Raw genomic sequence first — 60,948 nt, 5'->3', positions numbered from 1 at the left:
TAATGTCTATAGTTATATTAATACATATTCTAACTATAACTATACTAACTAATCTAATATTAACATCTATACAAGGCTAACTATAACAACTAATTAGACTAAATTCAATGTATAACTAGACTCAATAATTGTACTAGCTAAACTATCTAACTTTACTACCTATACTAACTTACTATATTACCAATACTAACTAAACTAACTAACTTTACTAACTATACTTTAATAATTTTACTAACTTTATTAACTATACTAACTATATTAGGGGAGTACCTTGCTGCAGCGCGCTAGATCGGGCCGGGAGGCGTGGGCGCAGGCCTCGGCGGGTAGCCGCCGTGCGTGGCCGGAGGGGGTGGCGCGCCGGCGTGCGGGCGCGGCGGCCATGCCGTGCTCGGCAGCGGGCTAGCTGGCGCGGGTGGGCTGGCTAGCACAGGCGGACATGGCCGCGGCGGCCGGCGTGCTCGGTGGGCTGGCGTGGCCGGACGTGGGTGCGGCGGCCAGGAGGCCTTGCTGCGCTGCTCGGGCAACGACGCCTGCTCGGCCACTGGCGGACGCGGGACGCGGCGGTGGTTTTATTCGGCTCTGTCGCGCCAAGATCGGTGGCGCGACAAGCCCTACCCGTCAGCGGTCAGCGATTCCGATCGCCGCCACGTCAGCCCTCTGCCGCGCCACCATGCATGGCGTGGCACATGCATTTGGCCGCGTCAGGGAAATAGGCGCAACCAAAAGTGTTAGTTTTTTTTAAAAGACGACCGTGTTAGATTTAAAATTAGTTTCCAAAAAGTGTTAAAATTTTAAAAAATTCAGAGCGACCGTGTGGGTGCTAATCGCGGTGGCCTGCTCCGCGGTGATGCACTCGACCCTACGCCGGGAGAGCATGGACCGCGCCGAGGAGCCACCTCCACCGCGGCGGCGCCTCGGCGCGGGGGACTACACCCTGCCCGCCCTATCGCCGGGAGCCACGCAGCAGCCCACCCGTTGGCATCCCCTCCCTGCGCCAGTCTGCGGCAGGCCCATACCTACGATTGTAAGACCCTGAACGAAACACGAGGATGTGGTCCTAAAATTTATAAGAAAATAATATAACAAAAGCATACTTTACTTCATTACAAAGCTTCAAATATACGTTGTTCTTACGGTACTTAGAACATATTAAATCTTGATGCTAAAACAATAAAAAAAAGTACTTAAGCAACAAACTAACCTTATGTTCTACTGAAAAGCATCATTCTACTGTGTTGCTACCATCTTCAACATGACCCTCAGCCAACATTAGCATCAGGAGTTAGATTTTGAGAATTAAACTGAGATTCTTTGACAACATATCTATCAAGAGCATGCCTTTGACTTTGAGCTGCAGCCTGCAGCTTATAATCTCTGTTTCTTCTTACGTTTTTCATGACCAGAATAAAACCTCCTATTTCTAGAAGACATGATGCAAATCTCCTCTGATATTCCCTGATTATAATGCAAATTTTTACACCAATTTTCTTTTTTTTCTCTCGAATACGCAAAAGATTTGCGTATCATTGAATTAAGTAGAAGAGTTTAAACATACAGGCAATGTGCTTCTATCGAGCGCCGAAGGAGGTCGACCTAAAACAGCCGTAGCTAGACCATCCTAGCGAAATAGCTCTAGTTTTGATATTACATAAAATGGAAAACAATCAAGACCGATGCAGCGGTGCGACCTAGGAGGTGGCTTGCTCCTTCGTGGCTGCCTAGATGAGCCCTTTCCACCGTCCGAGAAGAGCGCGTCCAATGCTTTGACATTGGATGCAGCTAGGTTGTCGTCGGTCAAAGGCCTCCAGCTCCGATGCGGGTGGCGCTGATGGACCCTTGGTGTACTCCATACGTTGCATGATCAACACCTCACCTCGCTTGGAAGCAGGTACTCGAGAGAGGCTTTGAGCCACCAACCGCCTGCTATGCCATGGTAGAACCGACTTAGCACGAGGCTATTTGGAGGGCTCACGAATAAGTAGAGAGTCAACCTTTTTCAGCACACGTCCCTGGAGAAGCTCTTGAGTCGACCAATTTGCTTTTTAAGGTACAATCGTAAACAATTGGGGATGAAAGGCGTGTGCGTACCGAGCTGCCGACGTGTTGGCTCTCGGCGGATGACGGCTTGGCGTCTTGGCAATGGTTGCGCGGTCGCTGCGGTGCCGAACTGCCAACGTCTAGCAGCGGCGCCGGCCAATCTGTTCATGTGGGGAAACCAAGGAGTTACCCAAGCAGTCTGGTGGGCTAGGCATGGCGGATGGCCATGGGCCTTACGTTGGGCCAACTCCAATTAACAAATTATTGATTACAGGCCTGGCTGTTAATTAATTGCTATGTCTTACTACTTGGTGTCATGTGTAAATTTGGAGGCTCTATAATTTTGGAGGCTCCAAACAGTCGCACACTTTACACCTGCTAATGTACGGTCCTGCTCCGCGGCATCAAGCTTCACTTCGACGCCTACATTTGTCAAAACAATAAGCAGATGTTGCGCTTAAAAACACATGTTGCAAGCACTTATTTTAAGTGTTTCAAATATTTTAGAGATATGTTATAACTGTTTTAAATGGATGTTGCAAAAATAGATCGAGATGTTGCATATGTTACAATGTCTGTACACATATGTTGTAAGCTTCTGTCCCCAATGTTTCATCTGTGTTTCAGACGCATGTTGCAAGTGTGTTTATCTGTACGTTGCACGTGTTTTAAATAGATTATGCGTATGTTTGCCATGGTTTTCAAGTATTTCTTTATGTGTTTTTTTGCAAGTGTTTCAAAAAGCATGTTTAAGTGTTTCACCTGTCTTTAGACGTATGTTGCAGTTGTTACATCTGGATGTTTCAAAAGTAGATCGGGTGTCGCGCATAGGATGCGCGTGGGAAATGGTATGGGCGACGTCCGGGGGGCGCAGGCCCCGCATGAGCACGCGAAAACACAGGCGCGGGCAAAGCCGTGCTGGCGCAAGCACGGGGCATCGAGTGCAGGCGCACGCACATGAAACGGAGTGCAGCGCAGGCATCCAGACGCGCTAGCACTTCCGTTGTTATATTTCTTTATCTTAAAAAAAACGTACACTGAGCACGTAAAGTGCCTAGGCAAAATTTCATGTACGGATTTACTCCCTCCGTCCCAAAATAACTATTATTTTCGTTTTCCGAGAAATAACTTTCACTAAATATATTATTAAAAATATTAATATTTATGTTACATAATTAGTATTATCGAAAAGATATTTGAATCTAGTTTTTTAACAAATTTATTTGGAGATACAAATATTGCACATATTTTCTATAAATCGAGTTAAATTTACAGCACGGAAATTAAAAACGACAATTAATTTGGGACCGACGGAGTAAAGTTTTATGTTCTTTGCACTGGGCACATACGCACGTTGGGCACCTATGTGCAGCATGGGTGACTTACATAAAAAAAAAGATAGTTTATACTAATTAAATTATATTATATCCAAAGTTAAAATAAAAAGATTTACTACATCCACATGTATCAATCAGATCTAGAAAAAAAAAAGATTTTTATATCTAAAAAATCTCTTATATTTATCCTATTTTTTAAAATATTAAGCCCCCTTTGGATTGCGGGAGAATTCCTGTTTCCTGCATTTTTCCAGCGAAAATGAACGGGTTCCTGTAAAATTCCTGTAAAATTCATGCATTTCAAAGGGGCCTTATGTAATTAAATTACTACATCTAATAGATTACACATGCATCGATCAGATCTAGAAAAAAAATCTAAAAGCATCAATTAGATCTAGAAAAATATTTTTATATCTAAAACTTCCTTTATTAATTCTATTTTCCAAAATAAAGTAGTTAAATAAACATATATTTGGGAAGTAATAAGTGATCGTAGCCTTCCGACAATTCGACCTATTAAATGAACGACTCACACTTATTTAGAAGTACTACAACAAAGTCCAACAAGAAAACAAGTGTGTGCTAGTACCAGATCACCGGTCAAAGCTTGCCCGAATCGAAGGGAGATAGATTAGCTTCAGTCGTCTACTATACAGTCTCATGTGTCTTCTCAGATCAGCAGAGCTGTGAAAACCATCACAAGTAGCATGCCAGCACTCATAGTAGCCGTGTGAGCATCAGAAGGTGTGACAGGAGTTCTGGTGCCCCCTGAGGAACTACCATCAGATACACCTCTTGACGCAACAGTAGGAAGAGGTGGCTCCTCCACGCTTGAAGAATTCAGTGTTGGCATTGGTGGCAGAGATGGCGGCTGGGTTTTGAAGGTTTGGAGAAACTGTGCAAGGGAGCCTGCCTGAGGAGGCTGCATGTAGCTGGGCATATCCTTTCCCAGAACTGTACAAGTGTTTTCTGCCAATACAAGAGTATGCAGCTGTCAGAAAATTGAACATAAATGCTGCAACTACTAATTAAATACAGTTACATGAAACTGTGCAGTTGAGAAATGACACCATCATTGCGAAAACTTGAAAGATGACCTAAACACCACTAGCCATGTTCCCATGCTATTTTCCATCATACGCTGTTAATGCAGCAAAATGATGTCCCACTATATGTAGATGTTTTTTCTTTTCCTGAGAATACACAGGAGAGTTGTGCATTAAGATGAAATATACAATAATGAATTTTAGTATATTACAACACGAGGCCTGGAAGCACTCCCCAACTCATACCCATGAAACTTGTACCATCACTACTGAAGACAGCCGGGAAGAAAATAAAACACTGCAAGACAGTGAACTATATGCACATATGACATGGCAAATGAGACTTGACTTACTTTTGTATTTTCTTACTGTCTTCGGGAAATCAGTTATGATGCCTGATAGATTAAATGATTGAACATAGTAATTGATTTCCACAGTTTCATCTCCGAAGAAATCCAACCGGTTGTGCTACAAACTCATTCCGGAACACCTCTGCATACAAAGCTAGCCCCGCTGACTGCATATCTTGCACAAGACTGCTGTCTTATGATAAAGTCAGAACTTAGAGTAAAAACAGATTTGCTGTCCACAACTACAGCTTCAGCAAACTTCTTAATGTCTTTCAATGAGGAATTAGAAGCATCCCCGATGCCTGAGGGTAGAGTGTAAACAAGCTTGCATTTTGTTTTCTGCTGCTTCAATTTGTCAAGGACAGCACTATCTTTTGACTGGATGAGAACTTCCTTGGTAGGATGATTACTGAAGCCAGCAGCACTTAAGGCAGTGGTTAGATAATCAACAATGTCAATTCCCAATGAATTTACTAAAAACACGGCATTCTGTAGTACAAAAGATAGATTGATCAATGAAGGAAGAATTCCATTTATTAAGATAACATTTGACTTCTGGAAAGACGAGTAGAATATTTGGAAAGGCACAAGGGAAAAATACAATCTCTGCAGAGGTTTATACAAGCAATGTCTATACTAGTAACTGTAGCAGAACTCATCGAGATGACAACCGGTTAGCAAATTTTATCATTTGTCAATATAAAACAGATGATGGGCTCTTTCATAAAACAGATTATGTAGATTATGCATCAACATATTGAGAGGTTAACTATCTGGTGAACTTTTGCTCGTGACATAGTCATACTTTTTTTGAACGAAATGGGCAGGTATCACAAATTCATAATAGAGAGACAAAAATCAGGTGGAAAGTTCAATTCTTTGAGATCATAACAAATAAGCAAAACTTCGCGCGAAAGTATCACCTCAATGATGATCATGACACCAGACAAGTCCTTATCCATTGCGATTGCTAGAAAGTCAAATAACTTCAAAAACTTTCCTTGATTTGTGTACCTTGGGTTCCTTACAAGAGAATAACCACTTACTGGGGAAGATATTTTGGCTGTATATAAAGGGCCAGTCAAAAGGCTAATTATAAGTTTGTGCCTTTTGTGAGCTATTCATGTATTTGTAATGTTATAATGCTACAAAACAAACTCACGTTTTAAAGCATTACTGTTAATATCGGCCCAAGTGAGGTTGAATGTGAAGATTCCTGGTTGAGGCTGAATTTCCCGAACAACAGAAACAAGGGAGGTGTAAGTTGTTCTCTGAACATTCGTGGTGTCAAGCAGGTTAATGGAACTCATGCACATAAGAATTCCGTCACTTGTCACTTGAACAGGACAATCAATGAAATCTGCGCCATCATCAATTGCACTGTGGTAGGCCAGGTCTGTACAGTCCGGGTAGTCTCCACTAGCACCATTATGTGAGATAACTAAGGGTTCCCCTGCAAAAAAGAACTACAAATAATTAAACTGAATAGAAATAGAAGACATCCAACCATCACGGTACAATTACTAAGTAGGCCTTACTCCCATACGATACGTACCATGATCATTCTTATTTGAATTCAGTTTGGTAAAACAACCTGCAGATAAGGAGATTCAAATGCATTAAAAATATATGTCACTTATTTGTTCATAAAAACAACTAAACATCACACTATGTTTCTGCGATGGGCACAGACATATCTTAAAATACGGTAAAGTTATTTTAAACCCTACAATAATAAAATATTTCATCATTGGACAGTGAACACTATAAGACTAAATGGGGGATGAGGGAACAAAACAATCTAATATCAACATGAGGCGTTAGAAGACAAGTTCCAATGGAGGATTGTAATATTATGCCTTTTACTTAGTAAACGTGAAAATCCAAAATATTGTTCATAGGAGAACAGAGGACGTAGTTCATAGGCTGAAAAGGTGGGAATCGATAACAATAGAGTAGCTGGATCTTTAACATGTACTAATGCAAAACTTAGTAGCTTACCAATTGCCTCTGATGCAGTAATTGGGTGCTCTGACAATACACCATCAACAGAGAAGCCACCATCATTGATAAAGTTCAGGTATTCTGCCAACGGATCATAGCTGTAGTTATAGGGAATAATTCTATCATTGGCAAAATCAGAGGCATATATTTCTAGCCCTGCATTGTGGGCTTCTGAGACAATTGATGTGGATGGCAGTAGATAGTTATCCTTTGTCACCGGCCAAATGTAACTCTTAGGGACTATTATGCCAGATGCAATAGACTTAATAAACTTTAGGTTACTTGACAGTGAACCATATGTTTGGTTTATAGAATGATCTAAGAGGGCTTTATCAAGAAATCTAAACACAAGCTTTGTTTTGCGACCAACTCTTCCAGATATATTTTTGAGGAAGCCCAGTTCAGGTGATGAGATATAATCCATGGATACACGCTTTTTGATTGAAAGTATGTAGTTCCTCATGTCCAAACCACGTTGTTTGTAGAAGATGTCATGCTATACATATGGAAACAAAATTAGCTTTTGAAGGTAGTATAACACTAGCAACAGTAAATTCTTGTTAAGTTCCAAAAATAATAATTCAACCTGTACATTCAACCAAACAGGAGATGGCATGACAAGGGACCGAAAGTCAGTAACACTGACGATAGGATAGATGCCGTCGAATCTCTCAGTGCGAGACCAAATTGCTTGTGTCACTGCTCAATAAAGTAGATAATCAGTTAAGATAAGAAGTATAGCTTACTTCATTAAAATAAATTTGTAGGCCATAAAAAGCACATGATCGTAGAAATGCTTTGAGCAAACAAGGATAAAAATAATAGTAGTAATAATGTCAACGCAAACAATTCAAGATGTCCATAATGTAAAACTAGTTACATATAACAAAAATAAAACGAAACAGAACATGATATTCTGTTACGATTTTCAAGACTCATAAACTTGGCGGTGCATCTAGTGGCACGTGTGCATCTATTTGGTGTTTTCCAAGCTATTAATTAGTTTGTACTTACTACACATCTAAGATAGTGAGATGTACAGAGATTATGCACAAAAAAAATGCAATGATGGAATCGCTTTAAACGGAATAGTTGCAGTGGTATCGTTGTACTCACGAAAAACAGACTGAAGCTCAGCAATGGTGAAGTCTAAAACAAACCATCCAGTTTTGCGCACGCCATCGATGGCATAGGTCCGCTCCCTCGCGGGGTACGCTTGGTCGACAGTGGTGCAGTTTTTCTTATATCCCGAAGGCAGACTCCAACACCATCCTTTGTTAGTTGGACGTCACACCACATGGCTGTGTCCGGTGCACTGGCGATCATCGCGAAAGAATAGGCACCTTGGCTGGAATCTGGAAACACTCCCGAAAATCCACCTTTGGCGACCACAAGTGGAGCGGCGCCTGGAGAAAGAACAGATGCTCATAATTGTTGCCGTGGTTTCCCATCAGAGAATATATATCAGCTCAGATAACCACTCGATTAATTTTACCAGGTTGAATTTTTTTCTTTTTGATGAAATACCAGGTTCATTTCAACTCATGAATGACATAGACAAATCTGAACTTGAACCCACATGACAGGAGAGAACCGAAGCTGAATTCTGGAATTTGCAGAAGCAATAACCAAATTGCTACTAAGGTCTTAGAAAACAAAGCACCTAAATCGTCAGCGAAAGAGAGGTGGCCTGAATGAACATTCTAGAACAAGTATCACTGTAGCAGTACTGCTACAGTGCCGGGGCCAGCGCCGGGAGAAGCCTCTCCAAACGGGCTCTTATTATACTACCTTTGGTCATTTCGGGAATCGAGCTTTATTTAATTTGTCGTCTGTCGATTAGGGCCATGTTTAGTTGACTCGAATTTCAGAATTTGGCGCTATGCAAAAAGAAAATTCTCCGTCACATCAAACTTGCGCTACATGCATGGAGTACTATATGTTGACGAAATCAAAAACTAATTGCACAGTTTAGTTGTATTTTACGATACGAACGTTTTGAGTCTAATTAGTCAACAATGAGACAATTATTATCAAATAAAAACAAAACGCTTCAGTAGCTACAGTGCGCACCGAATCCGGCGGCGCCGATTCGGTGGCCGAACTAAACGTGGCCTAGCTATTGTACTGCTTTTGGTCTACACATGAACCGAGAGGATATGATTGAGCAGAAAGGGTTTGGGCGGTCTCGGATACCAAACTTCATAAGTTCTATATTATGGTGCCTAGTTCAGAAAAAGCATTGAGCTTTATTTTAGAGAAAATATGAAATTGGTTTTATATTTTTCCAAGTTCAAAAATTTCGTATCAATTTACTAATATTAAATCAGATTTTAGTATTTTTAAATGCATATTTATTTTAGAAAATATTTGGATATTTTTTTTTGAAAAGATACTATTATTTTTTATAAAGTCTAGATCTTCCTGAACTGACGTGGCGCCACATGTGTTTCAAAACTATTCAAACTGAAAGGGTTTCAAAAGTCTTAGGAGTCTAAAAAACTAGTTTTTTTATTAAAAATGACAAATCGAACTTGTGATGATAGTTAAATGTGTGTAGATGGTCTTTTTTTTTTTTTAAGAAATCCTTTATATCTCCATATAGATTTACTATGAAAAATACACTTCTTCTAAAAAATGAATCTTTAGTACTTCTTTCCAAGAAATAAATCTTTTTAAGCCTGACAAATGTAGATCGCGCCTTGTCTTTTTGGTCAAGCAAAATTCAACCGGGAGCGCCTCGTTTCTTTCTTGCCGAGAACGCAAAACCCGCTCGAACAAAATAGGAAAAACGGAAGCCGCGGTGAGATAGAAAATTCACACTTGGCCTTCCTCCCTAATCCCACTTATCAGCATCACGCCATCACGCCCCCGCCTGAGCGCCGTCTTCGGTCGCCATCCCTGCATCGCCCGCGCCGCATCGCATCGCATCGCCGCTGCCGCCATGCGCCGCTTCGCAGCCGACAGGGCGCGCCGCGCGGTGGCCGCGTCCCTGCGCGGCGCAGCGTCCAGATCAGCAGCGCCGTCGCCTCACCCTCCGGCGCCGCGTCATCCAGCCTACCCGGTGGGGGCGGCGGCGATGGCGGCCGCCATGTCCACGGCGGCCGCGGGCGCGCCGCCAGTGTCACTCGACACCATCAACCCCAAGGTGCCGCTTGTGTGCTCCCTTCTTTGATTCCTCTGTTTAGCTAGTTTGGGTTGCTCTGTTCTGTGATCGATTAGCGGGGCGATGGAAAGTTTCGATCTCTGTTAGAGTGTGTTGAAAGCGTGTTGCTACTTTTATTAGTTGGGTTGCTCTGTTCTGTTCGTACTGTAACTGTTGGGAGTTTTGATAAAAAAAAAACTGTTGGGTGTTCAGTGTCCGTCCATGTAAGAGATCGAAGTAAAAAGCTTACTTCTGAGCACTATTGGGAGGGGTCAGTAGTAATGCGAATTCTACAATGCATCGTTGCTTGAACCTGCAAATTGTATCACCCTGAATGGATGTGATTTGTTATGTTTCTTCAGGTCTTGAAGTGTGAATATGCAGTTCGGGGAGAGATTGTTACACATGCTCAGGTACGTCAAATATGAAACTGGAAAAAATGATAATCGATAGTAAATTTTGCTGTCTCGAGTAACTTGGAGATGTTTATTGCTACCCCACGGTCTTAATTCAAAAACAAATCGACTGCTACTCCATGCTACTTCATGTCGGGAGAAACAAGGAACTTATTCCAGGGTTGGGGTGGAAGTTGATGGTGTATATGCTGATGCCGACATGATATGACCTTATGTTTCTTATATGAAAGAGGACTGCACTATCTTGAATAGTTTTTAATATGACTCTGCTGGACTCGGTTTATGATCTTGATTTCCTTCTGCAGAATTTACAACAGGAATTGCAGAAAAATCCAGAATCACTTCCTTTCGACGAGGTTTGTATTTGGATCCCATGAACTGCATCTCTGCACTTATTGTTTCCGATGGTCAATGGAGTTTGTTACATCTATTTATTTTAATGGCAGATACTCTACTGTAATATTGGAAATCCCCAATCACTTGGACAACAACCAGTTACCTATTTCAGAGAAGTGAGTTTCTGTTCCTTGTATTTTGGTTATTCGATGCAACTACCAATGGAATGTTCATGGTTGCTTACTAGCTCATGTTGGCTTTTCAGGTTCTCTCTTTATGTGATCATCCGGCTCTCCTGGACAAAAGTGAAACTCATGCTTTGTACAGGTACATGCAAGAATTCAATATTAGATAAGCACAAGTAAGGCCTTGTTTAGTTGGCGATTTTTTTTGGGAAATGGTACTGTAGCACTTTCGTTGTTATTTGGCAATTAATGTCCAATTATAGTCTAATTAGGCTTAAAAGATTCGTCTCGTGAATTTCGTCTAAACTGTGTAATTAGTTTTATTTTTTATTTATATTTAATGCTTCATGCATGCGTCCAAAGATTCGATGTGACGGGAAATCTTGAAAATTTTTGCAAAATGAAGTGGAACTAAACGGTACCTAAATCAATGCTAAATTGGTTAGTTGACTTCAATACTATATGCTAGGCCACACGCCTAGTAATAATCTAAAATGACAAGAACCAACTTTCTGTCTCAGTCATTTGTAACTGTTTTTAGAGCTATGTCAGTATGTAAGAGACAAGTATAAGAAGTTTAGTAACTGCTCAGCATAACCATTTATCTGCCTGCTCATGTTTTGGGGACAAAATTAGTTGCTTAATCTTTTAGGAACCTTTTCTGTCGTGGTGCACTCATGATGTTGTGGCTCATGAGAAATGAGAACTCAATTTCTAGAGCAGGTATAAGTTAGTTCTGAAATTTCCAAACCCTTTGAATCTGTAGAAACTGTCATCTATAGTGTCTTGTCACATGCACTTGAGCTTTCTCTTAAACCCTTTGAATCTGTAGGAACATTTGCATATTGACACATTTAGTTTTAAACAGCTTTCCTAGTCACTAAACTGATCATTTAGGTACTACGTGGGTGGCTAACTACATACAATTTGTTTTGGGGCCTAGAATGTTGATTTATATTTATGTTTTCATACAGTTCAGATGCTATAGAGAGAGCATGGCAAATTATAGAGAAGATACCAGGTAGAGCGACAGGAGCATATAGCCATAGTCAGGTACATATATAATGCACTCTTGGATGAATGCTGTTATGATTGGATGAGCTTGATCACTCATGTTGCTCTCTATTTCAGGGTGTGAAAGGTTTACGTGATGAAATTGCTGCTGGAATTGCTGCCCGTGATGGGTTTCATGCAAGCGGAGATAACATCTTCCTAACAGATGGAGCAAGCCCAGCAGTATGTACTATATATCTTGTTTTGATCAGTGGTAGTCCATTTATGTGGAATAAGAGCTTATTCATCTGACTAGCTGTAATCGGCTGACTGTACATATGGACAAAAGCTTGCCCTTGTTACTGATATAGTGTGATTTTTTTTTCAACTAGGTGCACATGATGATGCAGTTGTTGATAAGTTCTGAGAAGGATGGCATTCTCTGCCCTATTCCACAGTACCCACTGTACTCTGCATCAATTGCTCTTCACGGTGGTTCCCTTGTATGTTCTGTGACAATGCTTCTATGCTGTTTGTTATTGCTTGTTGAATCAAATCAATGTCATCTCAACTTGCAGTTTTAGGCAATAATTTGAGTTAAATCTTTCATATAATTCACTGAGTTCAGTAAAAGTCATTTCATAATGATTAGTGAATCGATCATCACCAGTCAAAATTGGTTTGTATGTATGACTGCTGTTATATGCTACTAACATAGCAAACCTGCAGTAATATGATCTGTATGTCTGACAATTTGATTTGTGAACAAATTTTCTTTCAGGTTCCTTATTTTCTTGATGAAGAGGCAGGGTGGGGACTCGAGGTTGATGAGCTGAAGAAACAACTGGAAGAGGCTCGATCTAAGGGCATCACTGTCAGGGCGCTTGTTGTCATAAATCCAGGAAATCCAACAGGACAGGTAATTATTTGTCTATTTGTTACATGCAAAAATGACAGATCTTGCATGGTTCTCATTAGGAAAAATATACCTCATAAGGCATTGCGGATTAAAATTTTAACATCATGTAATATTATGCGAGGTGCCAAGATAAAAAAAATTACCTATAAGACAAATAATGGCATCCTATCCCATTTTTTACAAGAATTATGATCTTGGTAGGTTCTTGCTGAGGAAAACCAAAAGAAAATTGTCGAATTCTGCAAGAATGATGGACTTGTTCTTCTCGCAGATGAGGTGAGTCGGAACTTGTGTTTGAGGTTTTCACCATAACAATACCCATGAGCTGTTCACACACTTAAACATGGTATGTCTACTAACACCATTTATTTATCCATATCCCCTCTAGGTTTACCAAGAAAATATATATGTTGAAGATAAGCAATTCCACTCATTCAAAAAAATTGCACGATCACTGGGATACACTGATGATGATCTTCCTTTGGTATCATTCCAGTCGGTTTCTAAAGGTAGTCAAAATCAAACTCAGGTGGTTCTATGCTCTATAGTCCTATTCTGTTTGCCTCTCCTAGTTTTTTTTTTTTTTTGTAAAACTTACTCTTTGTGCTGCACCGCTGCTAGGCTACTACGGAGAATGTGGAAAACGAGGTGGTTATATGGAGATAACTGGATTCAGTCCTGAAGTACGGGAACAAATTTACAAGGTGGCATCAATAAATCTATGCTCCAATGTTTCAGGGCAAATTCTTGCTAGCCTTGTAATGAACCCACCAAAGGTCAGTGTAGGATGCTTATAGGACACTCTTAAGTACAACAATGATGGCAGTAACTAAGATATTTTGTACCTCCACAGGCTGGGGATGAATCCTTTGAATCCTTCATGTTAGAGAGGGATGATATCCTTTCATCATTGGCTCGGCGTGCAAAGGTTTGTGCTACTTCTGCCCCTTCTAAGATTGATTGATTGTACCAGGCTGAAAGTGCAAGTCTCAATGTATTACTTTTTCCCTTCCATGTTTAGAGACCTAATACAAAAATATCAATAATAATAAAAGCTACCCCTGGTCGAGTAGTCCGTTAACATATGCAACAACTTAAAGATTTTTCGCCCTGAATATTTTAAGCACCATCTTATTGTTACATATTCTTATTTGTCACAGGCTTTAGAAGAAGCATTCAATAGTTTAGAAGGTATTACATGCAATAAAGCCGAAGGTGCAATGTATCTGTTCCCACGCCTTCATTTACCCCAGAAGGCGATCGGAGCTGCCCAAGCAGCTGGCACTGCCCCAGATGCATACTATGCTAAACGCCTACTAGAAGCCACTGGGATTGTTGTCGTCCCTGGTTCTGGTTTTGGACAGGTTGGTAATCTCAAAAGTCTCGTGAAAGTCCTTGTCGTTTCAAAGCATCATTAAGCTTTGTACTGAGACATCGTTTTGTTGGATTTTAACTTTGTGATACTGTGAAGGTCCCTGGAACATGGCACTTCAGATGCACGATACTGCCGCAGGAGGACAAAATACCTGCAATAATATCTAGGTTCAAGGAGTTTCACGAGAAGTTTATGGATGAATTCCGTGATTGAGTATCCATCACTGGCGTCCATCTCAATCTTGGTATACCATTAGTTTTCTGCCAGAGGGCATCCTGTAATTTTTCTGTTGAAATAATAAGGTTGTCAATTGGTGACCGCCCCTCATCGTCCTATGGATGCTACAGGCAAACACCATCCTAACTTCTGTTACAGGCAGATCCTATGAAACCTTACAGAATCTCGGGCACTGCAATTCCATGCTTCTGTTTGCCTTGTGAGAAGTGTATTTAGGCTAGGTTCTGAGCCCTGATGTGTACAAACATACCCGAATTTTGAGGTCAAGTTGAAATGTCTCAGTGCATCCTGAAATTCTGCCTTGTGTCGCGGAGAATCTTTACTGTCCAGGTGATCTGTTTGGTGACTAGCTGACTGCTCTGCTTCTGCTCATTTGACATTGCTACAGGTAAAGACACCAGTAGGAGTGTCGAACTTGCATCTACTACCATAGACTGACTCGAACGGAGGGACCCAAATACGGTACCCATTTCGCTGTTATAGGTCGTCTACAGTAAAAAAACGTCACGACCTGCATATCTCCGCTCCAACAGACAGGCAGACCCAAATCCACGCGGCCGCGCCCAGGAGCGCCGCCCCGAGCACCCCGTCCAACCCCGCGGCCGCGTGGGCTGTCCCCGACGCCGGCAGATCTCGCGCCCAGGAGCGCGGCGCGGGGACGAGGCCTCCTCCCCCGGCCGAGCTCGCGCCCGGATCCGGCCCCCCTCCCTCTCCTTCTTCCCCAACGGAGCTCGCGTCCGGCGGAGCTCGCCCCCGCGGCCCGGCCGAGCTCGCGCCCGCGGCTCGGCGGAGCTCGCGTCCGCGCCCGGATCTGGCCCCCCTCCCTCTCCTTCTTCCCCGACGGAGCTCGCCCCCGGCGGAGCTCGCGTCCGGCGTTCCGGCGAGCGCTGGGCGAGCGCCAGCGAGCACCTCCGCCCCCACGCGACGCTGCTCATCACCGGCGGCAGGGGAGCGGGTCCAGATCCGACAAGGCAGCCAAGGCGGGCGGCTCCTCTCCGCACCGGCGACGCGCATCCTCCTGCGGCGGCGGACATGGCGACGGTGCTGCAGCGCGCCTCTCTCATCTCGCGCCTGCGAGCAGGCAAGGCACCCGGCCATGGTGGCCCTCCCCAGATCCGGGTCGGCGGTGGGGGCGCGGCGCGGATCTGGGACGGCGATGTGGAGCCCCCCTCGATGCTGGCCGCGGCGAGGCGGAGCTGCCGCGAGGCCGCCGTGTTGAGCTCCGGTCGTCCCCTTCCTCGTGGTGCTCGTGGTGGTGGGCCTGGCGAAGACGCAAAGACGCGGAGGAAGGACGCTTTTTTGCCTTCCGCGTCGCCTCCGACGCAAAATGCGTGCTGTGTTTGCCTACTCCGTTGGAGCTTGTTTTTCGCGGTCAAAACACTGTGCACGATGCAATTTTGGGGATGGGTCGCGTTATTGGAGACAGTCTAATGCATGGAGTGGAGATTCTGTACAAAATAACACTTTCATAGAGAGTTTGAGCAAATTGTTTTCAATTGCATTGCATGTTCGCTTCAGCCAGGATATGTCCAATACCAGGGTTAAGTAGAGCCTTGTGTAGGTGGTCCATCGGACACCTGCACTGATGGGCCCAAAGCGCCTCAGCCCAGCCTGGATTAGCTTTGCCTGCTTCAGTACTGCACTCGTGCTGCTTAGCAAAGCATCTAGCTTCTGAAAATCCTTCACGATTAGCCGCACATCATTACAATTCACTGTGTTTTTATTGACCACTTGTTTAACTGACGAACCGTAGGAAGTCACTGGAAAGAAAATTCTCAGCATACCCGTAGGAAACAATGGGTCACCACACCAGTAGCCATCCCCTCGACGCTAAACACGCAGAGCTTAGACTTGTAAAAAAAACTGGAACGATTAGGTGACATTTTATAGTAATATATCAATATCAATATCAATAAGAAGAGACTAGGCACCAAAATTTGACTCGACGATGAGTTAGAACCTGGATAGTCTGGGCATACATCTATAATACCCTCTACCAACTGATCTATATAAGCTAGCTCTAGACTTTGTAGCGACCCGCCAGAGGAGAGGATTGTGGCTTTTGCGTTGCTCGCTGTCCCTCCCGGGCATCGGTGGCTGCCAGATGTAAGCGCAATGATAGTAAATATAATCCCTCGCCGCATTGTCAACCATTCCATCATATTTCCATTGCATTGCATCCACGAGCTCATGATTCCCTGTCCCCTTCACGTTTTGCCCACAAACACAAAGCAGTCACAAGTTCAGGCACGACGCATGCATGGCGAATTCAGTGATCCGGCACAATTCAGAGCTCACCATGGCAGCAGGCAGCATCGCTTGTATGGATATACCAATGCTAGTGTAAAAGAAGCTGGTGGTAGGTCCGTCAGTGCAAGTGTCACAGGGACACCAGCATAGGATTACACCGGTCACAGCAGTAACTAACGCTTGGCTAAAAGAAGCCCGAACGGAAACGGGGCAGGGAAAAGAAAGGCCTCCGCGAGAGGCTGCAACTACTAAAGGCGTAAGCACGCTTTGGGCGAGCTTTGTTTGCACTTGCCAAAGCAGCCCCTAGCTCCATCCACACCCACACCCACACCCACACCAGTCACCACTACTACGCCTCAAAGCAAACAAAGCAACCAAAAAAATCCACAAGAAAAGCACGCAGCGCGCAGCCACGCACATGCACACTAGGCACTCGCATTGCACGGCCACAGATCAGTTCACAGTGATCCACGCAAAGCAAACGCGACGCAGCTCCGCAGCTGGGAGCTTGGCTCGTGGCCAAACAGAACACATGGAGCAGAGTAAAAGAGAGGGAGGCAGTGGCGAGCATGAACGAACAGCAAGATGAGACGGCGATATCCCCACAAGGATTGTGTTGTGCTCGTGCCCGTGACTGACTTTACAGGCCGTGTCTCTCGGCGAGACGGGGCCGGCCGGGCGGCGTCAGTGGGAGAGCAGAGCAGACCGCTTCCAAAGCAAAGCGAAGGGCGCTTTCGCTGTTGCATGGGCGAGCACCGCATCATGGTGGCCTTGCACTTGCGCGCAAAAAGGAAAAGGCACCGCCGCTGGTTTGTTGCTTGGTGCTCCGCTTCTCCAGAGTCCAGACCGTCGTCGGCTCTTCGACTCCCCTGGGGTCTTCTTTTCTTTCTTGCAGGGCCGAGGGTGGCCAAGCTTTTGAAGCTCTGCGTGCCTGATGACCTGATCTGAGATGTTGAGATGAAGGCCAGGCCGCCAGGCGGCCAGGCCTGGTGCGTTTGCCTCCGGTGTCTAGCACTTGTTCTTGCTCTCGTTGCTCTTCCTGATTCTGCAAACTTCGCAGGGTCACTATACGTTGTCATTGGTGATTGTAAGCCGCCGATTCATGATGGTTAGGAGTAGGATGGATCATCAACCGGATCCATTTCTCACACAACTGGCATCTGGCATTTGCTAATTTAGGAAGGAAAAGTGAGCTCTCAATTGACTGATTGAGAGAGCTCGGTGTGCCAGTGGCAGGAGGCTCAAGAAGCGACAGCAGCCTGAGGTCAGACAGAATCCGCAGCACAATGCCACAACACGCATGGAATGATGGAAGCGACGGACGGACAGGCCTGTTGATTTGATTCACAAGACAAAACCATCTCAAATCACACGCGAACAATCATGGAATCACACTACGCACACGCTCACTAGGCACAAGGGATGCCGCCAAACAATCTACTGCTAAGCTAAGCAGGAAAGAAACCGGCAATGCCGGAGGCTCCAGGAGATGAGACTCAGACGGCAGCCTCCATTCTCGGCTCGAACGAGAGCGCGGCCACGAAGCTCGTGACGGCGTCCTCGTCCGCGACGTCCACGCCGGCGCGCCGCGGGAGCTCCTCCCACCGGTTGGTCCTGACGTCGCACATGAAGCAGCCGCTGGCGCCGCCGGCGGAGCTGGAGCTGACGCAGACCATGACGCGGGCGCCGTGGCCGACGCAGTTCACGTCCGCCTTGGCGCCGCGGAAGGCGTGCGACATGGACGGCGGCATCGCGGCCACCTGCCGCCACGCGCCGCCCGCGAACTCCCACACGCGGAGGCTGGCCGCGTCGAGGAACTCCGAGAGCACCACCGCGTAGGCGCCGCCGCCGCACGCCACCACGTCGATGGAGTACTCGTGGTACGCGGGAAGGATCCGGGGCAGCTCCGCGAACGCGCGGCGCGCCACGTCGCAGGCCACCACCGTGCCCGAGCGGCTCAGGAAGTAGATCAGGGCGTCGCCGTCGCGGCAAGCCACGGCGGACGAGTACTGCCGCGACGCGCTCCGCTGCATGGTGGTGGCCACGACGTCGCCGGACTTGCTCAGGAAGTAGACCGTGTCGTCGCCGTCCTCCGCGACGCGCTCCTCCCGGGACGAGGCGTCCTCGGCCGGTTTCCGCGACAGCGCCGCCTCGTCGCCCCACGCGTTCGTAGACGAGTCGTACACCACCGTGGACAGGTCCGGGAGCTCGCCCAGGATGAGCACCACGCGGTACGGCGAGCCGTACATGGCGACAGCCTGCAGCACGCCCGCCGCGCGCGCCGGCGGCGGCGGGAGCGCGCGGGACGCGCCCGTGAGCGGGCTGACCACCGTGAGGCCACCCGTGCCCGGGTCGCGGTACAGCACGAGCCCGCCCGCGGCGGCCACCGGCTGCAGCGGCCCCGGCGCGCCACGCCACGGCGCCCAGGCGCGCTCGGCGGAGTCGAAGACGGCGGCGGGGCGCGGCCGCCGCTCGTCCTGGTCCTGGTCCTGGTGGTCGGGGTCCTCGAGCATGAGGAACCATGGGTCCCGTGCCGTGATGCGCGCGCAGGCGGCGCGGAAGGTGCGGGACTCCGCCGCGGCTCGCCACCGGCGGGAGACGCCACGGAGGCGGAAGTAGCTGGCCGGCGGGAGGCGCGCGAGCACGCGCTCGAGCATGTCGTCGTGGAGGTCGGCGAGGCCGGGCGCCGCGCGCTTGCGCTTCTTGCCTCCGGCAGCTCCGTCCAGCGTGGCCGCCATGCCCGACGCAAGGGCGGGCGGGCAGGAGGAGGCTCAAGAAGAGCTTGGCAGCAGAGCCGGAGCGGAGGCCGGAGGGAATCCAAGCAAGAGCCACTAGTGGAGGTTGGAGTAGGAGTAGCGGTGCGACCTGCGAGGGGCGCTGGCTTTATACGAGCGGGAGCGGAGGAGCGGCGGTGGTGGGAACGAACCTTCGTTGTGTGGCAGGGCAGCGATGGACCGGGGGGGGGGGGGGGGGGGGGGGGGGGGGGGGGGGGGGGGGGGGGGGCTCTTTTTGTTCGCGTCGCGTTGACATGCGGAGCACGGGAGGAGGGAAAGAGAAAGGCGCAGCGGCTTTGGGCCGGCGTGAGCAGGTGGTGGTGGTGGTGATGGGCGAGGCAGCCGTGGACTCGTCGCGTCACAAGCGAGCGTGTGTAGCGTAGGCACCACCTTTGCAGGTCGTTTGTTCCCCGTCTCGGTCCGCCGTTGAGCCTAAGGATGGCAATGGGTAAATCTCCATCGGGTATGGTCACTCCAGATTTATCATCGTTATAAAAATTTAGTACCGTCAGAATATCCATACTTGTTATGGGTGGGGAATTTTTCCTAGACCCATATCCAGCCAGGTAAATCATATCCGTCGAGTCATCCGTACCCGTCAATAATTTATTCACACACATAAAAATCAGAGCACATAAAATTAGACAAATAATAGCATATAATAATATCTTCTGCAAATTAAGAGTCTAGAACAAGTGATGCACTGCAACACTGAAGAAGAGTGTAGCCATCTTGTAAGTACCCTACCTCCTGTTGAAGCAGCAATGTCTCACTCACCTCCAGACAACAAACAAATGCAAACACACAGTTTCTGTTTTTCACGACAGACATGAGTAGCAATGGCAATATGCCATGTTCAGATATCAGAATTTTTAGAGCAAGACATGTTCTAAGGGGAAGCATCAATTACAAACTTGCTTTACTCAAAGTTCAAGTTCCTGTAGACCCAGCTTCTGACCAGAAGGTGGCAGCTTCTGACCAGAAGGTGGCAGCTTCTTTTTCCTTGTTGTCAACTAAAAAGAAAAACCAGCAATTAGATAAAATCAAAGTAAAGAGAATCAAACTACAAAAAAAGAGAATGGACATACTTTTGTACTTGTTCCGCAACCAATCTTGTAAGCACATAAGAGCCTCTATCATTTTTGAAGTCAGCCTACTGCGATGCTCACTAAGTACTCTTCCACTAGTGCTAAATGCAGATTCATATGCACTATAGTGATAGAAATTGCATAAATATCATTTGATATCCTTCTCAAGGTTGGATAACGTACTCCAGCCACCTTCCACCAATCCAGCACCTTGAAACCCTTAGTTTCCAGAGATACCAATTTATCTTCTAAGTAGCGATCTAGTTCTGATTTGAATCACACAGCAGATGGCCTTGTACTAGCAACTCTTGCACTAAATGAAGATAAGAACTCCATGTCTTCAGTTGGTGTAGTCGCTGATGATTCGCTATTGTCACAGTCTTCTTCCACATGGTATTCAATCATCAATTCAGTTAACATATCTATGATTTTAGCAGCCTTATCCTCACAAATGTAACCAGTTGTACCAGTTAGCCACTCAAAACACATCAGCAAGCTCAATTTTTTGAGACGAGGATCTAGAAGTGTTGCAATACCCATCAATCCTTGGATGTCCGACCAATATTTGTCAAATTTGGCTATCATGCTAACAGACATCTCTTCAATCTTTGTACTACCACAAGTTGACCACTGTCTGATTTTCTTCCTAATCTCACAAATTTTTATGAAGTATATGTTGGCAGTAACATATTCAGTTCCAGAAAACAACAAAGTTATGTCATTGAACACTCGAAGCCGTTCTACAACATCAGCAGCAAAGTTCCATTCCTCCTCACTAGGCAAACATGTATATTGCTTATCAACACGACTTGCTCTAATGAAAACAACTTTATAGGGGACTGCAACACTAAGCGTCTTAAATATTGAATTCCATCTAGTATTGCAGTCAAGGTTTATCTTATGATCCAAACTAACCTTAACAAACTTAGCTATCTCCTCAAACTTCTCTATCCTTTTTGGTGTTGCTGTCCAATAAGCCACACTTTCACGGATATTCTCAATAGTAGTTTTAATATGTTCTAGACCATCCTTAACAATCAAATTGAGAATATGAGCACAACAACGCATGTGTAGTAGTTTCCCTTCATTTATAAGCTTACTTTTTCTAATCTTCCTCACCAATAAGGGATGGCCGCATCATTAGTTGTTAAGTTGTCAAGGGTAATTGTGGATATCTTCTCATCAAGGTTCCAATCAACCAAGGACTCGTATAGTTCTTCACCAATCACTTTAGATGTGTGAGGGGCTGGTACATAGATGAACCTGTACATGTAACAACGTATGTAATCAGATTTCAGATTGTACCTCATGATAATGTGTGTCCAGGATATTATGTGTTCTGTTATGGTAATACTCAAATTTCTAAAATGTTTTCTTTAGTATCTTCATATTTCTATAGTACTTACACCTTAAAGATATGACAGAGATACAATATTTTTTTATCTATATTATATGCCTCAGTCTATACAACAACTGGGACAACATGTTATCAGTACAGCCACATGATCCAACAACTAGGAAGATAGAATACATATAACCATATCTTAACATTGTACATAGATCAGATAGTATAATGTTCAACATATCAATCTTAAGCTACATTTTAGTTGTCTTGCAAAATAAACTCAGAAGAGCGAAGCTGCAGTGCTACAAATGTAAGAAATACAAGTCATGTAACTATCCTAACAGGCCCTGTGATGGTAATGCAGCAGCTACTGCACATGTCCGGCCCCTCTCTACAATCAAAACAAGATATATAGAACCATTCATGAGATCTTCATATGTCATGGATGTAGCCATGAGATTATACTTTCACAGCAAGTGTAAGTAGAATCTTCTAATTGCAGTTCAGATACAAATAGAGCACTAAAACACTAAATCTTACGTGCACTTTGTGCAGTGTAGTTTGAAATGCTAAAACAGTCTTGTAGTGTTGTCTGAAACACTAGAACAGTCTAATAAAACATGTATCTAGCACCTCATGTTATAGGGGATGTACCTCATGATAATGTTTCTCAAAGTCCAAGATTCATCGATGAAATGGGATGTGACTACCATATAGCCCCTTTTCTGGTTGTCAGACATCCACAAGTCGGTAGTTCTGGCCACCCTTGAATCAATACTAGCCATATATTCAATAGCTTTTTTCCTCTCCAGCTCATATTGCATCACAATATCCTTTCTAAAAATTTTGAAGGAATATTAAAAAATGAATATGAAAATTACAATGGCAGTAAGACCAAACAGTAAGGATTAAGGAACAAACCTTATTGTATTCCTAGTACCCATCTTGAATAGTGGCTAAAGCGCACTTGCAAATCTCCGGAAACCAGCATGGTCTACCATGCTCAAAGGATACTCATGTAGAATAATCATTGCAGCAAGTTCCTTTCTAGCTACTTCTTGATCAAATGTGTAGTTTTCAACTTGAACGGTACCTGAATCTGTGGAACCAAACCTCAAACAGGATTGTGACAAAGTCTTGTTCCCTGTTGTCTTCATCTTTCTAAGTGTACACGACTTCAAATGATCATGTAAGTGCTTAGTTCCATGGTTTGTTTCACCTGATAGCTTCTTGAAACAATACATGCACTTTGCCTTTATTGTGCCCATGTACTTAACTCTCTTGAACTCTTTCCAAACCACTGAGGTGAGCTTCCTCTTTGTACCACTAGCAGGACCATCTTCATCTTCTTCAATAGGATCTTCATCGTCTTCTATTTCAATAGGCTCTAAGATCTAAACTGCAGTTTGTGAGCATTCACCTTCACTGCTAGAACTCATTTTTTCGATCTATACCACATAAAAAATATGACATGAAATATGACAAGATTTATTTGCCCTTGCCTATGGTACCATGGAGGAGTAAAAAAGTGCTAGCAACCTGGATATTCTCACAAGGTAAGTGTGCTTGCAGTTCTTTTCCTGCATGCTTTAGAACTAGATAAAAAAATGCCTCCATGTTTTCGCAGCTAAATCTAATTATTTCTCCCTTATTGTCAATAGTTAATTGTACTTGCTCACATATTTCAATTTCAGTAGATGGCTTGAGTCCTAAATCATGTCGACTACCAAAATGATGCAATCATGCAGTTATTAACAAGGTGAAAAATATCCTTATATTGGAACCCAATGAGCTGGCATAGATGTGCTACAGACCACATGAGCCATACTCATATACGAACCTTTTGTTACATGGAAGCTAAAAGGCAGGCAACTTACCTCATATGGAGGCATTTTTATGTGAGAGTTATATTCTAGAGTTTTGACGACAATCATGTAAAAAATTTATCAGGCATAACAAACATGGCATGCAGGACATGGGAAACAAGCAATATGTAACTAATAAATACAATCTGCCACTAGCACTATTACTCTTGGGTTTACTTACATCAGTGGCTGCAGCAACTTGCGGCTAGTACCAGTAGGCTGAGTATTAGTTATTGCTCCACCTCCACCCAAAGATGTGGCTATAGAAGAGGGGCGGTGGCCGGAACGAGCAGCAGCAACAGCACCTTCCCAAGATGAAGCCGGAGAAAGAGGGGGTCGAACGGTCCTTTTCTTCTCCTTGGTGGTGGTGTTCTTGGGCTTGGATGTAGGAGCGATGTTGTTCCCGTTCTTGGGCTTGGATGCAGGAGTACTGTCGGCGCCGGCGCCGTTCTTTAGATCCACTACAGGAGCGCCGTCGACGACTTCAGCTTGGACCTCCGGATCTAGCAGCTTCAGAGTGTTCATGGCATCGACGAGCTCGGGATCCGGCAGCTTCAGGCGGTCACCGTCCTCTAGGACCTCCACGAAGACCCTTGATGCCAGAGTGAAGGAGCTAATTAGTGCAATAGTGTGGGGTAGAAGGAGGCAAAGGCGAGGAGCACGGCGCGGAGCATCGAGCGGCGAGCGCCTCTGCTGCGCCTGCAGCCTGCACTTGCAAGTGCAAAGACTAAAGAATATGATGTGAAGGGATTAATGGAAGGGGAATCACCGTTCTTGCTCCATCGCCGTCATGGCGTGGCGAGTTCCTGACGCTAGGATGTGAATCTATGATGAGGTCATGAGGGGCGGGCGGCGTTGTTTTTTCGACGGTGGCTTTTTTTTGGTGAGGAGCGACTGAGCGAGATAGCGAAAGCGAGACTTGCACTTGCTAGAGGAGCGGCGGTGGGAGGCCAGGCGCCTAGGCGTCGATGGCTGGCAATTGGGATAGGGTTGGCAAACCTAGGGTTTTACATGGGCTGGTGCCTGGTGGGCTTCTTTGCTTTTGGGCCGGGTATTTTTCACCCATGGGTAAACGGGTATGGGGACTGCTGGAACATACCCATACCCGCGTACTCGATGGGTGAAGGGTTTGGTCCATTTACGTACCTGTAGGTAGTGTGTTTAGTCCATATTTAGACCCTAATGGAGTAAATACCCGTCGGGTATCGGGTCCCCATTGCCATCTTTAGTTGAGCCCAGCCCTACGGAGGCACAAACCTGTGTGTAAGAAAATGACAATCTCGATGCCTTAATTCTATCTTTTTTCAAAAAAGATTTTCCATATAGGAGTAATTACTTAAACGAGTTTCCATCAGTTGATCTCGCTTGCTTGCCCGGTTCATTAGAAATGGCGATCGACCCCAACGTCTTTTTTTTAACGAGACAAGATCAACCAATTTGGAGGCAGAGAAGTTAACTAGGTCACTCTATTACTGGTGCCAACTTTTTTTTACAAGAAGTGAAACCGGTTTTTTAGACCAAAGACCATTGGTCCCACTTTATATAAAGCAATAGAAGGTTTTGTTGGGGATACCAACTTTACAGACATCAGGTTCAGAGTGCCTAAGGCACAACCCTCTAAGCGACAATTCAAACAGACCCTCTAAAATGAAGTAAAGCGAACCCTCTAGACCGATAGTTCTTAGCAGACGAGATGACATAAAAGAATGAAGATTACATCCCAAAAGAACGCTACACAGAGCGCTAAAGACATGACAAGATAAAAGGGCAATTGTGCTACACAACTAGCCTTGGCTGCTTTGCTCCGAATGCCTTGATAGTCTTTTCGCTGTCTTCGAAGCCCATCTCTTTTCCTCCCCCTTCAGCAGAATACTCCATTTCTATGATTTCATTCCTTTTGGCCATGAGTTTAGAAGCTTGCTCCTGGATGTTGACATTGCTAATCCTCAAATGCTTTCTCTATGCCTCTGCAGGTTGTTTCTTCACCCTTCTAGCATTCATATCCTCTTGGATTACTTCATTTGTTTCATTTGTAGCTAAAGCCTTCCCTTCAACAATTTAGCAATCATTGCTTCAAAGTCTTCCCCACTATTATCATCTGTTGTCATATTAGTCGTGGTGCCATCTGTGAAGTTCATGTGAGGTTCCAGTGCTCTGATTTTGCCTTCCATCTCCTTTTCCAAAATTTCCATCTTGGCTTTCTCCTGTTCAGTAGGCTCATAGTCATAGTCATAGTCATAGTCCAGTAGTTCTTCCTCCAATTCATCAGAGTTCATGTTTGAAACATTGGTCACTTCGACAGATTTCCCATCAAAGTTTAACATATTTTTACCCAGACCCTCTGAAAGCTCTAGTTTGGTTTTGGTGAATTGATGAAACCCTAGGTGCTAATCCTTTGCTCTAAGTGATCATGAGATAGGATGGCACATTCCAGGTGATGGAGCAAATGGAGAAGATCATGATGGTGGTGATGGCCATGGTGATGATCAAGGTGCTTGGACTTGAAAAAGAAGAAAGGGAAAAACAAAAAGCTCAAGGCAAATGTGATATCCACATGAGCTTTTGTGTTTTAGTGATCGAGATACTTAGTGAGTGTGATCACATTTAGGATAGATAGTTGTACTATTAAGAGGGGTAAAACTCGTATCGAAATGCGGTGATCAAAGTGCCACTGGATGTTCTAACTCATTGCATATGCATTTAGATTCTAGTGAGTGCTAACACCCTTGGAAATGTTTGTGAAGATATGCTAACACATATGCACAAGATGATACACTTAGTGGTTAACACACTTGAGCAAGGGTGGAGAAGTTGCGCTTGAGGAGAAGTAAAATAGGGGCGTCGGACCCTGATTCTTGAAGCGTCGGACCATCCTCTGGCTGGGTCTGATGGCTAACCCTAGTGCAGGGGTTTGGACGTGGGTGCGTTGGACCCTGAGAAGAGGAGGCATCGGACTGGCTCCTGCCTAGGTCCGATGGCTAACCCTAACGCGCACGTAGAGAAGAAGCAGCGTCAAACCGAGGCTCGTGGGGCATCAGACCGTGGCTTGGGTCCAACGGTGGGTGTCGGACTAGGGTCCGAGGGTTTCTACCCTCTCTAGACCTTATTGGACCGCGTTGGACCCTCCCTGTGTGGAGTCCATCAGCGGGTCCAACAGTCTGGGTCCAACCATGGTTGATCAGCACATGACTTCTTGATCGTTGGTGGCAACGGTCGACTCATTTGACTGGGACACGTGGCAGCATGAGTGTGGTCGCAGCAGGGCGTCGGACCCTACGTCGGATGGTCCGATGGCCCCATGCACCCGAGTCTGATGGTCACTTATGTGACCCAACGACTCTATTTTGAGAGGGCTTCTATTTAAGCCCCATGGCCGGCTCTTACTCACTCTCCTGGCCATTTGCATTGACATAGCAACATTTTTGTGGTAGAACCGCCTGAAATAACTCACTTACGGAGGCGCTTGTCTTCCACTAGACACTAAGCACCCCGAAGGTGAGCTTCATTAGGCAGTTCTATTGAGCACACCCCATAGGAGAACCCGAACATCCACATTTTTCAACAGGATCATAAATGGAAGAATAAAGCTTACAACATTTTAGCCATTTCTTACATCAATTTCCATGCAACATCAGAGTATAATATTTATTATTTATAACAGCAGAATATAACCCTATTATCAGAGTTTCAGTGAAAATAAAATCTTTTAATGACAAGTTAAACATTAACATGATAATTCATTATATACATCATAATAGGTTAGAAGTTTTTCCATTGTAAAACATTTTGGGTGGAAGTTTCAAATAAACTCTATGACCGCAACGTTAAGGAAATCCTCGCTGAGCCCACCAGGAGGTTCCCGCACACAAGTGTCAGCTCTAGTATCCACATGTCACCTGCAATAGGGTAGAACAAACCCTGACTACTCAATTGTACTCCGCAAGACTTACCCGTCAGGAGGAAAGAAAAGACTCCAAGGATTTATTGTGTCTGCAGGAGCATTACTAATCGTGCATCCTTATATTTAATTTTATTAGCAGTCATTATTAGTTCATTAACTAACCATTCTATGTAAGCACCTATGCTACTTTCAAGCAGGTGGTAAGCAATTAGAACCATTTTACCATCTTTCATATTCTACTTCTTACTATGGTGTTAGATCGTAGACAAGTCGTACCGTATGACACGGTGATTCATGAATCAATATAGCTCAGCTGGGTACCCCAAAACACACGCCCCACTTGTACCATAGGCATAAGTAGGACCAACCCACCACTCTCCGATCAAGGGGTCCAGGTCCCCGTCTAAACTTGGACTTTAAGCCCCCACACCTGAGTCCTAGACTTAGTGTGGTGCTTAGGCCTCAACCATCCCTGCCTCCAATCAGTCAGTTCGAAAAGAGCCAGAACCCACGACAAGAGAGCAACGAGCCTTCCTGCCCCTATAAGCAAGTATGTGCTTAGGATAATAAGTCTGTGACCTGACTAGAATCCAATGCAATGGCCGGTCCTTAACCGACACAAGCGGGAATAAGTACAATCCGAGCCTCGCTCGAATGCCAAACCAAGTCCAGATCCAAAGTACCATTCTGCCCGGTCTCCAATTAGCATTCATATATATTCCATATGATAGTAATATAATAACAACAATAATATTTTTCCTATCTTTCACGAGTGATAGGTAATCACTCGACTTCTACCAGAGTCCTGCAGCATAGCAATCTACATGATCCTGTCATACTAGTAAGACTCATAGGATAAAGGATATATATATATATATATGCAAGTGGTTTTCATTCAACTCCTTAAAACTTAATGCACAATCATAAGATAAAGTGCAGAATAATAGGGGTTATGCACCGGGGCTTGCCTGGGTAAGATATAACCAAAAGTTAGTATTCCATCAAGGTGACATGATCATCAAGGCACCATCTTTTCTGCTACCTTGGTCGACTCCATGATGCATCATTGTTCCTATTATGGTATACGTGGATGCAATGCAGAGACGCAATTAATCAACGGTAACCGCAACTCTTAAATATACAATTACGCTTCATAAGCTAACGAGCCAGCTTTAATGACTAACGTGCTGGTCTACGTATCGACATCGTCAAGTAAGGCTTTGTCTCCAGGAAAATGTTTTAGTTCTAAAATCCCAAGGTGTTTTGGCATTTAATTGACTAAATATATATTTTTGAACTATAACTCATTTATCTACCTTAGCAAACTAATTATTATGGAGCTACAAAAATTACAGTGAGCACCTAATATTGTTAGGGATTTACTGTGAAAGTTTTAGAGCCAACAATATCACCAATTTATCATAACAATTCCTATAAGTTTATATTTTGACAATATTAAGTATCTCAAATTAATTATATAGCTCCTAAGAATATTATAAAACTATGTGAACAAAATATACTAGCAGATAGATCATGATTTTAGGAACCTAACAAAATTGGTTTCATAATTTTTGGTTAACTACATAATTTTATATTGAATTTATAAATTTACATTAGAAACTAAATTAGACAATGCTTTAGAAATCGAAAAGGGCCGGCAGCAACCACTTTGGCCCAGCAGTCCAACGCAGCCCGCGCGAGGCGTGGCCGTGCGCGAGTCGTGACGGCCCAGTGTGGCCCAAGCCTAGGGCGCCCGCGCGCGCTTGGTGTTTTGCAAAAGAGGACTCGCACTCTTAGAAAATCAAACGATACAGTGTGGCACTATTCCACTAGTCTTGAGTTTTGCACAAAGCACCCCAGAATACCTCATCTTTGCAATGGTCGGGTCCCAGATGTGCCCGTGCGCATCAACGCGGCCCCGGTCGGCACCGCCCAACCATGCTGGCCTATTGAGGTCCACAATGACGTGTCTACTAGACCGACGTGGACCTCTAGACCTATGCACAAAAGTAAAAGGTGGCGGCACGTTCAACGGTGTACTAATCCCACCTATCCACATCGATGGAGGATCCGCGTGGCGACATGAGTGCTTCGGCGAGTCTACACCCTATCGGACAGGTCATGATGGCGGAGAAGGGTTAGAGACTCACCACGGTGCGCACTAAGGAGATGGTTGAAGCAGGGGAGGGTCGAGGCGGCCCGGCCACGTGCGCTCGAGCATGCCGGCTATGTTCTATGGCGGCATCGGCACGTCACCATGTCCCCGACGGGTTTCCTAGCCAAATCAATGCGAGCATTGGATAGAGGAGGTCAAGGTGAGCCTAGAAATGCCACCAGTCAAACCCTTACCTCCAGGTTATGGACTTACCCACAAACCACGGGCCGCGTCGACGCTCATGACCGGCGGCGGTAAAACACCAAATTGGTGGCCCATAGTGCACCGATGGACCAGAGAGAAACTAGGTGCTTAGCCAACCATCTAAGCTATCCACAGGAATGAGGGATTTCGCTGCAAAGCTATAACTTGGCAATAGGAAGAGGGAGAAGTTATGGTGGCTCCGCGCATGGTGAGGCGGTGGGGTGGTGTATGAATGAATCGAGCAGTTAAGGTGAGCAGCTCCGGTTGGTGGCAAAGCCAGCACGTGGTACAGTTGATGAGATGGGAAGGGTTGTCATGAAGTGCATGACATGAAGTGGCAAGATCGAGTGGGGTCGCTGGTGGTGGCTAGCGGTAGAGCAGAGCAAGGAGGCGTCCATCACCACTGTGACCAGGGTCATTGTCATGGTAGGTGAAACAAACGGTGGGGCGGTCGCCACGTCGGCCGAGCCACGACAGCCACAGCAGCATGGCACGGTGGCAGGATGGCCAAGCACAAGTGAGCAGCGGGCGCGGCGGCTCGTGTTGTGCCCACCGTGGCTAGGTTGCGGCAGTAGCAACCAGCTAGCATGGACACGTGCACATGTGCACGCGCACCCAGCGCACCAACGCCGCAACATCAGGGCTAGACGACCTGGTGACCACACCCAACATGAGAAGACGGCCTGAGTTCATGTTATGCATGGATTTTAAAGTGTTCGAAACCTCTAAACCATTGATCCAATCCCCAAACCACTTTTGCTATACCTTAGAGGGTATATTAGGCTACTAAAACAAGCCATAATACCACCCTACTCCTTAACCCAATTTATCTACAAAAATTGCTAAACATCACAATGCCTAACCTTCCAAAAGTTCATGAAATTTTCTAAGTGTTAAATGGATTTCTATTTCTAGTTGCACTTTTAAGCTATTGAATATAGTACTTAACAACATTATCTCTCAACACCAAGTATTTCATAGCCATCTACAAATCTCACATTTCAAACTTTATTAAGGTGTCACATACATGTTCTATAGTATTTTTGTTAACATTTAAATGACAAAATATCATTGTCTATTATCATTTCAGACTTACAAAAATTCCATGTCCGATTAGTACTAACCTCCCCAAACACTTTTGATTGAATTTTTAAAAGATCTAAACCTTGCTGGATTCAACTAACAATTGTACCATGACCTAGCCCATACTACACACTAACTCTTAGAAACAAAATATCTAAGTACTTCTTAATTAGTTTGTCCAATATAGTTCGCCAAAGAATGATACTTTTAAACACAAGTTCAAGCGTTTGCCGGCAACGAAATGACCCTTCTTAAATCCCAAGTTTGATTTTTTAACTTCCCAAATTACTAAATAATAGTATTTATTCTCCAAAAATTAATGTTGCATTTCCATCTACTACACTTACACTCTAACTTTATTCAAGTGCTACATACAGATTATATTTAATTTTTGTTTATAAAAATTGCTTCCGTGCCAATGTTTAGAACTACTTATTCTACTCTTCGCGTTAGGATTTTTCATTAACACATATAGGCATTTAAGTAACTAACTCACTATATTTATAGATCTATCTCTTAGGCCATAGTCTCAATACTTAGCGAGCTTGTAACACCAGAGGTGTTACACTTGTGATCTTAGCCAAAGCCCTCTCACTAATCTCCATCATTGCTTCATCATCTTTTTGAGATTGGGAGTGAATCCAAGTGCATTGCTTGAGTGATTGAATCTAGAGACACTTGGTGATTGTGTTTTGCTGCAAGATTTGCTTGTTTCTCTTGGTGGTTGCTACCACCTAGATGGCTTGGTGTAGTGAGGATTGTCGAGCGGAGGAAGGTGATTGTCTCCGACTCTGATCGTGGTGATTGTGAGGAGTTCTTGACCTTTCCCCAGCGGAGAGCAAAAAGGTACTCTAGTGGATTGCTCATGGCTTGTGTGATCCTCATCTTGTGTTGGTTGTGCGGCACCCGATTACGGGTTAGGCGTATGATGCCTATTAGCGTGTGAACCTCTAAGTGAGTGAATTGCCACAATAGGGACTAGCTTGCCGGCAAGCAAGTGAACCTCAAGGATAAATCATTAGGTCATCTTGTCTCTAAGGACTTCATTGGTATTTATTATGATTGATTGCTTATCTCTTGTCACGGTGGTATAACTCACTACCCCTCTTGTGTATTTACTTTCTTAGTGTAGCTAAGCTCTTTAATGTAATTAGTTTTGAGAGCTAGCTTGTGTCTTGTCTAGTGGTTAGTGAAGCTCTTTAGTTAGTCTTTGAGAGCTCACTAACTTAGTGGTAGTGACTTAGCCTCTTATGTGATATAGAGATCATAGATACCTATAATTTTGGATAGGAGGCTTGCATTTTGTGTAGGCTAGCATAACACTCGCTTCGTTTCATAATTATCTAACCACTTGGATTAAGTGTTGTTGTAGAAATTTTTATAGGCTATTCACCCTCTCTATCCATTAGGACCTTTCAAGTGGTATCGGAGCCATTGTCACCGTGATTTGAGGCTTAACAACCTTCGGTGTCAAAATAGCTCAAATTAACAATACCAAGAAGCCATCTAATTTAATGGCTCCAATTATCCTTATTGGAAGGCTAAGATGACCACCTACATCAAGTCAATCAATAGAAAGGTGTGAAAGGTGGTGGAGACTAAGATTGAGGTAGCCAATGCTGAAGCTCCCACCGCCATCGAAGAAGTGCTACTATAAAATAATGGCATTGCTATTAGTGCCATTCATGATGCTTTGGATGAGAGAACATTTGAGCAAATCAAGAACATTGAGATGGCTCATGAGGCATGGAAGAAGTTGGAGGAGTCATTTTAGGGCACTCAAGCCATGAAGGGTGCAAAGGCATACATTCTCAAGGAGAAATTTGCAAGCTTCAAGATAAAGAAAGATGAGAGTGTGCCGAAGATGTTCCATAGGCTTCAAGTGCTTGTCAATGATCTCAAAACACTTGGAGAAAAGGTGAAGGACAAGGACTTCTCCCACAAGTTCTTGAGATGCTTGCCATCTAGATTTGGCACATTGGTCACTATTCTAATGAGGAGTGGTTTAGACACCATGACACCAAACCAAGTATTGGGTGATGTGATGACTGATGATACTTATAGAGATAATGATGAGAAGGAAGAAAAAGAGAAGAAAGATGAGAAGGACAAGAGTTTGGCATTCAAAGCCACATCATCCAAGGGCAAGGCCAAGCAAGACACATCAAGTAAAGATGAAGGCACATTCTCTTGGGATGACGATGATGATGAGAAGATGGCTCTCTTTATGAAGAGGTTTGGCAAATTCATGGTAAAGAAGGGATATCAGGCAAGAAGGAAGAAGTCATCATCAAGGAACAAGGATGAGGCAAGGTAGTGCTTCAAGTGTGGTAGCAAGGATCATCTTGTTGCTCAATGCCCATACAATAGCGACAATGATGATGGTGATAAGAAGAGCAAGAAGAAGGACAAGAAGGAAAAGAAAGAGAAGAATGACAAGATGACCTTCAAGAAAAAGATGAACGGTGATTCATATATGGTCACTTGGGATAGTGATGCTTCCTCAAGTGATGATGGTGATAGTGATGATGACAAGACCACCAAGAAGAAGGTGCTTGGAAGCATTGCCATTAATAAGAAGCCTTCTCTCTTTGACACTCCATCAGCTTGCTTCATGGCCAAGGCCACTAAGGTATAAACTTGTGATGATAGCTGTGATGAGAAACATGATAATAAAAGTGAAAGTGATGATGATGATGAACCAATTAAAAATGAACTAATTGACATGTTGAAAGATGCTAAAGAACATTTTGACATTAAGAGAAGGGAATACAAATACTTGTGTAAGAAACTAAAAGCCCTTAAGCAAGCCTTTGATGAGCTCAATGCATCTCATGAGAGTTTAAAGGAAGACCATGAGGAGCTTGGCAAGACTGACTAGAAGCTTGAGAAAGCTCATTCATCTCTACTTAATGAGCAAAATGAGAAGGAGCATGTTGTAACATGTGACAAAGGCTTAACTTGTGACATAATTGAAGAATCATTCTATAAGCCTATCATTGTTGGTTCTACTAACCCTTCTTGTAGCACTTCCACTTCTAGCTCATCTAGTAGTGATTGTTGAGAATGAGACACTCAAGAAGGAGGTCAATGAGCTCACTCGTGCCTTAGGCAATGCCTATGCTGGCGAGGCTAGCTTGCTAAAGTGCTTGGGTAGTCAAAGATTTTCTCTCAACAAAGAGGGATTGGGCTATACCCCCAAGAAAGTCAAGGCGGCCTTTGCTCCTCACAAGACTAGTTTTGTGAAGAACAATGGTCGATTTTGCAATAGATGCAAGCAAGTTAGGCATGTAGAGCAATATTATAAAAACAAGAACAAGATCACTAATGTATCCTCAATTAAGTTTGATTCTTGTTATTTGCTTACCAAGGGTGTGAATGGAGCGAAGGCTAAGTTTGTTGGTACACCAATTGTGGGCTTAAAGAAGAAAGCCATTTGGGTGCCAAAGAGCTTAGTAACTAACCTTCAAGGACCCAAGCAAGTTTGGGTACCTAAAAAGAATTGATCTTATTTTGTAGATAAATTACAAAGCCAGAGGAAAGCATTGGGTTCTTGATAGTGGGTGCACTCAACACATGACTGATGATGCAAGAATGTTTAACTCAATCAATACCAATGGCAATGATGATTGTAATAGTATCACATTTGGTGATAATGGCAAAGGCAAGGTCAAAGGGCTTGGTAAGATTGTAATATCCAATGACATGAGCATTTCCAATGTGTTACTAGTTGAGAGCTTGAACTTCAATTTGCTATCTATGGCTTAATTGTGTGATCTTGGATTCAAATGCATATTTGGAGTAGATAATGTAGAGATCATAAGTGTAGATGGCTCTAATTTGATCTTCAAAGGTTTTAGATATGAGAATCTATATTTGTTTGATTTCAATGCTAGTGAAGCTCAATTGTCAACATGCTTGTTCACTAAGTCTAATATGGGTTGATTATGGCATAGAAGGCTTGGTCATGTTAGAATGAAACAACTGAATAGATTAGTTAAGCATGACTTGGTTAGAGGCTTAAAAGATGTTGTGTTTGAGAAGGATAAGCTTTGTAGCTCTTGTCAAGCCAACAAATAAGTTGGAAACACCCATCCTAAGAAGAGCATAATGAGCACTAGCAAAACATTTGAGTTATTGCACATGGATTTGTTTGGGCCAACACAACACACTAACATCAGTGGAAATAAATATGGCTTTGTGATAGTGGATGACTATACAAGATACACTTGGGTATTCTTTCTAGCGGACAACAGTGATGTGTTTGCAACTTTCAAATCATTTGTCAAGGATATACACAATGAATTTGAAACAACCATCAAGAGAGTGAGAATTGACAATGGTAGTGAGTTCAAGAACATAAGAATTGATTAGTTATGTCATAATTTTGGAATTAGACATCAATTCTCGGCCAAGTACACTCCACAATCAAATGACCTTATTGAGAGGAAGAATAGAACACTTATTGACATGGCAAGATAAATATTGATTGAGTACAATGCGAGTCAATCCTTTTGGGCTGAAGCTATCAACACGGCTTGCTATTATAGCAACCTCTTGTATTGTCACCCATTGAAAGAGAAGACACCTTATGAGCTCTTGAATGGTAGAAAGCCCAACATTGCATACTTTTGAGTCTTTGGTTACAAATGCTACATCTTAAAGAAAGGCACTAGATTGAGCAAGTTTGATAAGAAATATGATGAAGGATTCTTACTTGGATACTCAACCACTAGCAAAGCTTATAGAGTTTAGAATTTGGCAAGTGATACTCTTGAAGAGGTTCATGACATTGAATTTGCTGAAACTAAGGGTTCCCAAGATGAGATTGAGAACTTGAAAGATGTTAGAGGCATTCAACTTTCAAATGCCATGAAGAACATGGATGTTGGTGAATTGAGGCCTAGGCAAGTGATTGATGAAGAAGATGATCAAGTGCAAGTGCTCTCTAACTCAAATGTGGTAGTTGACACTAATCAAACAAGTTCAAGTGGCTATCATGACAATGTGCAAGATCAACAAGTAGCTAGTACATTATCACAACCGAATGATCAAGCAAGTGCAGGCAATGTTCCAATACTCCAACCAACTCATATTGCAAGAGATCATCCATTGGATACTATAATTGGAGATATTTCTATGGGTGTGCAAACAAGATCAAGATTGGCTTTATTTTATGAGCACTTCTCATTTGTGTCATCCATTGAACCAAAGAAGATAGAAGAAGCATTGATGGATGTGGATTGGGTGAATGCTATGCATGAAGAATTGAACAACTTCACTAGAAATCAAGTATGGGAATTAGTAGAGAGACCAAAGGGACACAATGTGATTGAAACCAAATGAGTCTTTAGAAACAAAGCAAGATTGGTAGCACAAGGTTACACTCAAGTGGAAGGTCTTGACTTTAGAGAAATATATTCCCCAGTTGCTAGATTGGAAGCAATTAGAATCTTGCTAGCCTATGCTTGTGCCCACAACATCAGCTCTATCAAATGGATGTCAAGAGTGTATTTCTTAGTGGCTACATCAATGAAGAAGTTTATGTTGGGCAACCTCCTAGTTTTGAAGATGAAAAGAAGCTCAACTATGTGTACAAATTGAAGAAGGTATTGTATGGATTGAAACAAGCACTTAGAGCATGGTATGAGAGGTTGAGGGACTTCCTACTCTCTAAAGGGTTCATTATGGGCAAGGTTGACACCACACTTTTGTGGCAGAATCGCCTGAAATGGCACACTTTTGGAGGCGCTCGTCTTCCACTAGACACTAAGCACCCCGAAAGTTGGCTACATCAGACGGTTCCGTCGAGCACACCCCAAGGAAGAACTCAAACAATCCACATTTTTCATCCAGGATTCAATAATGATAACAAGTTTACCATACTTAGTCTATTTCATACAACAAGAGTTCTTCAAAATATATTATTACAATACCAAGTTTAGAGTGTGGAATTTAAACAACAAAATTGAAATAACATCTAACGCTAAGATATAAGGATCCATCTGTGCCCACTAGAAGAATCCTCCACATAACAGCCATTCCTCAAGCTGTACCTACAGCAGGGGTAAATAGACCCTGAGTACACAATGTACTCGCAAGACTTACCCGACTAGTGGGAATAATTTTCTAACTCCAAAGGATATGATAAGCTTTATGGTTTGCTAGTTTCATTTTTGCATAAAGCATTACTAATAGTGAATCCTTATGTATGTTTTTGTTAGCAATCATGATTAGTTCATTAGCTAACCATTCTATGTAAGCACCTGTTCTACTTTCAAGCAAGAGTTGAGCAATCAGGTCCATTCATTCCCTTTCATCTTCTAGTTCTTACTATGGTGCTAGATCATAGCCAAGCCGTACCGTGTCACATGACAATTCGCCAACCAATGTATCTCAGCTGGGTACCCTAAAACACATGCCCCGCTTGTACCCCAGGCACAAGCAAGACCAACCCACCACTCTTCTATCAAGGGGTCCAGGTTTCCGTCCAAACTTGGACTCCAAGTCCTCACTCCTAAGTCCCAGACTCAGTGTGGTGCTTAGACCTCCATCATCCCCATCTCCAATCAGTCAGTCTAGAAAGAGCCAAAACCTACAATAAGAGAGCAACGAGCCTTCCCGCCCCCATAAGTAAGTATGTGCTCAGGATAATAAGTCTGTGACCTAACTAGAATCCACAGTAACAGACGGTCCTTAACCAACATGGATAGGGAAAATAATGTAACCAAGCTATACCCCATTGGCCGCGGGACACAACCTATTACACCTACCAATACCTGTACCATATCCCTGCCCGGTCTCCATTTTCCTTTCACCATTTTATTATGAGAGTAATAATAATCACCTATTGTGAGTAACGGCAGGTTCCTCACACTATCGAAAAACTTAAGCATAGCAGCTACTCGACCTAAGCTAGTAGGACTCATAGGTAGGTATATCTATGCATGTAGTTTCAACAATAAGCCTATAATGTAAATGCACATCACACATATATATCCAGTGATTATTCAAAATAAGGGTTATGCACCGAGTCTTGCCTTGAGCAGACGGGGTGTCAGCAAAGTCAGTCACTGGTGGCTCCGGGGCTCCCTCCTATACGAGAACCTCCTCCTCATACTCCTCAATCCCTCCTCGTATTCCTGCCCTCCGGCGGTCATGAACTCCACCAATGCGTTCTCTACATGCATGCAATGATGATGTAACACTTAGCATTTTTGCAATAGCAGCTCTTAAATTAAGAATATAATCACTAAGCTGCTAAACTAACTCTAATGACTAAGGTGCTAAGCTACCCATCTTTTCCATTAAACAGGCATGAAACATTCAAGTATTATCGTAGCAACAAAAATGCATTTCTTACTTTGTTTACGATTTCATATATACTAAAACAAGGAGTACTTAGCTACCATATTTCTCAACCTATTCTAAGGCTACAAAAATTACAGTGAGCACATAATAATATAATGAATCAACTAAAAAAATTATTGCCAAAGCTATTACCAATTTACCATAAAAATTCCTACAATTATTAATCTAAATAACATTAAACACTTTCAAATGATTTGATAGACCTTAGCATCAACACAAACATGTATAAACTAACCATACTATTAGATAGACAACATTTTTAGGAACTCAACAAAAATTATTTCATAATTTTTGGACACTTATATGAATTGATATTAATTATCAAAGATCAGTCCAGAAATAAAATGATATAACTATTTCTAATTTCTCAGGAAAAAGAAAAGGCAAATTTGGCCTCGCAGCCCAACGAGACGTGGCCCACGACAGCGCGGCCCATGCACGGGGGAGCCCGCGCGTGCTGACACATTTGCACAAAAGTCCCCGTGCTTAAATGAAATCGTGTGTCCACTATGCGTGCTATTCACGCAGTCAGCAATCATGCACTAATAACCCTATAATAATTCACCTTCGCATCGGGGAGGTCCCAGGTGCTGGTGCGCTCGCCGGTGCGGCAGCACAGCACTAGCCGACCACACCGGCCACCTAAGGTTCTCACTAGCCCAGCTAGCGGATTGACCTCCATCTACGGTCCTAGCGTCTACGCTAAGTGAGGGGTACGGGAGCAGTGGAGCTCTCGGAAGCGATGGCCACGGTGAGCGGTCGCTCATGACGGTGGCATGGCCATACTGGCCACCCTAGACCACCGCATAGCTATCTAGCTATTGTGAGAGCATCCTTAGCTTACCCTAAACTCGGTCATAGCGTTCGTTGGAGCCAGGGGATGGCGGAGAAGGTTGGCAATGTGCGACCAGAGGGGTGCGGCGGTGCTCCACGATGGCACGGCCATGTTAGCTACGGTGTGAAGGCAGTAGAGGTGAGGTAGTGGTGCATAGGGTGAAGTGGAGAGGGAGGTGAAGCTTGTGATGCGATTGGTTGAATGTGAGTGGATCTGGGGTGGATGAATGCTCTCGGCATTTGCCAATGCGGCCTTAGAGGCCCGGTGGCGAGTGACTCCAAAATTGGAGTTCATTTTGATGCGAGTCAAGGTGGGGTAGGGTTAGGCGGCTAGATGACTCACAGGCGGAGCTAGACAGGCAGTGAATCGACATGAGGTGACCTGTACCTACCAAATTTAAGGAAGCGACTTCATCGGCCATGGCGACAGGGAAGAAAAAGCCAAGGAGGGGGAAGAGGTAGGTCTGGCTCGGTCCGTCCTCGCCTTGGCGAGGTGCGGTCGACGCTACCAGGGCAACATGTGCTCAGGAGCCAAAGCCAAAATGTGTGCATGTAGGCAATGGGGTAGCATGGCATGCGTGGCCGCAACACCGTTAATGGCAAGGCAACGGCGTGATACGTCAATGGGCAAACCCACATGCTTGAAGACATGATGGGCAGCAGCGTCACAACATGAGATCGCAAGGGCAGCAATAGCACAATGTGGTGATGTGGCAATAGCGGCAGCTGGCTACGCTACGATGTGGCATCAAGGGCGGCAACGCGAGGCAAGGCAAAGGGCATGGGATAGGGTTAGTGGCCCGCTGCGACTGGCCTCGGCCATGCCAAGGTAGCTCGACCGACACAACATGATGGCATGGCGCACGAGTCACAACCAAGTGCACAGTGTGGGGTGGCCACACGGTGACTGCGCCAACGGTGACCGCGCCCATGGTGCAGACCGCTCGAACTATGACATGCACGAATTTTAAAGCTTCAACCACAACCCATCTAGCTCGGTTATGACCCAACCAACTCGAGCAAGCTTAAGATGGTACCTAAGGCTACTAGATGGAGCAAAATACTTGGACCAAGGCAGACTAGAGAAGAAAATATGGGCATGCTAGGTTGGTGCTGCCAACCGACGCCCAAGACCCTAGACTAGTTGTCCAAACATCATTTTCTAACTTTTTATATCAATTAATTGATGATCAAAACACATACCAACTAAACCAACCCTTATACCATTGAAAAGTACTCACTTTGATGCAACCCACTAAGAAAAAACATAATACTAATGTTTAATCCAATTTTTAGAATTAAATTGCCAATGTAACATTGACACTACCAACTTTTAGACTTAGAAGAATTTAAAGCTAAGGCTGACTTGAATTTCCAATTCAAATTCTAAGCTCCTAAAGTACTAATTAACAACCCATATTCTTGAAGGGCAAAGTTGCATTGTTATCTACAAAGTTTGTGCTTCAACTTTATTTAGACATCACCTATATGTTTTATAGCGTTTTGTTCAATAAAAATTAGTTAACATCTCTACTTGCTAACTTTATAAATCATGAATTAACTTTTTGTTTTATATTTTTACAACTCGTTTAAGTTACAATGCTTTACCTATCCATCACACCACATGCAATATCACTCAAGTATGATGCTCGTGACATGTTTTAGCAAGTGATTCACTGTGTAACACCGAGGGTGTTACATCTTTTCACCAAGAAGATTGGCAAGGACTTATTTATGTTGCAAACGTATGTTGATGACATCATATTTGGATCAACCAATCAAGACTTTTGTGAAGAGTTTGGGAAGATGATGGCTAATGAGTTTGACATGTCCATGTTTGGAGAGTTGAGTTACTTCCTTGGTCTTCAGATCAAGCAATTGAAGAATGGTATATTTATGAGTCAAGACAAGTACACCAAAGACATGCTCAAGAAATTTGGTATGAATAAGAGCAAAGCCATTAGTACACCTATGGGAATAAATGGCAATTTGGATAGTGATGCAAGTGGCAACACGGTGGATCAAAAGTTATATCGCTCTATGATTGGAAGCCTACTGTATGTTACCGCATCAAGGCCGGATGTCATGTTTAGTGTGTGCATGTGTGCAAGATTTCAAGCCTCACCAAGAAAAAGTCATTTGAAGGCTACAAAGAGAATATTGAGGTACTTGAAGCATACATAAAATGTTGGTTTGTGGTATCCCAAAGGAGCAAAGTTTGAGCTAGTTGGATATTCAAACTTCGATTATGCGGGATGTAAGGTTAAAAGGAAGAGCACTTCAGGCACTTGTCAATTGTTGGGAAGATCACTTGTTTTATGGTCATCAAAGAAGCAAAATACCTTGAATGACTTTGGAATCAAGTTCAAGAAAGTGCCATTGCTATATGACAATAAGAGTGCTATCAAACTTACCAACAATCCGGTTCAACATGCAAGAACAAAGCACATTGATGTCCGCCACCATTTCATAAGAGATCATCAACAAAAAGGGAACATTTCAATTGAGAGTATGGGCACCGAAGATCAACTTGCTGACATATTCATTAAGCCACTTGATGAGAAAAGGTTTTGCAAGCTAAGAAATGAGTTGAACATATTGGATTTCTCAAATATGTGTTGATGCACCCTCACTTATATCACATTCCTTGCCTTCGAGCAATCCAAGGTAAAAATTGATTGGCATGCATACATCCTTTGCTAAGGACATGTTTAGTGCATCTAGTCATTCCTCATGTCTTATAGGCTCATTCATGAAAATCAAATGGATTTGATGCTTGTATGGTACCACTATTGCTTCTATGCTTGATATGATCTAGTGGTAGCATATGACATGTTTGTGGGCTTGTGAACCTAGAGTTTGATCTAGAAAATGAGCTATGAGTGTTTAACTCAACATGGTATAGGATAACCCTTGAAATGAGGTGTGAAGAAGCTTGTCCTTGGATCAAACCGAGTTAAATATCTTTGGCAAGTGTTCTAGATTGAACCAAATTTAGGAAAATGGTCCTCACCCCATTGATTGACATTGATAATCTTAACCTATCTAAAATTGAACCTTTGTGGTCATTGATGACAAAGGGGGAGAAGTAATTCACAAAGATAGGGGGAGAGAAGACATAAGGGGAGAAATATGAAAGTAAGGGGGTCAATTAAAATTTAAGTACACAAGTAGGGGGAGCAAGCTCATAAGCTTGATTGATGCATTTGAATGTGCATTTCATATGTTTGCTTGCATGGCACAAGTTTTAAATTAAAATTCCATGCTTGTGCGGTGAATGCTAGTTGTAAAATTGAATGATGAAATGAAAAACTAGCATGCATAGGTGATAGTTAGATATGCCTTGCTTACTTGCTTTGCTTTCACAAGTGGTACTAGAACCTTGCATATAAATGTTGATCTCACGAGGTATCTAGTGTTTATGTTTTGCAAGTAATTCCAAGTAGTATCTAACTAGCAATGGTGCTAAAGATGGTATATTTGGTGCACTTCGATTGATATCACGCTTTAAAGGTCCATCTCTTATACCTTAGCATCATTTGGTAGACATTACTCTCCCACTACTCCAATCCATGGATATATGCAAGCTTCAATCCAAACTCTTAGCACATATATAGGGGGAGCTAATGCTACCAATTCGGGTTCATGAAACTTGTCCATTTCCTTTTACACATGGTAAATATGCTTGGGCAAGCAACATGGATTCAAATGAATTTTATTTCATATCATTGTAAAAGGGTTGTCATCAATTACCAAAAAAGAGAGATTGAAAGCTTTAGTTTGGTTTTGGTGAATTGATGAAACCCTAGGTGCTAATCCTTTGCTCTAAGTGATCATGAGATAGGATGGCACATTCCAAGTGATGGAGCAAATGGAGAAGATCATGATGGTGGTGATGGACATGGTGATGATCAAGGTGCTCGGACTTGAAAAAGAAGAAAAAGAAACATGAAGTACAGGACGGAGCATTAGACCCACCCTGACTACACCGGCTTTTGGGAGACAGAGGTGTACATCCGTGAAGGAAGTCGGGTGCACTACATCCACCGTACTATTACTTCATAGCTCACACATGTAGCCACCATCTGGGATGCTGCTCAACAGGCGTTGGTGGTCAATCACGACTGCCATTTTGATGACATCAAATGGGAGGAGGATCGTTATCTTCCCCACCATCGGAGCAGCCAGTCCACCTGCAACATCACTACACCACTTGGGGGGGAGAACCATAGGCTTAGGCCTACCCTAATGAGCTTGGCCCAAACCAACACTGACTTGGAGCAAACCTTGGATGAGCTAGATGTCACGGGGAAGGCATACCTACAGCTTGCTCTTGAAAATGCTATGTTGAAGCAGCAGCAAGGTGGTCCTGATGCGGAGATGCCAATAATTCCTACTGAATCACCCCCAAGGAACAGAGGAGGCTATAGAGACCCCAACGCCAGCACCAACATCAACCCATATGAGGATTTCCTAAAAATATGTAATAAACGCGCATAGATGTGCGAGAGTGTGTTAGTTTCTTTTTTCAATGGTTGAACAATTGTTACTTGAGTGGTTGGATGATTATCGTGATGGATAATGTTTGATTTGGATTTTTGTCATGATTGTGATGATTTGTGGACATCTCCATAGTCATTTAGTTAAGATTAAGGCTTAAGGATGATATGAATAAATAGTTGGGTTTTTTTATCTTGTTGTCCGTTCTGTATCTGAGCAGTCCACCTTTATCAGTTCATATTTCATGTTCTAGAGGTTCAATGGTCATGAAAATTTTATGGAGATAAGTAGACTTCTATATCTTTCTTTGGATTCTAGAATCACCTCAATACCTATTACGAATTATGAGATGCAACTATTATAAGTTGATGTTTCTGTGCTATCAGAAATCTAGAGCAGTACTACTTGTCATCTATTTTTTTCCTGATTAGCTTCAGAATCTGAAAATATGTTCTAAATGAAAGTTGTAGAGAATTTCATAAGATTTCCAGAAAGGTAAAATTTGCATTAAGATGATAAACATAGAGTGATATATGCTTATTTTACTGTACTGTTGTTTGTCCAACTCGCCGGAAAGTTTAGAACAATTATCTTCTTGTATACCCTATATATATATACACCCTATATATACATATATCTTGTCTTTGATCTTGTGATACCTACCCTCATTAGGTCATTATCTCTTGAAGGAGATATATTTTGGACATATGAGACTTATATGATGTATCTATAGATGGTGAACACCAGGAGGAACAACCAAGGAGGCGAGGATTTGCCGCCACCACCCCCTGTTACCCTTGAGCAATTGATGATGATGCAAACCCAGTTGTTGCAGCAGATGGCTCAAAATATGCAGAACCATTGGAATGGAAATGCACCCCCTCAAGTTAGAGACAAGAGGGGAGAGTTTCTGAAGGGACATCCACTTGTCTTCAAGCATTCCACTGACCCTCTCTAAGCTGATGACTAGTTACATGTAGTTAAGAGGCACAATGTGATGACAAAGACAAAGTGTTGTATGCAACTGGACAACTGTAGGGGGCTACACTTGATTGGTGGGAGTCATTCCGCTTTAGCCGTACTGAAGCTAACCCCATAACTTCGTAGGAATTTCGCATTGCTTTCCGCTCTCACCATGTTCCTACTGGGTTGATGAAGCTAAAAAAGAAGGAATTTCTTGCTCTCAAATAGGAAGGCATGACCGTGGTGGAGTATCGTGACAAGTTCATTCAATTGTCATGGTACGCACCTACTAAAGTGGAAAATGATGAAAAGAGACAGTAGCTGTTTATGGAAGGTCTGAATTATGGTCTCTAGTACCAACTGTTGTCCCATACCTTTGCTAGTTTCCAGCAGCTAGTGGACAAGGCCTTGGTTGTAGAGAACAAGCACCGTGAGATGGAGGATAAGAAGAGGAAATTCTAGGGGCAACAGCTCAGGAGCAACACTCATGTCTCCACTATTCCTTAGCAAGCTTACCCACAACAGCGCTATCAAGGTCAGTCAAACCTAATCAGCCGCAACCAGCATGCACAGCAGCAGCAGCAGTACAGGGCACCAATTCAGCGTCAGCAGCAAGCTAACAATATTTCTATGAAGGGCAATGTCCCTAATGCTCCACCAAAGAATGGCGCACCAAAAGCGCCAAATGCAGTCAATGACAACAAATGCTTCAACTGTGGAGAACCAGGACATTACTACAATAGATGTCCTAAGAAGACAACTAATATGTAGCAGAACTATATCCATAGAAAGGTCAATCATGTGATCATAGAGACAGCTCAGGATGCACCTGATGTAGTGATCGATACGTTTTCGGTCAACTCAGACTCAGCTATAGTTCTTTTCGATTCCGATGCTTCACATTCCTTCATAGCATATACTTTCATAAAGAAGCATGGTATTCTTGTATGTGTTATGAAGAAACCCATGATAGTAAACTCACCCGAAGGGGAAATGAAAGCAAATTGGATATGCTTAGCTGCTAGTCTCATCATAAGGGGGTAGAATTTCAAGCCAACCTTATAGTCATAGACTCATCTGGAATTCATGTTATCTTGGGTTTGGATTGGTTGAGGTCCTGAAAGGCAGTTATAAATTGTGGGAACCATTCCGTGAATCTAACCACTCCATCTGGAGAGAAAGTTGAGTATGTAGCAACACAGTCAACCTCAGAAATCTATCGGGTTAATCAATTGAAGGGCACGACCATAGAGGATATATGGATAGTAAATGAGTATCCAGATGTCTTCCCTGATGAGTTACTAGGTATGCCGTCTGAATAAGATATTGAGTTTATAATTAAACTTTTACCTGGAACTACACCCATAGCTAAGAGGCCCTATAGAATAGGAGTGAATGAATTAGTGGAACTTAAGAAACAAATAAAGGAATTGCTAGATAAGGGTTATGTCCAACCTAGTTCTTCACCTTAGGGTGCACCAGTATTGTTTGTAGAGAAGAAAGATGGTACACAAAGAATGTGCATAGATTACATATCACTTAATGAGGTCACAATTAAGAACAAGTATCCACTACCTAGAATCGATGACCAGTTTGACCAATTGAAAGGAGCTTGTGTATTTTCCAAGATTGACCTCCGATCTGGATACCATCAGTTGAGAATAAGACATTTTGACATTCTCAAAACCGCTTTTGTGACCCGATATGGATTATATGAGTTCACAGTCATGTCTTTTGGTCTAACAAATGCAACTGCTTACTTCATGTATTTGATGAACAAAGTATTCATGGAGTACCATGACAAGTTTGTTGTTGTGTTTATTGATGGTATATTAGTCTACTCTAAGAATGAAGAAGAACATGAGGAATATTTGAGGTTAGTATTGCAAAAGCTTAGAGAACATCAGCTCTATGCTAAGTTTAGCAAATGTGAGTTCTAGCTAAAAGAAGTATCTTTCTTTGGTCACATAATCTCTAATGGAGGAGTAGCAGTAGATCCCAAGAAGGTTAGAGATGTGTTGAGTTGGAAGCCACCACACGATGTTAGTGAGATTTGGAGTTTCCTTGGTATGGTTGGGTACTATAGGAGATTCATCGAGGGATTCTCTAAGTTAGCCAAACCTATGACTGCCCTGTTAGAGAATAATGCCAAATTTGTATAGTCTAAGCAATGTTAGGATAGTTTTGAGGAGTTGAAAAAGAGACTGACTTCTGCCCCAGTGCTTGTCTTACCTGATCTTACCAAGAGCTTCTCCATCTATTGTGATGCCTCACGTCAAGGTCTAGGCTGTGTTCTTATGCAAGAGGGTAGAGTTGTTGCCTACACATCCAGACAACTGAGAAAACATGAGTTAAATTATCCAACTCATGATCTGGAGTTAGCAATTGTGGTACATGCTCTCAAGGCATTACCTGATTGGTCACAAGTGTGAGATTTATACCGATCAGAAGAGTTTAAAGTATATATTCACTCAGTCAGATCTGAACTTGAGGCAACGTAGATGGCTAGAGTTAATCAAGGATTATGATTTGGAGATACACTATCATCTGGGTAAAGCTAACGTTGTAGCACATGCTTTGAGTAGGAAGAGTTATGTTAACATGGCTTATGCTACTCAATTACCTAAAGAGTTGTGTGAAGAGTTCAAACATCTAAATTTGGGTATTGTGGCTAACACTATGGAGTTAGAGGTAGAACCTACTTTAGAACGAGGGATTCGTAAGGGATAGTTGAATGATGAGAAAATCAAAGATATTGTTGAACATATAGTGATTGGTAAAGCCCTAGGTTTTCACATGGATGATCAAGGAATAGTATGGTTTGGTAAAAGGATTTGCGTGCAAGAAGTGAAGTCTATTAGAGAGTCTATTTTGAGGGAAGCTCATGACTCGACCTGTTCTATACACCCGGGGAGTACTAAAATGTATCTTGATCTTAAAGAGAGATATTGGTGGTATGGACTAAAAAGAGATGTAGCAGAACATGTGGCCATATGTGATACGTGCCTAAGGGTAAAGGCAGAGCATCAGAGGCCAGCAGGTTTACTTCAACCTATGAAGATACCTGAGTGAAAATGGGAAGAAGTTGGAATGGATTTCATAGTGGAATTACCACGTACACAAATGGGATATGACTCTATTTGTGTAATTGTAGACCGTCTGACAAAAGTAGCACATTTCATTCCTATCATGACAACTTACTCTGGTGCAAAGTTGGTAGAGCTATACATGGAAAGGATTATATGTTTACATGGAATACCGAAGAAAATTGTTTCAGATAGGGGTACATAGTTCACATCTCTTTTTTGGCAGAAGTTGCATGAGTCCATGGACACAAAGTTGAACTTTAGCTTAGCTTATCATCCTCAGACAGATGGACAGACTGAGAGACCAAATCAGATTTTAGAGGATATGCTAAGAGCTTGTGCTTTATAGTATGGGACAAGTTGGGATAAGAGTTTGCCCTACGCTAAATTCTCTTATAACAATAGCTACCAGAAAAGTCTTAAGATGGCACCATTTGAAGTGTTGTATGGTAGAAAGTGCAGGACACCACTGTTTTGGAATCAAATAGGAGAAAGTCAAGTTTTTGGACCAGAAGTCTTGCAACAAGTGGAGAAACATGTACAAACAATGAGACAAAACTTAAAGGTTGCATAGTCTCGACTGAAGAGCTATGCTGACACGAGAAGAAGGGATTTGGTGTGTTGAGATTGGTGATTTTGTTTATCTCAAAGTTTCACCTATGAGAGGAGTTAAGAGGTTCCATACTAAGGGAAAGTTGTCACCTAGGTATGTGGGACCCTTCAAGATCATCAACAGGAGAGGAGAAGTTGCTTATCGGCTAGAATTATCAGAACAACTCTCAGGTGTTCATGATGTTTTCCATGTATCACAGCTTAAGAAATGTTTGAGAGTACCTGAGGAGCAGTTACCTTTGGATGAACTAGATATCCAAGAGGATCTATCATACAAAGAATATCTAGTGAGAATCTTGGAAACAGCTGAGAGAATCACAAGGAGTAAGATTATAAGAATGTGTAAGGTTCAGTGGAACAAGCATTCTGTAGATGAGGCAACTTGGGAAAGGGAGGATGATCTGAAATCTGACTATCCTAATCTTTTTTAATCATCCGAATCTTGGGGATGAGATTCATCTTAAGAGGGTAGGTTTGTAACACCCTAAAAATTTATTACAATTTAGTAATTAAAATTTAGCATTTAATTAATTTTTATGCATTTTAAACTAGGCTAAATAATAACTTTTGGCTAATTAAAATTTACTACAAGATTTAGTAACATGATTGTTGCATTTATGCTGAGGCATTTTGGTTTTTGTCTGAGTGTAGGGTTAGAGTTGAGTGGCTTTGAATTCAAATCTAGTTTGAATTTGGAGCAAGTTTGCAAAACAAGAAATTGAAAAAGGTTTATTTTTCTATTTTTCACCTACACCTCAATTCGGCCCAGGCCTGCTCAGCAACCCAGCCCCATGCACCTTCCTTCCCTCCTCCTTCACGCATGTGGCCCGACAACATGGCCTGCTCGGCGGCCCGCTCCAGCGCCATCGCTCCACGCGCGCGCAACACGGCTCGGTTCGACACGGTTCGGGGTAGGCTAGAGCCTGCTCCGTGCCCACGCCGCGCGCTTGTTTCCCTCTCACTCACTGCATGCAGGACCCACACATTAGTTGCCCTTTCTTCCATCCTTCTTTGTTCATGGTGATGACACATGCCATATACGGTAGCTCACCCATCGCGCCCGTGCCATCCACGGAAGGTATACGAAATCCATTAATTCCACAGCTTCGCCACGCCGCTTCCCATTTCTATCGCGCTCGCTCGCCTATAAGACCCACCACCGAGCCCTTTCCTCCTCCTTTCCATTCACAGTTGAGCTCGCACTGCTGCCTTCAATACGCTAGGTCTAGAGCCCTATCGCAGTCGCAAGCGTGCTCGGGAGCATCGCCAGGTAATGACGTGGTCATAGGTGCTCTCTTTTCTCATTTTTGTCCCAGTTTTACCCATATTTGATGCTCACCAGTGGCCTTTTCTCTCTCCAGCCGCCGTCGCACATTGCTGAACCCCATGGTGCCTTCCCGGACGACGTAAACCCTCGCATCGGACCCAAGGTATAACCCTCACCCTTCCTATGCCTTCACTTTCATTTCTAGCTTGCGGAATCACCATATCGGTGAGCTCCGCATCCGCCATTCATGGCGCCGCCGTAGGGGTTGTCGTCTCGATGTGCTTCCTACCTTTGTTTCAGTCCATTCGAGTTCACGAGGTCTCGCTCAGCACACCCACGCTATCAGTTTGGAAAAAATAGCCCAAAACGTCGTATTGGCGTTCGCCGTGGTGCTCGGCTCGCTGACGGCCATGGCGGGCTCACTAGAGCCACTGTGCAGGCGACGGGGGTCCTCACCTTCATTCCCTCACCGTCAGATTTACTTGAACGGCCAAGATTAGGACGTACCCCTTCGGGGTCATATCGGTCCACCATGGACCCGTGGACTCGATCTACAGCGCCAGCTCATGCGCTTCCACGCACGCATGGTACACCGCGCCAATTAGCGCACGTCGTGTGGCGGCCATCTCAGCTGGCGACGCGGTCAACATCGCCAGCCGAGCATGTTTTTCGATTTAGCCCCTTGGTTTTCATGGAATCAACCCACGGTACATATCAGTTCAAAAGTATTTCTTTTCAGTCATGTTTTCTTCCGATTTAGCCCTGTATTTCTAAGTAATAGTGCGCATAGTCCAAGAACACGTTACGGTTCAGTTTTATTCAAATTTGAGTTTGTTTTATTTACAAGAATGCCACTAGAACCTTATTTCATGCATAACTTTTGCATTTTAAGTCCGATTTGAGTGATTCTTTCGCTCATGTGTTTGTAGCAGTACGTAGATTAGTTTTATAAGTTTTTTAGTCTATGTGTTCTACTATTTGGTGTACTATTCAAATAGAAGTATCTTTGTATGCATGTGATGATTGGAATGGATGGTTGATTGGTGAATTGGAACACGTTTAGAGGGTGATCAGTTCGAGGTTTCTAAGGATCAGTCAGGTGACTAGCAATACCAGGAAGGAGACTTTGAGGAAGGCAAGTGTAGCAAAGGCCCCTTGTACCTATGAACTCTACAATTCATATACATGCATGTGTTTAAATTTGAATTACCTTTAAGGAATTTACCTAGATTACTACTTGTACCACATATCCTTGATACCTATGGTCTGGGATGCATTTTGGATAGATGCTGCAGCGCTCAACATAAAATAATTATTAAACATGACTAAAGGTATTATGCAATATGTTAAAATGGAGCTTTTAGCAACAACTACGGGGCTAGAGTATTGGGTTGAGTGCTCTAGTGCCTCTCCATAAGGACTTAATCCTGAAGCGGCCACCCAGGAGGTTTCGTACAACCCCGAGTGTCATATGGCTCTGACTTTAACCTGTTAACTAGATTGTACTAGCTCGTCTGTAGCTTTCCGTAAGGGCAAGCGGGGGGCACTAGTTGGTATGTTTCTTTTCCTGCTAGGGTGTGTACCGTGCCATGACCACAAGTGCCACTCCTAGAGGAGGGCCACATATGGCTAGACGGCTGAAACCTTTGTAGCTACGACCTGTTAGTGCGACTAGCGAAGGGTTACGTAGTGAAACCCTGCCACACTTCCTAGGTAGAGGTGATGTGGGCTTTGCAAACCCCAACATTGGGAATGACAGCTCGGTGGATAAAGTTGTACAATTTCTATAAAAATATTTAACCTGTTATAACAGCTGTGCTCATGGATACGAGCGATCTGGATCCTTCATGATTAGTGGTTACTATGGATGGTTGGGAATTGACATAATCTTGATTTTTCATTACTATCACTTGGGTTGGGTTTACTCACTAAAGTAGTGATTCAGGATGCTAAAACTTGACCAACTAAAATTGCTAACCGTAGTCAAACCGTGTCTAGCCTTTGAGCCTTATAGATCCCTTTGATATACTTGCTAAGCATGGTGAGCTTACACTTGTTTTACATTTAATGAAAATCTCGGATGGGTAACAGATAATACATATGAAGAGTTTCCAGAGGATGTCTAGGACTACTAGGAAGATGTCCCCTAGTTGGAGTCCCTGTGGCATAGTGGGCTTAATGATCTACTCTATGTAATAATATTGCCGACAACCAAGGCTTGTGACAATTATGTGATGAGATTATGCGATGTAATAAAGTACTTTACTTTGATATTATTGGAATTTGAGATTACATGTGTGTTTGGACATCCTGGGTGCACATATATGAGCACTTGGTTTTATTATGCAAAATTAGGTGTGACAAATTGGTATCAAAGCTATAACTGACTGTAGGACGATCAACCTAGTTAGAAATACACGTTTTAGGATCACATTATATTTATTTTTCTACCTTTAATTTACTATAATTTTTTTGCTTATATTCTGTCTATTATTTGTTGCAAAAATTATCTTATTCTAATACTCAACCTTTTCAATCTTATAGATGGCCCGCACCAAGCTGACAGCCTGCAAGTGTACCATTATGATGCCAACAAGGAGGACGAGGTTCACGCTTGGCAAGCGCGTTCCTCCACACCTAGTTGAGGCTTTGAGGAACATGGTGGAGGAGCCCCAGGAGGAACCGCCTATGGAGGTGCCCATGGAGGAACCTCTAGAGGACTAGATGGAGGATGAACCTATGGATGAGGAGACTAAAGAGGGGCTCGTGTATGAGGAGCCCATAGAGATAGAAGAATTTGAGGAGGAGCCCATAGAGGGAGATGAACAGGGGGTCAGGATGGAGCTAGTGATCCTGATGATGGTGATGCTTCTGACAGCTCTGATTCTGATGATGGGGGTAATGATGGTGGTGATGGAGATGATGGTGGTGATGGTGATGACAGTGGAGATGATGGTGGTGATGGTGATGGAGATGGAAAAGATGGTGGAGGTGATGGTGATGACTACCATGACGCACTGTTGGCTAAGGGGTGGACCACAAAGATCCACTATGATTTGCAGGGCGATGCCTACTACCACCCAAAGCTTCTCTTCCTTGTATGCCGCTACCACACCAGGTGCACTGTGCAGTACAGGACGGAGCATTGGACCCACCCCGACTACACCGGCTTTTGGGAGACAGAGGTGTACATCCGTGAAGGGAGTCGGGTGCGCTACATCCATCGTGCTATCACTGCATGGCTCACACATGCAGCCACCATCCGGGATGCTGCTCGACAAGCGTTGGTGGTCAATCACGACCGCCACTTCGATGACATCAAATGGGAGGAGGATCGTTATCTTCCCCGCCGTCGGAGCGACCAATCCACCTACAACATCGCCGCATCACTTGGGGGGAGAACCATAGGCTTAGGCCTACCCTGATGAGCTTGGCCTAGACCAACACTGACTTGGTTCAAACCTTGGATGAGCTAGATGTCATGGGGAAGGCATACCTACAGCTTGCTCTTGAAAATGCTACGTTGAAGCAGCAGCAAGGTGGTCCTGATGTGGAGACGCCAATAATTCCCGTTGAATCACCCCCAAGGAACAGAGGAGGCTATGGAGACCCCAACACCAGCACCAACATAGACCCATAGGAGGATTTCCCAAAAATATGTAATAAACACGCATAGATTTGCGAGAGTGTGTTAGTTTCTTTTTTTTAATGGTTGAACAATTGTTACTTGAGTGGTTGGATGATTGTCATGATGGATAATGTTTGATTTGGATTTTTGTCATGATTGTGATGATTTGTGGATATGTCCACAGTCATTTAGTTAAGATTAAGGCTTATGGATGATATGAATAAATAGTTGATTTTTTTATCTTGTTGTCTGTTCTATATCTGAGCAGTCCACCTTTATTAGTTCATATCTCATGTTCTAGATGTCCAATGGTCATGAAAATTTTATGGAGATAAGTAGACTTCTGCATCTTTCTTTTGGCACTGGAATCACCTCAATACCTATTACGAGTTATGAGATACAGCTGTTATAAGTTGATGTTTCTATGCTGTCAGAAATCTAGAGCAGTACTGCTTGTCGTCTATTTTTTCCTAATTAAACGTCAGAATATGAAAGTGTGTTCTAAATTAAAGTTGTAGAGAATTTTATAAGCTTTCCATAAAGGTAAAATTCGTATTCATATGATAAACAGAGAGTGAGATATGCTCATTTTACTACACTGTTGTTTGTCCAACTCGTCGGAAAGTTTAGAACAATTATTTTCTTGTATACCATATATATATATATACATATATATACATACATACATACATATATATATATATATATATATATATATATATATATATATATATATATATATATATATATATTGTCTTTGATCTTGTGATACCTACCCTCATTAGGCCATTATCTCTTGAAGTCTTTGATCTTGTGATACCTACCCTCATTAGGCCATTATCTCTTGAAGGATATATATTTTGGGCATATGAGACTTATATGATGTATCTACAGATGGTGAACACGAGGAGAAACAACAAAGGATGTGAGGATTTGCCGCCGCCACCCCTTGTTACCCTAGAGCAATTGATGATGATGCAAACCCAGTTGTTGCGAGGACACAACGGCGACGCCACGGTGCCGGCAGCAAGGACAAGCCCACATGTGTGATGGAGAGAAGGACAACAGCAGCAGCACAGTGCGAGGCGGGAAGGGCGGTAGCGGGGGCAGTAGCATGACAACGAGGTGGGGCAGCAGCGCGACGACTAGCAGCTGCAGGGCGATGACAGTGGCCCGCTAGGGCTAGCCACGGCCAACCCACGGCCAGATAGGCCGACCGGGCTCGACACCGCGGCGCGCGGAACGTGGCCAGCCACATGACGCCGAGCGGCCGCGCGAGGTGACCGCGAGCCATGCATATGATGTGCATGAATTTTAAAGCGTGTCTAGAAACTAACCTAACACAGTTGAAACTATACTACCTCGACCATGCTAACGATGGTACATCAGTCTACCATAAGGAGCAAAAACACAACATTGACCTTTAGCTAGATTTTCCAGAATTAATTCACCAACGTGGCATTGTCGCACTGTTTTCAAACTTAAAATTTCTTCCAAAGTCTTGAGCTGAATTTGACATCAAGTTCCATTTTCAAGCCATTAGAAATACTAGCTGGTCATATTATTTTTCTACAGCAAGAGTTGTATTGTCATCTATAAAGTTTGTACTTCAAACCTTATTTAGGTGTCACACACATGTTCTATAATACTTTTGCTCAACAAAAATTGGTTTTCCACCCCCACTTGACATAACATGAGTTATTGAATAAATTTCTATTTAACATTTTTATTGGTCATTTTAGGCTACAAGAAATTTATTAACACATTTTATCACATGCATTATTATATAAACATGATGTTCATGGCATGATTTAGTAGTTTGTTTAGGGCGTAACACCGAGGGTGTTATAAGTTGCAAGGGCACCAGCTTGCCGCATTGCCTGCAGTGTTGGGACTTGGAGTCCGAGTTGGGCAAGGACTCTGGAGCCTGTGACAGGTTTGGGAAGGGCCAGTCTTGTCTGTGCTTGTGGTACAGACGAGGTGTGTGTTTGGGCTACCCAGCTATGAGTCATTGGGTTTGAGACGATATCTGCTTGACCAATGTCTAGCATCGTAGAAATAAATGGAACATGGATGAGGAAAAATAAAATGATTATGATATTAGGAGGGTGAAAGTATCCTTTGAGGTGCCAAATACAAGGAGAGATATTAGAAAAGAGAGGAAATACAAAAAAAATGACACTGGCAATAAAGCAAGGGTCCTGATCGAGCAAGACTTCGTCCTATCTATCTACCTCTCCTTTGACTCCTATTTTTGTAAAGTTAATGTTACAAATGACAAAAGTGTGAAGCGCGATATTTGAAGTCCTAGATATCTAAATTCCTGGCACACGACAGCTCCATCAAGTAAACAAACGTGCCTTAGACTATCTCCAACAGCACATACCCAAATCGAAGACCCATTCCATATTTTGGGTCATGCACAATAAAAGATCCCGCACCCAAAACTCGTCGTTCTCCAACAGCCTAAACAAAAGTCTGTCCCTCTCTCCTCAATCTCAATCGGCGGTCGCGAGCGAGGAGGTGGTGCCGCGGGGGGCGAGCAGGGATGGTGCCGCGGGGGCTCCCCGCCTCCCATGGCCAACCACCACCCCCTCGCCGGCGAGCACCCCCACCCATCGCCCGCGAGCTCGGCCGCCACGGCGCTGGGCCCGCCGCTGCTGCTCCCGTCGGAGCTCCTCCACGAGATCCTGCTCTGCCTCGCCGTCCCGAAGCTCCTCCGTGTGCGCTCCGTGGCACGCCCGCTCTCCAGCCTCATCTCCTCCCTGGACTTCCGCCGCCTCTACCACCTCTCCTCGGCGTCCTCCGCGCGGCGGCGGCCCGGCCGCCGCGTGGCTGCTGCTCTTCAAGAAGCTCCCGCCCCGCGACGCCGCCATCAGGGGCTTCCGCTGCGCTCTGACCCCCACCTCCGTCTTATTCGAACCCACTCGGCCCGATTCGCGCGATTCGTCGTTTGATTTCCCAAATCGGCGGCGAGATCCGCCCGATTCGCCCCTCGATCTGCGCTGATTCAGCCCGCACCGGCCTCCAGGTGACTTGCGCCCTCTCCCCCCTTCCTCGCGCGTCGGCAGAGATTTGCGTCGTTCTCTCTCGACGACCCAAATTTGCGTTTTGGCGAAGCCTGTATGCAAAATGGGTGAGGTGTTTGGGTCTTCTGTTAAAGCGTTGTTTCGGTAGCCAAAACAATGTGCCGAACCTATTTTGCGTTTAGGTCTCGGATTGCATGCTGTGTTGGAGACGGTCTTAGTATGTGCAAGCGTGCAGGTGCAGGCGTGCAGCCTGCAGTCTTGAAGACGGGTGGCGGTGCAATGGGCTGCTGCTGCTCTGCCGTCCTCGTCGTTTTGACCTCGACGGCTGGACGCAATGCACTGGCCGGAAGGTGGACTGCACTTCCTCGTCATCCATGCTCCTGGCACAGGGGCGCGTACACCACGGACGGACGGCGGCAGGCGGGCCAAGGTCCTGTCCTCCTCCTTGGCACGGCAGAAGTGCAGTGCAGGCAGGTGCATGCCGTGCAGCCAAAGGAAAACAAGAGAGGGAGGGAGAAGGGACCCGGCGGAAATACGGCTCCCGGGCACATGTGCGCTCCCGGGCCGCCCTACTGTGTGGCTGTGTGCCCGCACGGCGCCTACTACGACGAGTGCCTACTCCTATGTCAAAGGTGCGAGTGCGACGGGGCTCGGCCTGGGGAACTCAACCCGTCCGTCGGTCCGCGGCTGACCTCGGCAGCAGAGCAGCCGGCCCCGTTGGGTACAGTACTTGGGTAGCTTGGGTTTGGGTTCCACTTCCACCGCAAACAGAAACAGGAGGGCCGAAGCCTGAGGCCCCCCGTTCCGTCCGTCGTTAACAAAAGCAGCAGCAATGCAAGCGACAAGAGGTAGGGCACGAAGAAGCTAGGCTCCGCTGCTGCACGTCTCGTCTTGCCCTGCGTGCGCCTCTCAGCTCTCGCCTCCTCCTCGTAGTCGTAGGGGCAGCGGCAGCGGCAGCGGCAGCAGGCCGCACAGGCAGCGGGAATCTCTTTTTCTATACTCTCTTCGTACAGAAAAAAAGACACAATTAGCTTTGAACCTTATCACGACTGGGAGGAGGGAGTATATATCCTCTTGTGGGTCGGGCGGTCTGCATGTGTGGTCTCGACATGGATGGGTGAGCTTTTGCTTTTTGCGCAAGTCAAATGGATGGGCGGGGCCTGGGCCACCGAATACGAGGTGGGCCCTCCTTGTTCGCTCCACACTGTCCGAGTACTACACATAACAGCGAGTACTGTACTGGTACTAGTGTAGGAGTACAGTGTATCTGAGCCACGTTACAGGACGTCAACACCAACACTACAACAACTCAACAAGCACTACTACTAGTAGCAGTAGTCCTTTGTTGTATCACTGCCGTTCAACACTTCAACAGAGGGTGGCACTAGTCACTCGCTCACCCAGTCACCCTGAAGCAAGGTCTTTTTGACCCACCGGTTAAATTTTAGCTGCTAAATTTAGTTACGGTGGATCTAAACAGCCTATCCCATTAGCAACTAAAAGGACTCCTACCTAGTGAGTAACAACTAATCCCATTAGCCGTTCCAACCCAGCTAATGGTAGCTAAAACCAGTGAATAACGAAATTGTCCTCCTGTTTTGTCCCTATCGACGCGCTGGGGACCGCTCACGCCCGCGTCTTCAGCGCTCTGCTTTCCCCCCAACTGGTTCGGTGCTCGCGGGCCCCTTGCCGCCGCCACTGCCACAGAGAGGAAAGGGGAGGCCGATGGAGGGAGGTGGAACCGCCGTGGCTCCTCGCGACTGTTGTGGGTCGACGAAGACGGTGCACACGGCGGAGCCCCATGGATGGCGGTGGCTTGGCTACCGCGGCGGGCTCTTGCGAGCAGGGGAGATTGAAGGGGGTGGGTGCTCCTCGGCAAACGGCGGTGCGGGCCTCTGGCCACGCGAGTAGGCGGGATGGCGGTACCAGCGGTGGCGGGCAGCAACGCATGACGGCTCCCAGGTCCTAGCTCGGGTTCAGTTGACGAGCACGCGCGCGGGACGACGGAGAAGGTGAGGGCGAGCAGATGCGGCAGTGAGGGCAATGGGGATGGACGGAGGAAGAAAGAGACAATAGGATCAACATTCACCCATTAGCTAGAAGATCCAAATAGTCTCACTAAACTTTAGGGCCTGTTTGGGACAGCTCCACCTAGTCAAAAAGTGATTTTGGATCTGGGATTCACCTGGATCCATCGCTGAAGGGTCGAGATGGCGGACTAGAGGGGGTGAATAGTCTTTTCTAAAATTAATCGCATCGGCTTACCGAAACAAGTGCGGAATTATAACTATCGGTCTAGCCAAGACTACACCCCTCTATCTATGTTCTCTAGCACCTTGCAAAGATACTAATTATGCAACTAAGGTGCCGGGCTAGCTAGAGCTCTCCTAAACAATTCTAGGAGCAAGGTTACACAAACCTATGCCACTAGTACTTTAAGCAACAAGGGAGCTCCTACACATGCTAGTAAGCAAAAGCACAAAGCCAACTAAGCTCACTAGCAATGCTCAATAACAAGGCAACCAATGCCAAATTAGAGAGCGCAAATACTTAGCTACATAAACTAAGTAATGTGACTAACAAGGTTACACAAACCAAATTAGCCACGCAAGGGAGCTACTTCTATGCTACACAAGCAAGAAGGTAATTAGCAAGCTACATAAGCTATCTAATTACAAGAGCAACTACACAAGCTTAATATGTATAAAAGTAATTGCAAGCTTGTGTAATGGGGATGCAAACCAACAGGAAGAACAAGGTTGACACGATGATTTTTCTCCCGAGGTTCACGTGTTTGCCAACACGCTAGTCCCCGTTGTGTCGACCGCTCACTTGGTGGTTCGGTGGCTAATTAGCATCATCCGCTAAGCCCGCACGTCGGGCGCCGCAAGAACCTACCCCTTGAGTGAGGGTAGCTCAATGACACGCTTTACTAGAGTTGCTCTTCGCGGCTCCCGCGGGGCGAGCACAATGCCCCTCACAAGCACTTCTCCGGAGCGCCGCACAAGCTTCTTGCGCGCTTCGACGGAAACCACCACCAAGCCATCTAGGAGGTGGCAACCTCCAAGAGTAACAAGCACCACCGGCTTGCAACTCGATCACCTAGTGCCACTCGATGCAATCGCACTAGAATCGCTCACTCACACAATCCAATGATCACTATCAAGTATGTGTGTGATGGAGGGCTCCCAAGCACTCTCAAGCATGGACACAAAGTCCCCCAAGGTGCTCCACACCAGCCATGGCCGAAGGCCACTTCTATTTATAGCCCCAAGGGCTAAACTAGCCGTCACCCCTTCACTGGGCAAAAATTGGGCCGACCGGACACTTCGGTCGTGTTGACCGGACGCTGGACCTCAGCGTCCGGTCGCCCACAGACGGCCACGTGTCTCGATTCCAACGGTCACTTGACCTGACCGGACGCAGCAGCTTTCAACTGACCGGACGCTGAACCCCCAGCGTCCGGTCATTTCCAGTAAGGTACCGACCTCGACCGGACGCGTCCGGTCACACTTGATCGGACGCAGCTAGCGTCCGGTGCTTTCAGACCCAGCGTCCGGTCAGTTGACCGACGCCGGCATCTTCGCGACCAACTCGTTTTCACTTCTAACTTCTTCACCCTTGCACCAATGTGCTAACCACTAGAATTTGCATCCGGCATAATAGAAAATAGACATTCCATTTTCCCGAAAGCGCCGCCTTTGTAAATGTGCCAACACCACCAAGTGTACACCACCATGTGTATGTGTGTTAGCATTTTCACAATCATTTCCCAAAGGATGTTAGCCACTCAACTTGCCACGCCACTCGATCCTAGCAATAATGCAAAGTTAGATCACTCGAGTGGCACTAGATGACCGATATGCAAACAAGTTTGCCCCTCTTGATAGTACGGCCATCTATCCTAAACCCGGTCATAAACTTCTCTACACACCTATGACCGATGAAATGAAATGCCCTAGGTTATACCTTTGCCTTGCGCATTCCATTCCATCTCCTTCAATGTCGATGCAACACATGCACCAACACGATCAACAATGATATGATCCACTTTATATCATCACATGATCATATTGGTTCATCGATCTTGACTCTACTTGCTCTTCACCGTTGCCATCGTCCATCGGCGCCAAGTCTTGCTCAAGCTTCACCGCCACATGGTCCATCACTCCAAAGCCTTCGACTTGCCCTTCACGCTTGCAACCGGTCCATCAAGCCAAGTCTTGTCTTGATCTTCTCTACCTTGATCACATGACTCAATGTCATGTCTCATGTGCATTTAAGCTCCTTCATCATCACATGTGTGAGCTTTGCAACATCTCCAAGCTATTTTCACCTTCATGGCATATGTTGCTCACACACATGTACCTGTGGACTAATCACCTGTGTATCTCACATAAACACAATTAGTCTACCTAGATTGTCACTCAATTACTAAAACCAAACAAGGACCTTTCAACCGCGGAGCAGATCAACCAGTGGAGCTGGTGGAGCTAGAGGTGTTTGGTATAGCTCCAACTCCATATCTATCTCACTTCCATCTAGGCTCCATGCATCAGGGGCAAACTAAAAAAACTGCGCTAGAAAAAATCATTGGCCTTTCTTCTCCCTCT

At 44.4% G+C, this 60,948-nt stretch overlaps 2 protein-coding genes and 1 pseudogene across 2 annotated transcripts; 1 reads left to right on the top strand and 2 right to left on the bottom strand.

Annotated features, from left to right (window-relative positions):
- Window positions 1–4,044: 4,044 nt before the first annotated feature.
- Window positions 4,045–8,575, bottom strand: LOC136549125 (glycerophosphodiester phosphodiesterase GDPDL4-like; annotated as a pseudogene).
- Window positions 8,576–9,558: 983 nt separating this feature from the next.
- LOC136552701 (alanine aminotransferase 2-like) lies at window positions 9,559–14,681 on the top strand. Its single transcript, XM_066544264.1, has 15 exons — window positions 9,559–9,922; window positions 10,282–10,332; window positions 10,641–10,691; window positions 10,782–10,847; window positions 10,937–10,998; window positions 11,831–11,909; window positions 11,988–12,092; window positions 12,242–12,352; window positions 12,631–12,768; window positions 12,970–13,044; window positions 13,157–13,277; window positions 13,390–13,544; window positions 13,622–13,696; window positions 13,929–14,132; window positions 14,240–14,681. The coding sequence occupies exons 1-15, from the start codon at window positions 9,719–9,721 to the stop codon at window positions 14,354–14,356; spliced, it is 1,614 nt and encodes a 537-aa protein (XP_066400361.1). The 5' UTR covers window positions 9,559–9,718; the 3' UTR covers window positions 14,357–14,681.
- Window positions 14,682–17,942: 3,261 nt separating this feature from the next.
- LOC136552700 (F-box only protein 13-like) lies at window positions 17,943–19,462 on the bottom strand. The gene has a single exon (XM_066544263.1). The coding sequence runs from the start codon at window positions 19,366–19,368 to the stop codon at window positions 18,127–18,129; it is 1,242 nt and encodes a 413-aa protein (XP_066400360.1). The 5' UTR covers window positions 19,369–19,462; the 3' UTR covers window positions 17,943–18,126.
- Window positions 19,463–60,948: the final 41,486 nt, after the last annotated feature.

Source organism: Miscanthus floridulus, chromosome 4, assembly GCF_019320115.1.
Source record: "Miscanthus floridulus cultivar M001 chromosome 4, ASM1932011v1, whole genome shotgun sequence".
NCBI classification, from domain to species: Eukaryota; Viridiplantae; Streptophyta; class Magnoliopsida; order Poales; family Poaceae; genus Miscanthus; species Miscanthus floridulus.
Note: the sequence above shows the minus strand (reverse complement) of the source record. Positions and strands in the feature narration are given on the sequence as shown.

Bases quoted from the DNA above. Each gene is read 5' to 3' on its own strand.
- LOC136552701 (XM_066544264.1), top strand. From the start codon at position 9,719: ATGCGCCGCTTCGCAGCCGACAGGGCGCGCCGCGCGGTGGCCGCGTCC. The intron at 12,093-12,241 runs GTATGTACTATA...TTTTTCAACTAG, and splicing joins CAGATGGAGCAAGCCCAGCA to GTGCACATGATGATGCAGTT. The intron at 13,697-13,928 runs GTTTGTGCTACT...TATTTGTCACAG, and splicing joins CATTGGCTCGGCGTGCAAAG to GCTTTAGAAGAAGCATTCAA.
- LOC136552700 (XM_066544263.1), bottom strand. From the start codon at position 19,368: ATGGCGGCCACGCTGGACGGAGCTGCCGGAGGCAAGAAGCGCAAGCGC.